Raw genomic sequence first — 68131 nt, forward strand, 5'->3', positions numbered from 1 at the left:
TGCTGCGAAGTTGCATTTTATTGGAAAATTGGATCCCTGCAAAATTAAAAACAAGGACTGGAAGTCTGATCCCGATTTGTTGCCGTGAGTGACTTACATCGAACTTGTTAACTATCTTATTTTCCACCCAACTCCCCTTTGTGAACTGAAGGATTTTCAAAATTACAAAAGTATGGAAGCCTACGACAGATTTGTGTCTGGTTGGGTTCGGGATGTGTCTGTGCACACAAGCGAAGGTGATGAAAACAAGACTGTGAAAGAGAAAGTTCTACATTCTCAGAGTTTGTCTCAGCCAAGTTTACATATATGTTATAAAAGTAGTTTGGAGTCGTCGAGCTGTTGTCATGAGTACACATGTCCCATAAGCTTTTTAAAATGTATTTCTACATCATAAATAATTCAATTTACCTGTCAGAAAGTGGTCAAAACAAACACGAACACAGTCAAGCTTTGGCAAATTCGACCGGTTGATAGCTGACAGCCACATTCGTCTTCGCCGTTGACTTTTCTCCTGAGCTTCAATCCCCTGATCGTAAACACACTTCGGAAGTCTAAAGAAGCCCTTCCTACCCTTTTCCCCTCGGCTACAACAGCCAACAATAACGCACGTATTCGGCATTACAGTGTAGAATCTAACTGGTTCGCTGAACAATAACAATGAAGTGAAAAGCTTTGTGGACTTCCAAAATGCCCGCAAGCAATGCATTGTGGGTAATCTTAGGACCTCGGAGCACTGTATAGCCCTTAATCACTAAGATTCTCAAAGGAAGCCACGTGACTTTTCTTACTTGAATTCAAGCCAACCAAACTTCTCTATATTTCAAAGTCCCAGTAATAAAAAAAAATACAATCAAATCATTTTTAAAAAACACGAACTCCTCCACCCACCCAGCAGATTAGAGGGAACATAAGTGGCCGCTATGTGGGAACGACAGTAAGCGGCCTTCTAACGCGCTTGCTTATCTTATCAAGGATATATATCTGCGAGTTTTACCCTCTATCCGCCCGATTACGTTTTACAAACAAGAACATATGATTTTGAGGATATTACATTAAAGGTAACAAAGTAGGAAATAAATGACCAACCTGCTCTGCTCAACACAATTCGAAGCTGCTTGCAAACCGCCATTTTGTAGTGGTGACTGGACCTCCTCTTTGGGAATTGGAAGCTTATTTTTGAACATTCCTTTCCCTCTTTTGCAGGTTTCAAGCACTCGCTTGATTCATTTAAGGCAAATTGCGCTTTCTGTCGCGACTGGATCGAAAGACTTCGTTGCCGAAACAAAAGAGTCTGGCCCCTATAATAGAAAAAGCACAAGTTCCGTTTCCCTATCTACAACCGGAAAAGGCACCAACTTCCGGTTATTGATCTAAAAGCATTGCTATCACATCTAAACTTTTCAAATATACACGTAGTAGCTAAAACAAATAAAAATAGCAGATTAATTTTATTTTTTATATTATTGCTTCTTATTCATGTTCAAAGCATCGTAACTGCCGTTTCTTTTTTTATGATGAATTATTGTGAAACGTTTGTCTTACGGTAATTCCTCGTTTTCTGCAGTGTTATTTTCTAAAAAGGTCACGCGGTCGCAGAAACGGTTTACAGTAGTCAAGTCAATCGTCTATTATACATTGAAATACCTTAAACATACATATACATACATATTGTTAAAAAATAACTTAGTCAAATTATAATTTTAAAATCATCTTGTTGCGAGCAGAGACGGGAATCGTAGGCAGAGTGTCAAACAAAGGCGAAAACGAAAGCCGCTTTAATGACATTTAAACTTGCAATAACAAAACAAACACAAGAGCGGCTCGAGCCGGCCGAATTAAGAGTCCCCCTAGAAACTCGCTGACTAAACAATGGTTCTGTGGGTGAATTATGTACAGTAAAACCCACTACAAGACCAACTACTTTACTTAACACTTTGTCACCTTCGTGTGGAGATAGAAAACAGCATTTGGTGTTAATAACCATATTCAAGCATTTTTTTCATTTTTCCAATATCAAACTTTTTCTGAAAAAGCCACTCGGGAGCAATAACAGCCACATGCCGCTGCAGGCAAGTTTGTTGAACAATTTTCCTCTGCGTCTTGGTTCGCCTGTCCCTCTGCGCGAAGGCTCATAACTTCCTCATAGTCCTCCTCGGTTTCTGCCACACTCAGTATTCGTTTTGATTGTGTATCTGACGTTTTGCATCTGTTGTTTTTCTTGCATTTGCTACAGACTTTCCCATGAGCAGGACAGCTCTTTTCTCCACTTATCTTGTTTCCCACAGTTCCTGCAGTTCTTGATTACCTTCGCCCCTGCGCTCCAATAATTTTTCTTAACTGCTTGCACTTCTTCGCCTACTCGTCTCTCGATTGTCTTCACATTTCCCTTCTATAGATCCGCTGCTCTGCATAGTTCGATGCTTCTTCCCAACATCAGATCTGCCTCGGGCAGCAAGCGCTCTCTCACGTGCGAGTCCTGGATTCCGCACACTATTTTATCCATAATCAGAGTCTTTTGCAGCCCCAAAGTTGCAAGTATCCGCAAGAACTCTTAAGTCAGTAACGTACTTGTCAATCGTTTCATTAGCGTTCTGGTTTCTGGAGAAAAACCTGTATCTCAACCGTTTCATTTGGTTTAGGACTACAGTGTTTGTCGAACAGCGCTATTAGCTTGACCAAAGTTTCCTCCCTTTGCTCTACTGGTCTGAGTGTAGTCCACAGCGTTTTTCTCAGTTCCCTGCCGGTTTCTCCAATCAAGTATTTGAACACTTGATTTTCTAATAAAAATGTTTAAATCATATTTCCATTTCATTGCGTATGTTACCGCAGTTTACCCGTCCCACCAAAGATCCACATTCACGCTAGACTGGATGATGAGGCTTTTATTACAGTTGCTGCAAAGTGTCACACAACATATCCACAACATGTGGTTAGCACCTCTGCTGGCTTTCAACACGTTAGCAGCGCGCTGTAGACTGCCCTAAAACATCAAATAGTTTTCTTTTCAGTTTACATAAAACACATTTTAGAATATCAACCATCACAATACATTTTAACAAGACACTTTTAACAAGAGATCGTACAGTGGTTTTAACGTTTACAATGAATTCAACATATTTTTTCTTTAATCTGAAATTTAACCAACATCATCCTTTTTATATATATGAGAAAATAGAAATGATTACAATAACTAGTGTAAAAAGGGGAACAATTTATCTGCAATGAGTCACACAACATATCCACAACATGTGGTTAGCACCTCTGCTGGCTTTCAACACTATAAGGGGAATTAGCATTTTGGTACAACAAAACTAACTTAAATGGCGACAGAAACAAAATGAAAATAAATCCAAACACTCTGACAACATCAACTTCACCACTGTGCATGTTGAGAGATCTGTCAACTGTGGTCTTAATGTTTACGATGAACTTTTTGCGGAGCACCCAAAGATCGTGGCTTACCTTTAGCAGCGCGCTGTAGGCTGCGCACAATATCCGCATTCTGCTCATAAAATCAAAAGCCAAACCAAACCTCACCCCATACCAGCAGGTGGCACTGTTGGACTCGTCATTGCAGTTTACTTATACATAAACTATACAAACATATTTTAGCAGAAATTTTAACCAAACAAAAGTTATTAACTTATCTGTATTGATTAGGGAGACCAACCACTTCACTTCAGATAATACTTTGTCACCTTCGTGTGGACATAGAAAACGGCATTTGGTGTCAATGACTAAATTCAAGCACTCTTTAATTTTTCCATTATCAAACATTTTTTCAAAAAGCCACTCTGGAGCACTAAACAGACACATGCTGCTGCAGGCAAGTTTGTTGAACTATCTTCCTCTGCGTCTTGGTGCTTTGTGGGTCCAGAGCGCTGTGATACCATGATGGCTTTTAGAAAAGTTGGAAAAGCTTTACACATAAACACGTTTTAGGTACATGTACAACTCAAACTGTAATGTCATCGTCGTGCGGGCAAGCAGAAAAAAGAATGCAGAAGACAATAGAGGATAAAAATCTGCCAAGTAGCAAAACCGCAAGAAGTAAACAACGATACAACAAGGGATTACTGTATAGGAATGATTGACCATACGATGGCGCTATCATGCAACAATTTGGATGCAATACGAACAAAAAAGACATCGATAGAATTGCGGTTGAAAAATAAAGACAGAAGTTGACATCTTCCTGTGGAGCTAGTTAAAGGAGAACACACATCTGCACATTCAGTGGTAGGTTTCTTAAATGTAAATGCAAAAAAATGAAGTCATCTCAAGCACAGTGACCGTTTTTCACCACCACCCGTGTGACACTGAGCTCTGGCTTGACTCAGAAATCATGGCCCGGAAGAAAAAGGCTTCTCACCAGTGTGGGTTCTTGTGTGGTATTGTAAACCCTGCTTCGATCTGAATCTTTGACCGCAAACAGGGCAAGAAAAAGGCTTCTCACCAGTGTGGATTCTTGTGTGGTTTTGTAAAGCCTGCTTTGAGCTGAATATTTGACCGCAAACTGAACAGGAAAAAAGCTTCTCATCAGTGTGGATTCTTGTGTGTTGGTTTAAAATTGCTTTGAGGCTAACTCTTTGACAGCAAACAGGGTAAGAAAGGGGCTTCTCACGAGTGTGGGTTCTAACATGCGATTTTAAGGAACTCTTACAGCTGAATTTCTGACCACAAATTGAGCAGGAAAAAGGCTTCTCACCAGTGGGTTCTTATGTGTCGGTTTAAGCTACCTTTGTGGTTAAATCTTTGACCACAAACCGAGCAGGAAAATGGCTTCTCACCAGTGTGGGTTCTTGTGTGTTTGTCTAAGCTACATTTCAGGTTAAATCTTTGACCACAATCTGAGCAGGAAAATGGCTTCTCACCAGTGTGGGTTCTTGTATGTTGGTTTAAGCTTGATTTGAGGCTGAATCTATGACCGCAAATTGAGCAGGAAAAAGGCTTCTCGCCAGTGTGGGTTCTTGTGTGTAGGTTTAAGTTTGATTTGAAGCTGAATCTTTGACCGCAAATTGAGCAGGAAAAAGGCTTCTCGCCAGTGTGGGTTCTTGTGTGTTGTTTTAAGTATGCTTTCATGTTAAATCTTTGACCACAAATCGAGCAGGAAAAAGGCTTCTCACCAGTGTGGGTTCTTTTGTGGTATTGTAAAGCCTGCTTCGAGCTGAATTTTTGACCGCACACTGAGCAAGAAAAAGGTTTCTCACCAGTGTGGGTTCTTGTGTGGTCTTCTAAGAGACGCTTCCGGCTGAATGTCTGACTGCAAACTGAGCAGGAAAAAGGCTTCTCGCCAGTGTGGGTTCTTGTGTGTTGGTTTAAGTTTGATTTGAAGCTGAATCTTTGACCGCAAATTGAGCAGGAAAAAGGCTTCTCGCCAGTGTGGGTTCTTGTGTGTTGTTTTAAGTATGCTTTCATGTTAAATCTTTGACCACAAATCGAGCAGGAAAAAGGCTTCTCACCAGTGTGGGTTCTTTTGTGGTATTGTAAAGCCTGCTTCGAGCTGAATTTTTGACCGCACACTGAGCAAGAAAAAGGTTTCTCACCAGTGTGGGTTCTTTTGTGGTATTGTAAATTCTGCTTCGAGCTTATTTTTTGACCGCACACTGAGCAAGAAAAAGGTTTCTCACCAGTGTGGGTTCTTGTGTGGCATTTTAAGGTCCGCTTTAAGCTAAATCTTCGACTGCACACTGAGCAGGAAAATGGCTTCTCACCAGTGTGGGTTCTTGCGTGTTCTTTCAAACGTCCACTAATAGTAAATCTTTCACCGCAAACTGAGCAGGAAAATGGCTTCTCACCAGTGTGGGTTCTTGTGTGTTCGTCTAAGCTACGTTTCAGGTTAAATCTTTGACCACAATCTGAGCAGGAAAATGGCTTCTCACCAGTGTGGGTTCTTGTGTGTTGGTTTAAGCTTAATTTGAGGCTGAATCTTTGATCGCAAATTGAGCAGGAAAAAGGCTTCTCACCAGTGTGGGTTCTTGTGTGGTTTTGTAAAGACTGCTTCGAGCTTAATTTTCGACTGCACACTGAGCAAGAAAATGGCTTCTCACCAGTGTGGGTTCTTGTGTGTTCGTCTAAGCTACGTTTCAGGTTAAATCTTTGACCACAATCTGAGCAGGAAAATGGCTTCTCACCAGTGTGGGTTCTTGTGTGTTGGTTTAAGCTTAATTTGAGGCTGAATCTTTGATCGCAAATTGAGCAGGAAAAAGGCTTCTCACCAGTGTGGGTTCTTGTGTGGTTTTGTAAAGACTGCTTCGAGCTTAATTTTCGACTGCACACTGAGCAAGAAAATGGCTTCTCACCAGTGTGGGTTCTTGTGTGTTGGTTTAAGTTACCTTTCAGGTTAAATCTTTGACCACAAACTGAGCAGGAAAATGGCTTCTCACCAGTGTGAATTACCATATGCAACTTCAAATGACGCTTGAGTCGAAAGGTTTTCCCACACTGAGAACACTTGATATCGCCTTCTGACTGTTCGTCGCCATCAGTGTGCGCAGAGTCTGACGTGTCGTCATCATTAGTTTCCTCGTGTTGACGGGAGCTGCTGCATGGAGGTTCTTCCCAGTTGCTTTCTTCACCTTCAACCTGATTCTCAGTGGTTAATGAGGTCTCAGTCACAGGCAACTCCTTTGAAGATTCCTCTTTTTTAACACAAACAAACTCCTCATCATCCTTCTCCTTTTTAATGCCGGGAAAGTCTGGCTCCTGCAGCACTGGAAGAAGGAACTCTTCACTGACATCTGTGGGACACAAGACACACATGGTATTGTATCGTCCCAAATACACCACAAAATACAATAATAAAGAGATGACAAAATATATGAATAGATTTTTAAAAATGTTTTTGGGGCGGTTAGCGAAAGCGCTCCTGGGAATGTGCTTTCACTGTTTTGGGGTTCATTTTCAAGTGAAGCAGGTGTTTAGGTTTCGGTCCTTGTGGACATCCCTTGATTTGCTTACGTCTGCCCGTGACGCCATTTTATTTTTTTTCATAGCTTTGTGCTTCATTTTTCGTGCTTTTTTTCTTCTTTTGTTCTCTAGTGTGGCTTTTAAGTCTATTTGTGCTTAAGGTTACATGATCGTTGGTAATTAACCTGCTGGTATGGAGGTGCAGGCAGATCCCCCCAGTGGCTGTGCTCCAAATGGCTGTAGATACCATACAATCTGTGAGCGGCGGGCCTAGGACGCAACCATAAAGAAGAATCGTCTGCACCCACCCGGAGTGGGGAACCGGGGCTACACTGTGGGGGTCCCGGCAGCAACGGCCTGGGTTGTGGAAAGTAGAAGTAAGAAGGGAGAGGACCCGCAAAGAGGACTGGAGGATGCTGCTTGGGAGGGTGGGATGACAGAGCTATGCCCTTGCACAATAGTTTTGCCCTTTACACTTTGGTTAACTACTATTAAAAGATAATAACTCTGAAATTGTTTAATTGATGTTGAAAATGTCAGAAAAAGTGTTAAAATGTCATATCGTCATGTCATATTGACAGATATAACAAAATTGTGAATATGCTTGATGGCTGTTGAGATTGTCGTGTTTGTTTTGCTGCTGTTGGTGTCGGTGGATTTGTTCAGAACAAAAACAATCGACTTTGGCCTGGACGAATCTATTGACACTAACAAAGATGTTATATAATGAAATTGTGAATATGCTTGATTGCTAATAAGATTTTCGAGAAGGGTTGTTCAAACCTCACTTTGTGTTTGCTGTTAAAAACGTCATATTGGAATATAATATTGTGAATGTGCTTAATTGCTGTTGAGATTGTCATGATTGTTTTCTGTTATTAGTGTCAATAAATTTGTTCAAACCAAATTTGTGGATGAAAGCTATCAAGACAACGCGAAAAGCCGTTTAGGGGCCGAAAGAGCCCCCTTCTGGCAACAAGTCATTTTCAAGTCATTTTCATTTGTATCGCCCTTAGAGCTAAGATTTATGGCCCGAGCCCGAACCCGAGGCAATTTCGGGCCGGGTCGGGCCTGAAATGTCAGTCATACGGTCGGGTCGGGTCGGGTTCGGTCCTGCTTTTTTTTTTTTTTTTTTTTTTTAATTAATTAATAATGTGTTAAATGTTCATTAAAAATATATACTTAAACTATGTATGGATACTAGACCAAGGAATACTTGTTATAAAATAAATAATTTGGATAAAACGGAGAAGGAGCTGTAATTGCTTTTAACGGAGCCAGAGCATGCTCTGTGCACGTGACGTGAATGCTGTCCTCTTAATAATCTTCCCCTCCGCAAATTCGCGTGATTTTGGCCTGGTATCCCCGATATGGAGTCGGACCAACAAGAAGTTAAGGATAAACTCAAAAGAGGAGAACTGACGAGGAAAACGCACTCTGGTAAGAGTCAAGTGTGGAGCAATTTCAAATTGATAGTAGAAAATGATACACAGACTTGCGTTGGCTTCGCTGAGTGTCAATGTGGCAATTTGCTCGCATACGATAGCAAAAAGACTGGGACCTCGGCGCTGATCAGACATTTAAAAAGCTGTCCTGGCAAAAGTAATGAACGTCAGAGTAATGATCAAGTCGTCAAAATGACGGACGCCCTTAAATGTTTTCGCTACCTCGAAAAAAAACCGTCAATGACAGATTGTCGCTTAATGTGACATCTGCAGTGCAGACACAGAAATATAAAAGATGTAAATGTTTATACAGTTTTATTTAACTTAGGCCTAGATGTTGTAACAAAAGGCAGAGTTTAATTTGTTATCATAAATCACCCCTCCTTATAAATAAAATATGTAATTTCGGGCCCCTCGGGCCGGGCCAGCAAATCCAGTTAATTAGTCGGGCTCGGTCCGGGTCGGGTTTATTACCCCTCGGGCCTGCGTCGGGCTCGGGTGCTTTTTTTGGGCCCGATCTTACCTCTAATCGCCCTTAATCACAAAGATTCTCAAAGGCCACGTGACTTTTCTTACTTGAATTTAAGCCAATCAAACTTCTCTACATTTCAAAGTCCTAGTAATAAAAAATACGATCAAATCTTTTTTAAAAAACACAAACTCCTCCACCCACCAGGCAGAATAGAGGGAACGTAAGTGGCCGCTATGTGGGCACGACAGTAAGCGGCCTTCTAACGCGCTATCTTATCTCGTCTTTGATTTATATCAGTGAGTTTTACCCTGTACCCTCCTGATTGCGTTTTACGTGCAAAAAAAACCCACGATTTCGAGGATATTATGTGAAAGGTAACAAAGTAGGAAATAAATGACCAACCTGCTCTGTTCAACACAATTCGAAGCTGCTTGCAAACCGCCATTTTGTAGTGGTGACTGGACCTCCTCTTTGGGAATTGGAAGCTTATTTTTGAATATTCCTTTCCCTCTTTCGCAGGTTTCAAGCACTCGCTTGATTCATTTAAGGCAAATTGCGCTTTCTGTCGCGACTGGATCGAAACACTTCGTTGCCGAAACAAAAGAGTCTGGCCCCTATGATAGAAAAAAAGCACATGTTCCGTTTTCCTATTTACCACCGGAAAATGCACCAACTTCCGGTTGTTGATCTACTAGCATTGCTATCACATCTAAACTTTTCAAATATACACGCAGTTACTAAAACAAAAGAAAATTAGCATATTAACTGGATTTATGTTTTTATTATTGCTTCTTAGTCACGTTCAAAGCATCATAACTGCTGTTTCTTTTTATATGATGAATTATTGTGAAACGTTTGTCTCACGGTAATTCCTCGGTTTCCGCATTATTTTCCAAAAAGGTCACGCGGTTGCAGAAACAGTTTAGCGTAATCAAGTCAATAGTCTATTATACATTGAAATACCTTAATCATGACAATATATTTTTAAAAAATAACTTAGTCAAATTATAATTTTAAAATCATCTTTCCATTTTATTGCATATCTGTATTAATTAGGGAGACTGTAGCGAGCAGAGACGGGAGTCGTAGGCGGAGTGTCAAACAAAGGTGCCAACGAAAGCTGCTTTAATGACATTTCAACTTGCAATAACAAAACAAACACGAGAGTAGCTCGAGCCGGCCGAATTAAGAGTCCCCCTAGGAACTCGCTAACTAAATAATGGTTCCGTGGGTGAATTATGTAAAACCCACTACACAAGCCCCCCCAGAATTCACCCATAGTCAAAGTCTCTGTGCCTGGTTGGGACGCTGACCCGGCCACTACGGGTACAAGGAGCTGGAACAGCGGGGGGCTGAGAGCTTGTGGACTCAGTTGGAGAGCCCACAGGTGCTGGGGGCGGAGGGTCGTGCCGCAGTAGGACGGCCGCGCCGTGGGGCTTGGGCCAGTTCCAATGGCTTGGACATATCCATGTGGGCAGGCTTAACCCTGTCCACGGAGACAGTCTCTGGCCTACCACCCATGTCCACGACCATGGTCTTGTCACCTTGCTGCAGGACCTTAAACGGTCCATCATAAGGAGGGCGCAATGGTCCGCGGTGGGCATCGTGGCGAATGAAGACAAAACCAGCCGAGCGCAGGTTGGAGGGAACCCGTGAAACTGGCCTGCCGTGTCGCGATGTGGGGATAGGCACAAACGCTCCCGCAGTGCCCTGCAAGATGGACTTTATTTCACCTGGCACCCGCAGCACTTGACCGTAAACCAACTCAGCTGAAGAGCACTGAAGGTCCTCTTTGGGAGCGGTCCTCAGTCCCAGCATGACCCAGGTTAACTTATCGACCCAGTCCCCATCGGTCAGGCTGGCGCGCAGGGCCGCTTTCATCGAGCGGTGGAACCGCTCGCACAACCCGTTAGCCTGGGGGTGGTAGGCAGTGGTGCGGTGAAGTTTGACTCCCAGGCTCTAGGCAACCGTGTTCCACACCTCGGAGGTGAACTGTGCGCCCCTGTCAGATAAGAGATCTGCAGGGGGTCCAAAACGGGCAACCCATGTGCTGATGAACGCCCGGGCCACATCTACAGCTGAGGTGGAAGTCAGCGGAACTGCTTCAGGCCAACGGGTCGTCCTGTCCACCATCGTCAGGAGGTAAGTAAAACCGTGTGAAGGGGGCAGTGGGCCCACCAGGTCAATGTTAACGTGGTCAAACTTCCGTTCGGGGATGGCGAATGTTACCAATGGGGCCTTGATGTGACGGTGCACTTTGGCACGTCAACCCAGTTCCGGACGTCCTTTCACATCCCTTTCCACACAAACTTCTGGGCCACTAGCTTAATGGATGCTTTCCTGCAAGGATGAGACAGGCCGTGTATTGCCTCAAATACAGCCCGACGGCAGGCAGCAGGGACAAGCGGCCTAGGCCAACCCATGGAGAGGTCACAACAAAGCTTGGCCCCTGAGTCTCCGACCGCAACCTCCTCCAGCCGCAAACCAGCGTCTGAGCTCTTGAGCGTTTGGACGCCGTTATCAGAAGCCTGGTCCACACTCATACTGGAATAATCAAGCCCCAATTGCACAGCGCTGATGGTTGCTCTGGACAGGCAATCCGCAACCACGTTGGACTTCCCAGCAATGTGCCTGATGTCAGTCGTGTATTCCGATATGGCGCTGCTGGCAGGCGGACCACGGTTCAGACGTCTTGGACATGGAGAACGTAAGAGGCTTATGATCAACAAAGACGATGAACTCACGGCCCTCCAAGATGAAACGGAAGTGGCGAATCGCCAACCAGATGGCAAGTAGTTCTCTGTCGAATGCACTGTATTTACGTTTTCTGGGGACCAGCTGGCGACTAAAAAAGGCGAGTGGCTGCCAAGCATTGTCAACCCACTGCTCGAACACGGCACCCACTGCTAGGTCTGATGCGTCTGTAGTCAGTGCGACTGGGGCTCCGGGGGCTGGGTGAGCTAGCATGGCTGCCTGGCACAGCGCGGTTTTTGTGTCCTCGAATGCCTTGGTCCTCTCAGCGGTCCATTCAACAGCTTGATTGGGTGACCTACCCTTGAGGGCCTCGTAGAGTGGGCGCATGACATCAGCGGCTCGGCGAATAAACCTATGGTAGAATGTCACCATGCCGAGAAACTCCCTGTGGCCCCATGCTGTTGGTGGCTGAGGAAAGGTGGAGACGGCCTCTACCTTAGACGGTAGGGGGGGAAGCCCCATCCTTGGTGATGAGATGCCCAAAGAAGTGGATGGAGGGTACGCCAAAAACACATTTCGCGGGATTTATAATCAGGCCATGCTGACTGAGCTTGGTGAAGAGGTCTCTGAGGTGCTCCAAGTGTTCCTCTTCTGAGGAGCTGGCAACAAGGACGTCGTCCAGGTAGACGAACACAAAAGGCATGTCCCTGAGCACTGAATCCATCAGCCTTTGGAAGGACTGAGCGGTATTTTTCAGTCCGAACGGCATCCTGAGAAATTCGAACAACCCAAATGGAGTTATCACGGCCGTCTTCGGTATATCTGAGGGATGCACTGGCAGTTGGTGGTATCCCCGCACTAGGTCCACCTTGGAAAAGAGAAGTTTGCCCGCCAGGTGTGCAGAGAAGTCTTTAATGTGCGGGACTGGGTAACGGTTGGGCGTGGTAGCCTCGTTAAGGCGGCGATAGTCCCCGCATGAGCGCCAGCCACCGCCTGGTTTCGGGACCATGTGTAGTGGAGAGGCCCAGGGGCTGTCTGATCGGCGAATGATGCCGAGACGTTCCATGTCAGCAAATTCGGATTTAGCAGCTGCCAGTCTGTCTGGATTGAGTCGTCGGGCCCTGGCATGAACAGGGGGCCCCTTGGTTTCAATGTGGTGCTCAACCCCATGTCTGGTCGTGGAAGCTGAGAAGGTGGGCTTCGCCAGACTGGGGAACTCAGCGAGGAGCCGGTGGTAAATATCACCGTCCAAGAGAGAGCTGGACAGACCCTCAAAAATCCCTTTGTCGCGGACACACGCGAGAGAGGAGAAATTCAATGCGTCAACGAGGCGGCCATTTTTCACATCGACGAGTAATCCATTGGCACACAGAAAATCTGCACCAAAAAGAGGAAAAGCAATATCCGCAGTGACAAAGTCCCATGTAAACTGCTGACCCCCAAAACACACGTCCACTGTCCGTGTCCCGTATGTGCGGATGGGGGTGTCATTGGCAGAAGTTAATGGAGGTCCATGTGTTCCCCCCCCTGGGCCCAAAACGTGCATGGTAGTAACACAGACCTGTCAGTGGCCGCGCGTGCCTTGCTGGCTGGGGGCGTCGCACTTGATGGTGTGTAGGTGCGTGTAGGGGGCCAGCACCTCATGTGTGTATCTATGTGTGGCCAGGAAAAACCGGTCCGCTTCCTCTGCCAGTGCACGCGGATCTGTAATGGTTGTATTCGCAAGCGCCGTCTGGACATGCGGCGGCATGTGACGCAGAAAAAGTTCAGTGAAAAGAAAATTAGGCAAGCAAGTTTAACATCATTTCCATGTGATCCGATGGCTTACTGTCTCCTAAGCCCTGAATAGCAAGGAGGCGTCGAGCACGCTCAGAATGCAACAGTTCAAAGATTCTGAGGAGATATGCCTTCAGTCCCTTATATTTATCCAGTTCAGGAGGGGATGTGATGAAGCTCACCGCTCTGGCTGCAGTTGAGCTCCCCGGAGCAGACACCACGTGGTAATAGCGAGAGTCATCATCAGTGATCCCGAGCAGGGCGAATTGAGTCTCTGCTTGTGCGAACCATGTTAACGCCGATGACTCCCAGAACTCGGGGAGCTTGAGAACGGGCGCGTATGCCATGTCGGTATGCTCAGTATTATGCACGGCCTCGGAAACTTCCACGAGACTAATGTCGGGGTCACCAATGTCGCTAGCAGAGACGGGAGTCGTAGGCGGAGTGTCAAACAAGGTGCCAACGAAAGCTGCTTTAATGACATTTAAACTTGCAATAACAAAACAAACACGAGAGTAGCTCGAGCCGGCCGAATTAAGAGTCCCCCTAGGAACTCGCTGACTAAACAATGGTTCCGTGGGTGAATTAAATTTACAGGTGGTAAATGCGGCCAAACCGACAACTTGCCAGTTCGACCCGCTCCCAGGTTCACTTATTAAAAGTCTTTTTGGCGTCCTTGGACCTTCAGTTCTAAATATTATAAACATATCACTCTCCTCAGGTGTAGTTCCAGCAGCTTTTAAGTCCGCCGTTATTAAACCCACACTGAAACGACCCAACCTTGATCCAGAAATATTAAGTAATTACAGACCTGTGTCAAACCTACCTTTCCTCTCTAAAGCAAGGTTCTCTTAGTATTGTACAAAATCATACATGGACTTGCTCCCTGTTATCTTTCAGATCTGATCTGCCACTATGTCCCGGTCCGAAGCCTACGATCTGAGAGTGCTGGTCTTCTGATGATCCCGAGAGCAAAGAAGTGTTCTGCTGGTTCGAGAGCGTTCTCCATCCGGGCACCGGTGCTGTGGAATGCTCTTCCCCCTGAGATCCGATCTGCAACCTCAGTGGAAATGTTTAAATCTAAACTTAAAATTCACTTCTACTCCATAGCATATGAATAATAACCTACTCTTCTCGTCGGCTGAAAAATAGTCTGTGTAATATAGTGTAATAATCTGTGAAGCCCTTTGAGTCTCTTTGTGATTTAGGGCTATACAAATAAAAATGACTTGAAAATGACTTGAATTATGTACAGTAAAACCCACTACAAGACCAACTACTTTACTTAACACTTTGTCAACTTCGTGTGGAGATAGAAAACGGCATTTGGTGTTAATAACCATATTCAAGCACTCTTAAATTTTTCCAATATCAAACTTTTTTTGAAAAAGCCACTCGGGAGCAATTAACAGCCACATGCCGCTGCAGGCAAGTTTGTTGAACAATTTTCCTCTGCCTCTTGGTTCGCCTGTCCCTCTGCGCGAAGGCTCTTAACTTCCTCATAGTCCTCCTCGGTTTCTGCCACACTGTGTATTCTTTTTGATTGTTTATCTGACGTTTTGCATCTGGAAGCAAAGTGGTTGTTTTTCTTGCATTTGCTGCAGACATTCCCATGAGCAGGACAGCTCTTTTCTCCACTCATCTTGTTTCCTACAGTACCTGCAGTTCTCAATTACCTTCGCCCCTGCGCTCCAATAATTTTTCTTAACTGCATGCACTTCTTCACCTACTTGTCTCTCGATTGTCTTCACATTTCCCTTCCATAGATCCGCTGCTCTGCATAGTTCGATGCTTCTTCCCAACATCAGATCTGCCTCGGGCAGCAAGCGCTCTCTCACGTGCGAGTCCTGGATTCCGCACACTATTTTATCCCTAATCAGAGTCTTTTCCAGCACAAAAGCTGCAAGTATCCGCAAGAACTCTTAAGTCAGTAACGTTCTTGTCAATCGTTTCATCGGCGTTCTGGTTTCTGGAGAAAAACCTGTATCTCAACCGTTTCATTTAGTTTAGGATTACAGTGTTTGTCGAACAGCGCTATTAGCTTGACCAAAGTTTCCTCCCTTTGCTCTACTGGGCTGAACGTAGTTCCCAGCGTTTTTTCCCAGTTCCCTGCCGGTTTCTCCAATCAGGTATTTGAACACTTTTACCTTTATTTTGTCGTCTGACTCCACCAAAGTTATGTCCACATACAATGAAAAACCCATCTTTCCACGTCATCCATGTTTTCGCCAGGCAGTTGGAATGCCTATCCAATCTGGCGGGAGGTTTCCATCGTCTTTTCACGTTTGTTTACGTTGTCCTCCGCTTCTTCTTTTCTCTCACTTTCTTCATTCGACATCCGTTAGCATTAATAAGTTCGATAATACCGCTGCCACCATGGTTTACGTTAGATATTCAGGGTTGGGTAGGGTTACTTTAACTTGATTACTTTCAATGACTTTTGGATGACTCCAATACCAAATATGCTAATAAAAGACAAACACAGCGTTTTTCCCAGTTCCATGCCGGTTTCTCCAATCAAGTATTTGAACACTTGATTTTTCAATTAAATTTTTAAAATCATATTTCCATTTTATTGCGTATGTTACCGCCGTGTACCCGTCCCACCAAAGATCCACATTCACGCTAGACTGGATGATGAGGCTTTTATTACAGTTGCTGCAAAGTGTCACACGACATATCCACAACATGTGGTTAGCACCTCCGCTGGCTTTCAACACGTTAGCAGCGCGCTGTAGACTGCCCTAAAACATCGAATAGTTTTCTTTTCAGTTTACATAAAACACATTTTAGAATATCAACCATCACAATACATTTTAACAAGAGATCACAAACTAACTTAAATGGCGACAGAAACTTAAATGTAAATGCAAAAAAATGAAATCATCTCAGACACAGTGACCGTTGCTATTATCACCAGTACCTGTGTGACACTGAGCTCTGGCCTGTTTCAGGAATCATGGCCCGGAGGAAAAAGGCTTCTCACCAGTGTGGATTCTCAAGTGGTGTTTTAAGGTTTTCTTCAAGGTGAACTTTTCACCACAAAATGAGCAGGAAAAAGGCTTCTCACCAGTTCATCAGCTTTCCTGGAAACTTCAGTGTGTACGTTGCAAGGTTGAATCCCCTCACCCCCCACCCATCTAGCCGCACCGGGAGAAACATACATCGTAACAGTGTTGTTTTCCAAAAAGACACACGGTCGTCAGAAACAGTTTACAGAAGTCAATCGCCTATTATACATTGAAATACCTTAAACATGACAATATATTGTCACCGTACTGCATTACGGTGTGGTATGCTGGGTGCACAGCAGCAGACGGGAAAACGCTCCAGAGGGTCATCAAAACAGCCCAGAAAATCGTCGGTTGCTCTCTGCCCAGTCTGAAGGACATTGCCTGCTCTCGCTACCTCAGCAGAGCAGAAAACATCATCGAGGACTTTTCTCACCCCGGCCCCCACTTCTTCGATCTGCTGCCTTCCGGCAGGCGCTACGGGTCACACAAAACAAAAAGAAACAGACTCAGAGACAGTTTCTTCCCCAGAGCCATTACCACCCCAAACAGACACCGCACAAAAAACTGAAAAACTCTAGCAAAAATACTACCTCATACGAACGTAAAATGGTACTCGTGTCTATGTTTACTGCTCAGATTGCACAATGTTGACTATTTTTGCACCAAATGCATAATTGCACAAACCCTGACGATACCAAACTGTAACATCCTACATGCCGACATTTCTTGTGTAAATATTGTGTAAACTATAACTATAACCTTATCCTCCTTGTTTTATAACCTTATCTTCTTGGTGTTTTTACCTCACTGTGACTGTGTGAACCTGGAGTAGCATGCCCAATTTCGTTGTCAAAATACGTTTACCCATTTTGTAACAATGACAATAAAGGTATATTCTATTCTATTAAAAACAACTTACTCTCGGATTAAAATGTTTAAATCATATTTCCATTTTATTGTGTTATGTTAACAAGAGATCACACAGTGGTTTTAACGTTTACAATGAACTTAACATATTGTTTCTTTAATCTGAAATATAACCAACATCATCCTTTTTATATATATATGAGAAAATAAGAATAATTACAATAACTAGTGTAAAAAGGGGAACAATTTATCTGCAATGAGTCGCACAACATATCCACAACATGTGGTTAGCACCTCTGCTGGCTTTCAACACTATAAGGGGAATTAGCATTTTAGTACAACAAAACTAACTTAAATGGCGACAGAAACAAAACAAAATCAAATCCAAACACCCTAACGACATCAACTTCACCACTGTGCATGTTGAGAGATCTGTCAACTGTGGTGTTAATGTTTACGATTAACTTTTTGCGGAGCACCCAAAGATCGTGGCTTACCTTTAGCAGCGCGCTGTAGGCTGCGCACAATATCCGCATTCTGCTCATAAAATCAAATGCCAAACCAAACCTTACCTCATACCAGCAGGTGACACTGTTGGACTCCTCATTGCAGGACGCTTATACATAAACTATACAAACATGTTTTAGCAGAATTTTTTACCAAACAAAAGTTATTAATACACCCATTACACATATCTGTATTGATTAGAGAGACCAACACTTCACTTCAGATAATACTTTGTCACCTTCGTGTGGACATAGAAAACGGCATTTGGTGTTAATGACCAAATTCAAGCACTCTTTAATTTTTCCATTATCAAACATTTTTTTCAAAAAGCAACTCTGGGGCACTAAACAGACACATGCTGCTGCAGGCAACAATCTTCCTCTGTGTCTTGGTGCTTTGATAACATGATGGCTTTTAGAAAAATTGGAAGTTGGAAAGGATTTACACATAAACACGTTAAAGGTATGTGTACAACTCAAACTTTAATGTAATTGTCGCACAGGAAAGAAAAGAGGCTGGTAAACTATTTAGCCAATAAAAATCTGCCAAGTAGCAAAACCGCAATAAGGGATTACTGTATAGGAATGATTGACTTTACAATAGCGCTTCCATGCAACAATTTGGATGCAATACGAACAAAAGAGACATAGATAGAATTGCGGTTTAAAAAAAAAGACAGAAGTTGACATCCTCCTGTGGAGCTAGTTAAAGGAGAACACACATCTACACATTCAGTGGTAGATTTCTTAAATGTAAATGCAAAAAAATGAAGTCATCTCAAGCACAGTGACCGTTTTTCACCACCACCCGTGTGACACTGAGCTCTGGCCTGACTCAGGAATCATGGCCCGGAAGAAAAAAAGCTTCTCACCAGTGTGGATTGTTGTATGTTTTTTCAAGTGTGTCTTCCACCTGAATTTTTCACCACAAATCGAGCAGGAAAAAGGCTTCTCACCAGTGTGGGTTCTTCTGTGGTATTGTAAACCCTGTTTTGATCTGAATCTTTGACCGCAAACAGGGCAAGAAAAAGGCTTCTCACCAGTGTGAATTGTTGTATGTTTTTTCAAGTGTGTCTTCTGTCTGAAACGTTCACCACAAATTGAGCAGGAAAAAGGCTTCTCACCAGTGTGGGTTCTTGTGTGGTATTGTAAACCCTGCCTCGAGCTGAATCTTTGACTGCAAATTGAACAGGAAAAAGGCATCTCACCAGTGTGGGTTCTTGTGTGTAGGTTTAAGTTTGATTTGAGGCTGAATCTTTGACCACAAATTGAGCAGGAAAAAGGCTTCTCGCCAGTGTGGGTTCTTGTGTGTCGCTTTAAGCATGCTTTCATGTTAAATCTGTGACCACAAATCAAGCAGGAAAAAGGCTTCTCACCAGTGTGGGTTCTTTTGTGGTGTTGTAAAACCTGCTTCGAGCTGAATTTTTGACCGCACACTGAGCAAGAAAAAGGTTTCTCACCAGTGTGGGTTCTTGTGTGGTATTGTAAACCCTGCTTCGATCTGAATCTTTGACCGCAAACAGGGCAAGAAAAAGGCTTTTCACCAGTGTGGATTGTTGTATGATTTTCCAACTGTGTCTTCTGTCTGAAACATTCACCACAAATTAAGCAGGAAAAAGGCTTCTCACCAGTGTGGGTTTTTGTGTGGTATAGTAAACCCTGCTTAGATCTGAATCTTTGACTGCAAACAGGGCAAGAAAAAGGCTTCTCACCAGTGTGGATTGTTGTATGCTTTTTCAACTGTGTCTTCTGTCTGAAACATTCACCACAATTTGAGCAGGAAAAAGGCTTCTCACCAGTGTGGGTTCTTTTGTGGTTTTGTAAAGCCTGCTTCGAGCTGAAATTTTGACCGCACACTGAACAGGAAAAAGGCTTCTCACCAGTGTGGGTTCGTGTGTGTCATTTTAGGGTCCACTTTGAGCTAAATCTTCGACTGCACACTGAGCAGGAAAATGGCTTCTCACCAGCGTGGGTTTTTGTGTGTTTTTTCAAGTTCCCACTATGAGTAAATCTTTCACCGCAAACTGAACAGGAAAAGGGCTTCTCACCAGTGTGGGTTCTTGTATGTCGGTTTAAGTTTGCTTTCAGGCTGAATCTTTGACCGCAATCTGAGCAGGAAAATGGCTTCTCACCAGTGTGAATTACCATGTGCAATTTTAAACGAAACTTGAATCGAAAGGTTTTCCCACACTGAGAACACTTGATATCGCCTTCAGACTGTTCGTCGCCATCAGTGTGCGCAGAGTCTGACGTGTCGTCCTCATTAGTTTCCTCGTGTTGACGGGAGCTGCTGCATGAAGGTTCCTCCCAGTTCCTTTCTTTGTGTTCAACCTGATTCTCGGTGGTTAATGAAGTCTCGGTCACAAGCAACTCTTTGAAATGTTCCTCCTCTTTAACACAAATAAGCTCCTCGTCATCCTTCTCCTTTTTAATGCCGGGAAAGTCTGGCTCCTGCAGCACAGGAAGAAAGAAATCTTCACTGACATCTGTGGGACACAAGACACACATGGTATTGTATCATCCCAAATACACCACAAAATACCATAATAAAGAAATGACAAAATATATGAATAGATTTTTTAAAATGTTTTTGGGGCGGTTAGCGAAAGCGCTCCTGGGAATGTGCTTTCACTGTTTTGGGGTTCACTTTCAAGTGAAGCAGGTGTTAAGGTTTTGGTCCTTCTGGACATCCCTTGATTTGCTTACGTCTGCCTGTGTCGCCATTTTATTTGTTTTCATAGCTTTGTGCTTCATTTTTCGTGCTTCTTTTCTTCTTTTGTTCTCTAGTGTGGCTTTTAAGTCAATTTGTGCTTAAGGTTACATGATCGTTGGTAATTTGTGGATGAAAGCTATCAAGACAATGCGAAAAGCCGTTTAGGAGCCCAATGAGCCCCCTTCTGGCAACAAGTCATTTTTATTTGTATAGAGGGCTCCGAGCTTTGTGCTAAAAATAGTAACACGGCTTCGTGCCGCCATTTCGGAAGTCAGTCGATTACAAGAGGTGATAGCGAGAGGAGCAAATATTTACTCAGTTTGTCTATTTATTTACTCAACTAGCTTCGTTTGTGTACGGATTTTGTCCATCAACACTATGGAAAACTACGTGGAGAGTTTAGACAAGCAAGCACGCGAGCGGTATGCTGCGAAGTTGCATTTTATTGGAAAATTGGATCCCTGCAAAATTAAAAACAAGGACTGGAAGTCTGATCCCGATTTGTTGCCGTGAGTGACTTACATCGAACTTGTTAACTATCTTATTTTCCACCCAACTCCCCTTTGTGAACTGAAGGATTTTCAAAATTACAAAAGTATGGAAGCCTACGACAGATTTGTGTCTGGTTGGGTTCGGGATGTGTCTGTGCACACAAGCGAAGGTGATGAAAACAAGACTGTGAAAGGGAAAGTTCTACATTCTCAGAGTTTGTCTCAGCCAAGTTTACAACCATGGATCATTGTTGACAAGTCATCATCGATTCTGTGTGCCCATTGCAACTGTGTTGCAGGTTTAGGGGAATGTTGTTCTCATGTTGCTTCCCTTTTGTTCTATGTTGAACAACCCGGGAAAGGCAACGCTTCTCCGAACGGCGCACCGGTGGCTAAGTTAGCTTAGCTTTCTATTGACGCGAGTTGACTGAGGAAAGGAGACTCTCTTTCCCTGAAACCGCGTTGAATTTCTCCACCAAAATAGTGTACGAATGAGAAACGGAGTTTTGTTCGGTTTTTAAATGTCGTTTTCGGCGAAATACCTCACATATATGTTATAAAAGTAGTTTGGGGTCGTCTTCGCCGTTGACTTTTCTCCTGAGCTTCAATCCCCTGATCGTAAACACACTTCGGAAGTCTAAAGAAGCCCTTCCTACCCTTTTCCCCTCGGCTACAACAGCCAACAATAACGCACGTATTCGGCATTACAATGTAGAATCTAACTGGTTCGCTGAACAATAACAATGAAGTGAAAAGCTTTGTGGACTTCCAAAATGGCCGCCAGCAATGCATTGTGGGTAATCTTAGGACCTCGAAGCACTATATAGCCCTTAATCACGAAGATTCTCAAAGGAAGCCACGTGACTTTTCTTACTTGAATTCAAGCCAACCAAACTTCTCATATTTCAAAGTCCCAGTAATAAAAAAAAATACAATCAAATCTTTTTTAAAAAACACGAACTCCTCCACCCACCCAGCAGATTAGAGGGAACATAAAAGGCCGCTATGTGGGAACGACAGTAAGCGGCCTTCTAACGCGCTTGCTTATCTTATCAAGGATATATATCTGCGAGTTTTACCCTCTATCCGCCCGATTACGTTTTACAAACAAGAAAATGTGATTTTGAGGATATTACATTAAAGGTAACAAAGTAGGAAATAAATGACCAACCTGCTTCGTCCAACACAACTCCAATCTGCTCACAGGCCGCCATTTTGTAGTGGTGACTGGACCTCCTCTTTGGGAATTGGAAGCTTATTTTTGAATATTCCTTTCCCTCTTTCGCAGGTTTCAAGCACTCGCTTGATTCATTTAAGGCAAATTGCGCTTTCTGTCGCGACTGGATCGAAAGACTTCGTTGCCGAAACAAAAGAGTCTGGCCCCTATAATAGAAAAAGCACAAGTTCCGTTTCCCTATCTACAACCGGAAAAGGCACCAACTTCCGGTTATTGATCTAAAAGCATTGCTATCACATCTAAACTTTTCAAATATACACGTAGTAGCTAAAACAAATAAAAATAGCATATTAATTTTATTTTTTATATTATTGCTTCTTATTCATGTTCAAAGCATCGTAACTGCCGTTTCTTTTTGTATGATGAATTATTGTGAAACGTTTGTCTTACGGTAATTCCTCGTTTTCTGCAGTGTTATTTTCTAAAAAGGTCACGTGGTCGCAGAAACGGTTTACAGTAGTCAAGTCAATCGTCTATTATACATTGAAATACCTTAAACATACATATACATACATATTGTTAAAAAATAACTTAGTCAAATTATAATTTTAAAATCATCTTGTTGCGAGCAGAGACGGGAATCGTAGGCAGAGTGTCAAACAAAGGCGAAAACGAAAGCCGCTTTAATGACATTTAAACTTGCAATAACAAAACAAACACAAGAGTGGCTCGAGCCGGCCGAATTAAGAGTCCCCCTAGAAACTCGCTGACTAAACAATGGTTCTGTGGGTGAATTATGTACAGTAAAACCCACATCAAGACCAACTACTTTACTTAACACTTTGTCACCTTCGTGTGGAGATAGAAAACAGCATTTGGTGTTAATAACCATATTCAAGCATTTTTTTCATTTTTCCAATATCAAACTTTTTCTGAAAAAGCCACTCGGGAGCAATAACAGCCACATGCCGCTGCAGGCAAGTTTGTTGAACAATTTTCCTCTGCGTCTTGGTTCGCCTGTCCCGGCTCCTAGGCTTTGTAGCGTATAATGAACTGACCGATAACGGATAATGGATAATGAATAACGAAGATAGATCAATAACCCTTAAAAACCCCAACCCCCCCCCCCCCCCCCCCTCTGCGCGAAGGCTCATAACTTCCTCATAGTCCTCCTCGGTTTCTGCCACACTCAGTATTCGTTTTGATTGTGTATCTGACGTTTTGCATCTGTTGTTTTTCTTGCATTTGCTACAGACTTTCCCATGAGCAGGACAGCTCTTTTCTCCACTTATCTTGTTTCCCACAGTTCCTGCAGTTCTTGATTACCTTCGCCCCTGCGCTCCAATAATTTTTCTTAACTGCTTGCACTTCTTCACCTACTCGTCTCACGATTGTCTTCACATTTCCCTTCTATAGATCCGCTGCTCTGCATAGTTCGATGCTTCTTCCCAACATCAGATCTGCCTCGGGCAGCAAGCGCTCTCTCACGTGCGAGTCCTGGATTCCGCACACTATTTTATCCATAATCAGAGTCTTTTGCAGCCCCAAAGTTGCAAGTATCCAAAAGAACTCTTAAGTCAGTAACGTACTTGTCAATCGTTTCATTAGCGTTCTGGTTTCTGGAGAAAAACCTGTATCTCAACCGTTTCATTTGGTTTAGGACTACAGTGTTTGTCGAACAGCGCTATTAGCTTGACCAAAGTTTCCTCCCTTTGCTCTACTGGTCTGAGTGTAGTCCACAGCGTTTTTCTCAGTTCCCTGCCGGTTTCTCCAATCAAGTATTTGAACACTTGATTTTCTAATAAAAATGTTTAAATCATATTTCCATTTCATTGCGTATGTTACCGCCGTGTACCCGTCCCACCAAAGATCCACATTCACGCTAGACTGGATGATGAGGCTTTTATTACAGTTGCTGCAAAGTGTCACACAACATATCCACAACATGTGGTTAGCACCTCCGCTGGCTTTCAACACGTTAGCAGTGCGCTGTAGACTGCCCTAAAGCATATCAAATAGTTTTCTTTTCAGTTTACATAAAACACATTTTAGAATATCAACCATCACAATACATTTTAACAAGACACTTTTAACAAGAGATCGTACAGTGGTTTTAACCTTTACAATGAATTCAACATATTTTTTCTTTAATCTGAAATTTAACCAACATCATCCTTTTTATATATATGAGAAAATAGAAATGATTACAATAACTAGTGTAAAAAGGGGAACAATTTATCTGCAATGAGTCACACAACATATCCACAACATGTGGTTAGCACCTCTGCTGGCTTTCAACACTATAAGGGGAATTAGCATTTTGGTACAACAAAACTAACTTAAATGGCGACAGAAACAAAATGAAAATAAATCCAAACACTCTGACAACATCAACTTCACCACTGTGCATGTTGAGAGATCTGTCAACTGTGGTCTTAATGTTTACGATGAACTTTTTGCAAAGCACCCAAAGATCGTGGCTTACCTTTAGCAGCGCGCTGTAGGCTGCGCACAATATCCGCATTCTAATCATAAAATCAAAAGCCAAACCAAACCTCACCCCATACCAGCAGGTGGCACTGTTGGACTCGTCATTGCAGTTTACTTATACATAAACTATACAAACATATTTTAGCAGAAATTTTAACCAAACAAAAGTTATTAACTTATCTGTATTGATTAGGGAGACCAACCACTTCACTTCAGATAATACTTTGTCACCTTCGTGTGGACATAGAAAACGGCATTTGGTGTTAATGACTAAATTCAAGCACTCTTTAATTTTTCCATTATCAAACATTTTTTCAAAAAGCCACTCTGGAGCACTAAACAGACACATGCTGCTGCAGGCAAGTTTGTTGAACTATCTTCCTCTGCGTCTTGGTGCTTTGTGGGTCCAGAGCGCTGTGATACCATGATGGCTTTTAGAAAAGTTGGAAAAGCTTTACACATAAACACGTTTTAGGTACATGTACAACTCAAACTGTAATGTCATCGTCGTGCGGGCAAGCAGAAAAAAGAATGCAGAAGACAATAGAGGATAAAAATCTGCCAAGTAGCAAAACCGCAATAAGTAAACAACGATACAACAAGGGATTACTGTATAGGAATGATTGACCATACGATGGCGCTATCATGCAACAATTTGGATGCAATACGAACAAAAAAGACATCGATAGAATTGCGGTTGAAAAATAAAGACAGAAGTTGACATCCTCCTGTGGAGCTAGTTAAAGGAGAACACACATCTACACATTCAGTGGTAGATTTCTTAAATGTAAATGCAAAAAAATGAAGTCATCTCAAGCACAGTGACCGTTTTTCACCACCACCCGTGTGACACTGAGCTCTGGCCTGACTCAGAAATCATGGCCCGGAAGAAAAAGGCTTCTCACCAGTGTGGGTTCTTGTGTGGTATTGTAAACCCTTCTTCGATCTGAATCTTTGACCGCAAACAGGGCAAGAAAAAGGCTTCTCACCAGTGTGGATTCTTGTGTGGTTTTGTAAAGCCTGCTTTGAGCTGAATATTTGACCGCAAACTGAACAGGAAAAAAGCTTCTCATCAGCGTGGATTCTTGTGTGTTGGTTTAAAATTGCTTTGAGGCTAACTCTTTGACAGCAAACAGGGTAAGTAAGGGGCTTCTCACGAGTGTGGGTTCTAACATGCGATTTTAAGGAACTCTAACAGCTGAATTTCTGACCACAAATTGAGCAGGAAAAAGGCTTCTCACCAGTGGGTTCTTATGTGTCGGTTTAAGCTACCTTTGTGGTTAAATCTTTGACCACAAACCGAGCAGGAAAATGGCTTCTCACCAGTGTGGGTTCTTGTGTGTTAGTCTAAGCTACATTTCAGGTTAAATCTTTGACCACAATCTGAGCAGGAAAATGGCTTCTCACCAGTGTGGGTTCTTGTATGTTGGTTTAAGCGTGATTTGAGGCTGAATCTATGACCGCAAATTGAGCAGGAAAAAGGCTTCTCGCCAGTGTGGGTTCTTGTGTGTAGGTTTAAGTTTGATTTGAAGCTGAATCTTTGACCGCAAATTGAGCAGGAAAAAGGCTTCTCGCCAGTGTGGGTTCTTGTGTGTTGTTTTAAGTATGCTTTCATGTTAAATCTTTGACCACAAATCGAGCAGGAAAAAGGCTTCTCACTAGTGTGGGTTCTTTTGTGGTATTGTAAAGCCTGCTTCGAGCTGAATTTTTGACCGCACACTGAGCAAGAAAAAGGTTTCTCACCAGTGTGGGTTCTTGTGTGGTCTTCTAAGAGATGCTTCCGGCTGAATGTCTGACTGCAAACTGAGCAGGAAAAAGGCTTCTCGCCAGTGTGGGTTCTTGTGTGTTTGTTTAAGTTTGATTTGAAGCTGAATCTCTGACCGCAAATTGAGCAGGAAAAAGGCTTCTCGCCAGTGTGGGTTCTTGTGTGGTATTGTAAACCCTGCTTCGATCTGAATCTTTGACCGCAAACAGGGCAAGAAAAAGGCTTCTCACCAGTGTGGATTCTTGTGTGGTTTTGTAAAGCCTGCTTTGAGCTGAATATTTGACCGCAAACTGAACAGGAAAAAAGCTTCTCATCAGCGTGGATTCTTGTGTGTTGGTTTAAAATTGCTTTGAGGCTAACTCTTTGACAGCAAACAGGGTAAGTAAGGGGCTTCTCACGAGTGTGGGTTCTAACATGCGATTTTAAGGAACTCTAACAGCTGAATTTCTGACCACAAATTGAGCAGGAAAAAGGCTTCTCACCAGTGGGTTCTTATGTGTCGGTTTAAGCTACCTTTGTGGTTAAATCTTTGACCACAAACCGAGCAGGAAAATGGCTTCTCACCAGTGTGGGTTCTTGTGTGTTTGTCTAAGCTACATTTCAGGTTAAATCTTTGACCACAATCTGAGCAGGAAAATGGCTTCTCACCAGTGTGGGTTCTTGTATGTTGGTTTAAGCTTGATTTGAGGCTGAATCTATGACCGCAAATTGAGCAGGAAAAAGGCTTCTCGCCAGTGTGGGTTCTTGTGTGTAGGTTTAAGTTTGATTTGAAGCTGAATCTTTGACCGCAAATTGAGCAGGAAAAAGGCTTCTCGCCAGTGTGGGTTCTTGTGTGTTGTTTTAAGTATGCTTTCATGTTAAATCTTTGACCACAAATCGAGCAGGAAAAAGGCTTCTCACCAGTGTGGGTTCTTTTGTGGTATTGTAAAGCCTGCTTCGAGCTGAATTTTTGACCGCACACTGAGCAAGAAAAAGGTTTCTCACCAGTGTGGGTTCTTGTGTGGTCTTCTAAGAGATGCTTCCGGCTGAATGTCTGACTGCAAACTGAGCAGGAAAAAGGCTTCTCGCCAGTGTGGGTTCTTGTGTGTTTGTTTAAGTTTGATTTGAAGCTGAATCTCTGACCGCAAATTGAGCAGGAAAAAGGCTTCTCGCCAGTGTGGGTTCTTGTGTGTTGTTTTAAGTATGCTTTCATGTTAAATCTTTGACCACAAATCGAGCAGGAAAAAGGTTTCTCACCAGTGTGGGTTCTTTTGTGGTATTGTAAAGCCTGCTTCGAGCTGAATTTTTGACCGCACACTGAGCAAGAAAAAGGTTTCTCACCAGTGTGGGTTCTTTTGTGGTATTGTAAATTCTGCTTCGAGCTTATTTTCTGACCGCACACTGAGCAAGAAAAAGGTTTCTCACCAGTGTGGGTTCTTGTGTGGCATTTTAAGGTCCGCTTTAAGCTAAATCTTCGACTGCACACTGAGCAGGAAAATGGCTTCTCACCAGTGTGGGTTCTTGCGTGTTCTTTCAAACGTCCACTAATAGTAAATCTTTCACCGCAAACTGAGCAGGAAAATGGCTTCTCACCAGTGTGGGTTCTTGTATGTTGGTTTAAGTTTGCTTTCAGGCTGAATCTTTGACCGCAAACTGAGCAGGAAAATGGCTTCTCACCAGTGTGGGTTCTTGTGTGTTCGTCTAAGCTACGTTTCAGGTTAAATCTTTGACCACAATCTGAGCAGGAAAATGGCTTCTCACCAGTGTGGGTTCTTGTGTGTTGGTTTAAGCTTAATTTGAGGCTGAATCTTTGATCGCAAATTGAGCAGGAAAAAGGCTTCTCACCAGTGTGGGTTCTTGTGTGGTTTTGTAAAGACTGCTTCGAGCTTAATTTTCGACTGCACACTGAGCAAGAAAATGGCTTCTCACCAGTGTGGGTTCTTGTGTGTTGGTTTAAGCTTAATTTGAAGCTGAATCTTTGATCGCAAATTGAGCAGGAAAAAGGCTTCTCACCAGTGTGGGTTCTTGTGTGGTTTTGTAAAGACTGCTTCGAGCTTAATTTTCGACTGCACACTGAGCAAGAAAATGGCTTCTCACCAGTGTGGGTTCTTGTGTGTTGGTTTAAGTTACCTTTCAGGTTAAATCTTTGACCACAAACTGAGCAGGAAAATGGCTTCTCACCAGTGTGAATTACCATATGCAACTTCAAATGACGCTTGAGTCGAAAGGTTTTCCCACACTGAGAACACTTGATATCGCCTTCTGACTGTTCGTCGCCATCAGTGTGCGCAGAGTCTGACGTGTCGTCATCATTAGTTTCCTCGTGTTGACGGGAGCTGCTGCATGGAGGTTCTTCCCAGTTGCTTTCTTCACCTTCAACCTGATTCTCAGTGGTTAATGAGGTCTCGGTCACAGGCAACTCCTTTGAAGATTCCTCTTTTTTAACACAAACAAACTCCTCATCATCCTTCTCCTTTTTAATGCCGGGAAAGTCTGCCTCCTGTAGCACAGGAAGAAGGAATTCTTCACTGACATCTGTGGGACACAGGGCACACATGGTATTGTATCGTCCCAAATACACCAAAAAATACAATAATAAAGAGATGACAAAATATATGAATAGATTTTTAAAAATGTTTTTGGGGCGGTTAGCGAAAGCACTCCTGGGAATGTGCTTTCACTGTTTTGGGGTTCATTTTCAAGTGAAGCAGGTGTTTAGGTTTCGGTCCTTGTGGACATCCCTTGATTTGCTTACGTCTGCCCGTGACGCCATTTTATTTTTTTTCATAGCTTTGTGCTTCATTTTTCGTGCTTTTTTTTTTCTACTTTTGTTCTCTAGTGTGGCTTTTAAGTCTATTTGTGCTTAAGGTTACATGATCGTTGGTAATTAACCTGCTGGTATGGAGGTGCAGGCAGATCCCCCCAGTGGCTGTGCTCCAAATGGCTGTAGATACCATACAATCTGTGAGCGGCGGGCCTAGGACGCAACCATAAAGAAGAATCGTCTGCACCCACCCGGAGTGGGGAACCGGGGCTACACTGTGGGGGTCCCGGCAGCAACGGCCTGGGTTGTGGAAAGTAGAAGTAAGAAGGGAGAGGACCCGCAAAGAGGACTGGAGGATGCTGCTTGGGAGGGTGGGATGACAGAGCTATGCCCTTGCACAATAGTTTTGCCCTTTACACTTTGGTTAACTACTATTAAAAGATAATAACTCTGAAATTGTTTAATTGATGTTGAAAATGTCAGAAAAAGTGTTAAAATGTCATATCGTCATGTCATATTGACAGATATAACAAAATTGTGAATATGCTTGATGGCTGTTGAGATTGTCGTGTTTGTTTTGCTGCTGTTGGTGTCGGTGGATTTGTTCAGACCGAGGACAATCGACTTTGGCCTGGACGGAACTATTGACACTAACAAAGATGTTATATAATGAAATTGTGAATATGCTTGATTGCTAATAAGATTTTCGAGAAGGGTTGTTCAAACCTCACTTTGTGTTTGCTGTTAAACGTCATATTGAAATATAATATTGTGAATGTGCTTGATTGCTGTTGAGATTGTCATGATTGTTTTCTGTTATTAGTGTCAATAAATTTGTTCAAACCAAATTTGTGGATGAAAGCTATCAAGACAACGCGAAAAGCCGTTTAGGGGCCGAAAGAGCCCCCTTCTGGCAACAAGTCATTTTCATTTGTATCGCCCTTAATCACAAAGATTCTCAAAGGCCACGTGACCTTTCTTACTTGAATTTAAGCCAATCAGACTTCTCTACATTTCAAAGTCCTAGTAATAAAAAAATACAATCAAATCTTTTTTAAAAAACACAAACTCCTCCACCCACCAGGCAGATTAGAGGGAACGTAAGTGGCCGCTATGTGGGGACGACAGTAAGCGGCCTTCTAACGCGCTATCTCGTCTTTGATTTATATCAGTGAGTTTTACCCTGTACCCTCCTGATTGCGTTTTACGTGCAAAAAAAAACACGATTTCGAGGATATTATATGAAAGGTAACAAAGTAGGAAATAAATGACCAACCTGCTCTGCTCAACACAATTCGAAGCTGCTTGCAAACCGCCATTTTGTAGTGGTGACTGGACCTCCTCTTTGGGAATTGGAAGCTTATTTTTGAATATTCCTTTCCCTCTTTCGCAGGTTTCAAGCACTCGCTTGATTCATTTAAGGCAAATTGCGCTTTCTGTCGCGACTGGATCGAAACACTTCGTTGCCGAAACAAAAGAGTCTGGCCCCTATAATGGAAAAAAAGCACATGTTCCGTTTTCCTATTTACCACCGGAAAATGCACCAACTTCCGGTTATTGATCTACTAGCATTGCTATCACATCTAAACTTTTCAAATATACACGCAGTTACTAAAACAAAATAAAATTAGCATATTAACTGGATTTATGTTTTTATTATTGCTTCTTAGTCACGTTCAAAGCATCATAACTGCTGTTTCTTTTTATATGATGAATTATTGTGAAACGTTTGTCTCACGGTAATTCCTCGGTTTCCGCATTATTTTCCAAAAAGGTCACGCGGTTGCAGAAACAGTTTAGCGTAATCAAGTCAATAGTCTATTATACATTGAAATACCTTAATCATGACAATATATTTTTAAAAAATAACTTAGTCAAATTATAATTTTAAAATCATCTTTCCATTTTATTGCATATCTGTATTAATTAGGGAGACTGTAGCGAGCAGAGACGGGAGTCGTAGGCGGAGTGTCAAACAAAGGTGCCAACGAAAGCTGCTTTAATGACATTTAAACTTGCAATAACAAAACAAACACGAGAGTGGCTCGAGCCGGCCGAATTAAGAGTCCCCCTAGGAACTCGCTAACTAAATAACGGTTCCGTGGGTGAATTATGTAAAACCCACTACACAAGCCCCCCCAGAATTCACCCATAGTCAAAGTCTCTGTGCCTGGTTGGGACGCTGACCCGGCCACTGCGGGTACAAGGAGCTGGAACAGCGGGGGGGGGGGGGGGGGGGGGGGTGTGTGTGAGAGCTTGTGGACTCAGTTGGAGAGCCCACAGGTGCTGGGGGCGGAGGGTCAGAGTGGGTACCCACGGGGCCGGAGGGTCGTGCCGCAGGAGGACGGCCGCGCCGTGGGGCTTGGGCCAGTTCCAATGGCTTGGACATATCCATGTGGGCAGGCTTAACCCTGTCCACGGAGACAGTCTTTGGCCTACCACCAATGTCCATGACCATGGTCTTGTCACCATGCTGCAGGACCTTGAACGGTCCATCATAAGGAGGGCGCAATGGTCCGCGGTGGGCATCGTGGCGAATGAAAACAAAACCAGCCGAGCGCAGGTTGGAGGGAACCCGTGAAACTGGCCTGCCGTGTCGCGATGTGGGGATAGGCACAAACACTAAGTCAGTGAGATTTCAATTGGACTGTGGGGCAAGTTGCAATATTCTTCCGTTACATCTGCTGAATCCCGACACAAAATTGGAGCAGACGCAACAGGTTCTTGTCATGTACAATAAAAGCACTCTGAAGCCTTTGGGCAAATGCAAGATTAAAATAAGAAATCCGAGAAACAGGAAGCTGTACAGACTTGAATTCATGGTGGTTGACGGGCAGGCATCTGTGCCCTTGCTGGGGAACAGAGCAGTGCAGGGCATGGATCTAGTCAGAATACAGAGAGAAAATATCATGGCCATTGATGACATAGTTCAACAAGCAGACGGCAAAGGACAAACACTGGAGAAGGAGCAGATCAGGGAGCAATACCCACAGGTGTTTGAGGGTGATGGCTGTTTATCGGGCACATATGAGCTGGAAGTGGATATAAGCATAGCACCAGTGAAACTACCAAAGCGGAGAGTTCCAGTGGCTCTGATGAATCCGCTGAAGCAAGAACTGACAAGCCTGGTGGAAAGAGAAATAATAACGCCAGTTGAAAGGAGCACAGATTGGATCAGTAACATGGTCCTGGTTAGGAAACCATCGGGAAAGCTGAGGATCTGTATTGATCCCAAACCTCTAAACAGAGCACTGAAGAGACAGCATTTTCCGTTACCAACGATTGAAGATGTCCTGCCAGACCTGGCGAATGCCAGGGTTTTCACGGTGTGTGATGTAAAAAATGGATTCTGGCATGTGAAACTGACGGAGCACTCCAGTTACTTGACAACATTTGCGACGCCATTCGGAAGGTTCAGGTGGAGGAGGATGCCGATGGGGATCAGCCCAGCTCCTGAGGTGTTTCAGCACAGGCTGACACAGGCACTTGAGGGGTTACCAGGCGTACGCATTATTGCTGATGATATCCTGATTATTGGAGAAGGGGAATGTCAGGACAGGGCAGTAAGGGACCATGACGAGAAACTGAAAAGACTCCTTGAGCGATGCAGGTCATGCAACATCAAACTGAATTTTGACAAACTGAAGTTGAGACAGAAGGAGGTTCCGTACATAGGTCACAGGCTGACATCGGAGGGCTTGAAAATTGACCCGGAGAAGGTACGCGCCGTACAAGAAATGCCTAGACCCACCAACATTAAGGGCCTACAGAGATTGCTCGGAATGGTGAACTATCTCGCAAAATTCTGCCCACACCTATCATATAGCTGTGAGGTCCTAAGGCAACTGACACACAAGGATGTGATCTGGGAATGGACTGACATACAGGACTCTGCCTTTGGGACAATAAAAGGTATGATAGCCACAGCACCAGTATTGAAATATTACAATCCAAGGGAGGAACTCACTCTACAATGTGATTCATCCGAAACTGGGCTGGGTGCAGCACTTTTGCAGGGGGGCCAACCTATAGCGTACGCCAGTAGGGCACTAACCTCTACAGAAAGAGGATATGCACAAATAGAAAAGGAGTGTCTTGCCATTCTATTTGGAGTCGAAAAATTTCACCAATACACCTATGGCAGAAAGGTAGTGGTACAGTCTGACCATAAACCACTCGAAACCATCACACGGAAGCCTCTGCTTAGTGCCCCAAAGAGGCTACAAAGAATGCTATTAAGGCTTCAGAAATATGACGTGGATATAGTGTTTGTTCCAGGCAGGCTGATGCTTGTTGCAGATACGCTGAGCAGGGCATACCTACCAGAATGTGCAGTTGAGGGTTCAGTTGAAGCTGAAGTTGAAACGGTGAATATGATTAATTACTTACCCATTTCAGGGGAGAGACGAAAAAAAATCCAAAGTGAGACTGAACAGGACCAGGCCCTCCAGGTGCTGAAACAGAGAATACTGCAAGGATGGCCGGAAGAGAAAGGACAGGTTGAGCTGGAGGTGAGGCCATATTTTTCTATGCGAGATGAGCTAGCTGTACAGAATAATGTAATCTTTCGGGGAGAAAGGGCTGTCATCCCAACAGCTCTAAGACAAGAAATTATGGAGAAGATTCATGCCTCACATTTAGGGATTGAAAACTGCATCAGAAGAGCAAGAGAATGTGTGTATTGGCCGGGTATGCATGAACATCTTAAGACATATATAGGGAAGTGCCAAGTGTGCAGGGAAGTAGACACTCGACAACAGAAAGAACCATTACTGAGCCATGACTTCCCATTGAGGCCATGGGCAAAAGTGCGTACAGATATTTTCACCTTTAATAATAAAGACTACGTAGTGACTGTGGACTATTTCTCAAATTTTTGGGAAGTTGATTATCTGCCTGATACCAAGTCCACCACAGTCATCCACAAGTTAAAGGCACATTTCGCTCGCCATGGTGTGCCTGATGTGGTGTTTTCGGACAATGGCCCACAATATAGCTCACAGGAGTTTAAGAGATTCAGCCAGTCTTGGGAATTTGAACACATAACATCGTCGCCCACATATCCCCAAAGCAATGGAAAGGCAGAGTCTGCCGTCAAGACGGCTAAAAGATTAATGGGGAAAGCCCTGCGGGCAAAGTCAAACGCATATCTAGCCATACTGCCTCACAGGAACACTCCCGCGCAGGGTTTCCAGGCCAGTCCTGCACAAAGACTGATGAGCCGACGGACAAAGACGCTACTGCCCATGTGTGAAAGTCTGCTTAAACCTGCAATTGTGGACACTGGTAGCGCTGTGCAGGAAAACAAGCTCAGACAAGCTCGTTATTACAATAGGGGGGCTAGAGGACTACGGCCTCTGCAGAATGGAGAACAGGTGCGAGTACAGTCACATGTGGCCGGACGCACTGTCTGGACACCTGCAGCGGTGATACGACAGGACCGGAGAAGGTCCTATTCGGTGGAGCTGGATAACGGGACTGTGCTGAGACGCAACCGTAGACACCTGAGGCCAGCACCAGGGGTCTCATCAGCAGCAGAGACGGTCAGCGGGGCGCCGCCCACCTCAGCCCCTAGTGGTGGTGATTACGTCACAGACACACCTCAACCCTGCTCAACAGCTGCTGTGCCGGATCCTCAGATGGCCCAGACTGTTGTCACCACCACCAGATGCGGCAGGGTTGTTAGGAGGCCTGCACACCTCCGGGACTTTGTTTAGCACTGTGTGAAAAAAAAAAAAAAAAAAAAAAAGGGGGAGATGTTACAATGTATGTGTTTCACCCGGTGCGGTTATAAGGGGGCACCAACTGTCAATGCAAAGACTGAAGTTTCCGGTAAAGCTGAGTGACATACATCTGTGTGCTAGTCGTCATTAATTAATGGAAAATCTAACATAAAACAAAAACAAAAGAAAATTAGCATATTAACTGTATTTTTTTATATTATTGCTTCTTAGTCATGTTCAAAGCATCGTAACTTCCGTTTCTTTTTATATGATGAATTATTGTGAAACGTTTGTCTCACGGTAATTCCTCGTTTTCTGCAGTGTTCTTTTCTAAAAAGGTCACGCGGTCGCAGAAAGAGTTTACAGTAGTCAAGTCAATCGTCTATTATACATTGAAATTCCTTAAACATGACAATATATTGTTAGAAAATAACTTAGTCAAATTATAATTTTAAAATCATCTTGTTGCGAGCAGAGACGGGAGTCGTAGGCGGAGTGTCAAACAAAGGTGCCAACGAAAGCTGCTTTAATGACATTTAAACTTGCAATAACAAAACAAACACGAGAGTGGCTCGAGCCGGCCGAATTAAGAGTCCCCCTAGGAACTCGCCAACTAAACAATGGTTCCGTGGGTGAATTATGTAAAACCCACTACACCTTAAACATTACTACATGTTGATAAAAATAGCTTATTGTCAAATGATAATTTTAAAATCATCTTTCCATGTCATTGCATATCTGTATCGATTAGGGAGACCAACCACTTTACTTCAGATAATAATTCTTCACCTTCGTGTGGACATAGAAAACGGCATTTGGTGTTAATGACCGAATTCAAACACTTTTTAATTTTTTCCAAAATCAAACATATTTTGAAAAAGCCACTCGGGAGCAATAAACAGCCACATGCTGCTGCTGCAGGCAAGTTTAGCGTGTGGAGATATCTAATTTTGTTGAACAATCTTCCTCTGCGTCTTGGTGCTTTTGTGGGTCCAGAGCGTTTTGATAACATGATGGCTCACTGTCTTGTTAAGTGTGAGGTGCTGTTGCCATTGCTATTCAGATGACACTCATCTGTATGTGCCACTGGAGACAACTGGACAGTTAAGTTGTAGAAATTTGGAGGCCTGCCTTACTGATATTCAAAGATGGGTGTCACTTAATTTTTTACGCCTTAACCCAGAAAAAAAATGAAATCTTAATTATTGGTCCAGCTCATTGCCGTGAGTTGTTTTCAAACTCTGCCCTGAACCTAGACAAATGTAATATCACCCGTAGTGTTTCGGTCAAAAATCCAAGTGTTATATTTGATCGTAATTTGTCGTTTCAGTCACACGCGAAAAATATGACGAGCTTTCTACCACTTCCGTAATATTGCGAAGACTGGTTCGATGCTGTCCCAATCAGATGCAGAGGTTTTAATTCATGCGTTTATTACTTCTCAGCTTGATTACTCTAATGTATTACTTTCTGGTCTTCCGATGTCTAGCTTTACAAGTTTGCAGCTGGTTCAGAATGCGGGAACTAGAATTTTGACCAAAACAAAATGGTTTGAGCATGTAACTCCTGTATTGGCCAACTTGCACTGGCTCCCAGTCCACTTCGGATGTGACTTAAATGTTCTCTTATTAACATACAAATGTTTGCATGGACTTGCACCCTCTTATCTCTCCGATTTGATTTCCCCTATGTTCCTGCACGGAGCCGCCGTTCTGAAAATGCCGGTCTACTTGTGACTCCGAGAGCCAACAATCTGCAAGCTCGAGAGCGTTCTCCATCTGGGCCCCGGTGCAATGGAATTCCTTGCCTCCGGAGATAAAATCTGCAACCTCGATGGAAGTTTTTAAATCAAGACTTAATACACACTTCTAATCTGTACATCTGTGGGTTTTGTTTGACTTTTTGCACTACTGGCAGTTCTTATAGCTAGCCACTCCTTGCACATCTGCTCTTTGCACTATTGTACTTACAGTGTTATTCAGATTCAGATTCAGATTCAGATCTACTTTATTGTCATTCTAGTACACGTGTATACAGAACGAAATGTCGATGCATCTGACCCCCACAGTTTCCTTGAATGTACAGATATAAATAAAGTTGTATTGTATTTTGGCTACGTATAGTATTTTACCATAGTGCCGATAGTGCAAGAAGAGTAGCTAACCAGATGTGCAAAATGGGCAGTCAGGTTAACAAGTCAGGTACACAGTAACATTAACACTGTAACAATAACGCTGTAATTACCATAGTGCAGAGAGCAATGTGCAATGAGTGGCAAGCTATAAAAAACTGCCAGTAGTGCAAAAAGTCAGATTAGCAGCCGTTTAGATTTAAGTTAACTATATGTTAGATTGACCATTTAACAGTCTAATGGCCAGGGGGACTAGACTATTGCGGAGCCTGGTGGTCCTGCACCGCACACTGCAGAATCTCTTCCCAGAGGCTAGCAGAGTGAACAGTCCATGATGGGGGTGAGACGGGTCCCCGGTAATGTTCTTAGCATGGGATAGGCAGCGCTTCTGGCCAATGTCCTGAATGGAGGGAAGTGTAGTCCCGATTATTTTCTCTGCTATCCTCGTTACCCTCCTCACACTACCCCAGTCGGTAGCGCTGCAGCCTCCACACCACACAGAGATACAGCTGGTCAGGATACTCTCTATGGTGCCCCTGTAGAATGTGATGAGGGAGGGTGGGGGCAGGTGGGCTCTCCTCATCCTCCGCAGGAAGTACAGGCGCTGCTGTGCCCTCTTAACCAGTGATGCAGTGTTCACGGACCAGGTGAGTTTGTTAGTAATGTGCACCCCTAGGAACTTGATACTGCTGACAACCTCCACAGCCTTGTTGTTGATGCAAAGTGGGGCATGGTTGGGCTGGTTTTTCCTAAAGTCGACAATGATCTCTTTAGTTTTGTCAACATTCAGGACCAGGCTGTTGTCCCTGCACCAGCCCACCAACTGCTCCACCTCCTCTCTGTAGGCTAGGTCGTTGTCATCCCTGATGAGGCCCACCACTGTTGTGTCGTCAGCATACTTCACGATGTGGTTTGTGGCGGACCTAGGGACGCAGTCGTGTGTCATCAAGGTGAACAGCAAGGGGCTTAGGACGCAGCCTTGGGGGGAGCCCGTGCTGAGGTAGATGACATCTGAACTGTTCTGACCTATCCGCACTGATTGGGGTCTGTCACAGAGGAAGTCCAGCAGCCAGTTCCGCAGGGGGGTGTTGAAACCCAGGAGTCTCATTTTGTCTACCAGATGTTGTGGGATGATGGTGTTGAATGCTGAACTGAAGTCCAGGAACAGCATCCGCACATGGGTGTTCTTCTCCTCTAGATGTGTCCGGCTCAGGTGAAGCGCAGAGGAGATGGCATCCCTGGTGGAGCGGTTTGTCCTGTAGGCAAACTGAAAGGGGTCGAATGAGGAGGGGAGACTGGAGGTGATGTGCTCTTTAACCAGTCTCTCAAAGCACTTCATTATGATAGGAGTCAGTGCAACGGGCCGGTAATCGTTGAATGATAAGATCTGGGGTTTCTTTGGCACTGGGATGATGTTGGCAAATTTGAAGCATGATGGTACTTTGGCTTGTTCTAGCGAGGTGTTGAAAATGTCTGTTAGTACACAAGCCAGCTGATCGGCGCGACGTTGGATAGGAAAATGGATGGTAGAGGCGTTTTGAAGGGTTTAGCCTTCATCCGAGCCGTTAGCCCGGCCCGACAACCTCGTTTCCTTCCCCGGTCACAGCGCTTCCGCTTGCCACTTTTACTCGCTGCTTTGTAGGCCGCTGTGTTCTGTTGACGTAGCACTCCGAGGCTAAGTAAACACTCCAGAGTGATCGTCGAAATTTGCGCTGGATTTCTGGATGTTCGCATATCCAGCAAAAAACTGCGATCGTATATTAATCTACAGTTAGAGTTGTCTTTGTTCGCCCTCATAAACTGAGTCGAAGATTGGGGTTTTTGACTAGAATGTGAGAAACTGTCAGGAGCAGATCCAGCCGCCGCCATAGAGGGCGCCGCCATTACAGTGTTATTGTTACTGTTTACCTGACTTGATAACCTGACCGCCCATTTTGCACATCTGGTTAGCTACTCCTCTTGCACTATCTGCACTACGGTAATATACTATACGTAGCCATGATTATTTAGTATATTATTAGTACTCACTATTCCAACTCGGGCAGCACGGCGGCGCAGTGGTTAGCGCTTGTGCGGCACAGTTCATGTCATGGGAACCTGTCGTGGGTTCAAATCCAGCTCCAGACTTCCTGTGCGGAGTTTGTATGTTCTCCCCGTGCTTGCGTGGGTTTCCTCCGGGCACTCCGGTTTCCTCCCACGTTCCAAAAACATGCATTTCAGGTGAATTGGCCGGTCCAAATTGTCCCTAGGTGTGAATGAGCGAATGAGTTGTCTGTCCCTGTGTGCCCTGCAATTGGCTGGCAACCAGTTCAGGGTGTCCCCTGCCCACTGCCCGGAGATGGCTGGGATAGGCTCCAGCCCCCCCCCCCGCGACCCTAATGAGGATAAGCGGTACGGCTGATGAGATGAGACTATTCCAACTCAATACAACATTTATTTATATCTGTACATTCAAGGAAACTGTACATTCAAGGAAACTGTGGGGGTCAGATGTATCGACATTTCGTTCTGTATACACGTGTACTAGAATGAATCTGAATCTGAATGATTGATGCTCACCCATTTTGTATTGTCCTTTCTTTTTCCGACTGCCTGCCTGGTGGTGATATGAAGGAGAAGGACGATGAGAGATGAGTCAGCGGACCAGCGTCTGACCTGAAGCATGTCAACGCCTGCATGGACCTGCTGGCAGAGAGGGGAAGCTGCGTCGTGGCTGTCATAGACTTTCTGGACTAGTTTACAGACTGGGGCGTCGTTGCTGTCATGCACTTTCCGGACAAATTTTCAATATCTTACCTAGTGTTCTCTTTTATTAATGTTTATCATGTTTGTGTACTGTAACTCAATGCTAAACCTATTCCACCCTTGTCATCCTGGAAGGGGTATGACCACTTGTGAGGCCCCTTCCCAAGGTTTCTTTTTTCCTCACACTGAGGTTTTGAGTTTTTCCTTGCCTGACTGTTGGTTTAACATCAGGTAATTGTGTCATTGTAATCCTGTGCAGTCCTTTGAGACATATTAGTGAAAATGGGCTGTATAAATAAATGCGACTTGACACCGTTTAGAAAAATTGGAAGTTGGAAAGGATTTACACATAAACACGTTAAAGGTACGTGTACAACTCAAACTGTAATGTCATCGTCGTGCGGGCAAGCAGAAAAAAGAATGCAGAAGACAATAGAGGATAAAAATCTGCCAAGTAGCAAAACCGCAATAAGTAAACAACGATACAACAAGGGATTACTGTATATGAATGATTGACCATACGATGGCGCTATCATGCAACAATTTGGATGCAATACAAACAAAGAAGACATTGATAGAATTGCGGTTGAAAAATAAAGACAGAAGAGGACATCCTCCTGCAGAGCTGGCTAAAAGAGAACACACATCTGCACATTCAGTGGTAGATTTCTTAAATGTAAATGCAAAAAATGAAATCCTCTCAAGCACAGTGACTGTTGCTATTATCACCAGTACCTGTGTGACACTGAGCTCTGGCCTGTTTCAGGAATCATGGCCCGGAGGAAAAAGGCTTCTCACCAGTGTGGATTCTCAAGTGGTGTTTTAAGGTTTTCTTATGCTGGGTGCACAGCAGCAGACAGGAAAATGCTCCAGAGGGTCATCAAAACAGCCCAGAAAATCGTCGGTTGCTCTCTGCCCAGTCTGAAGGACATTGCCTGCTCTCGCTACCTCAGCAGAGCAGAAAACATCATCGAGGACTTTTCTCACCCCGGCCCCCACTTCTTCGATCTGCTGCCTTCCGGCAGGCGCTACAGGTCACACAAAACAAAAAGAAACAGACTCAGAGACAGTTTCTTCCCCAGAGCCATTACCACCCCAAACAGACACCGCACAAAAAACTGAAAAACTCTAGCAAAAATACTACCTCATACGAACGTAAAATGGTACTCGTGTCTGTTTACTGCTCACATTGCACAATGTTGACTATTTTTGCACCAAATGCATAATTGCACAAACCCTGACGATACCAAACTGTAACATCCTACATGCCGACATTTCTTGTGTAAATTATAACTATAACCTTATCCTCCTTGTTTTATAACCTTATCTTCTTGGTGTTTTTACCTCACTGTGACTGTGTGAACCTGGAGTAGCATGCCCAATTTCGTTGTCACAATACGTTTACCCATTTTGTAACAATGACAATAAAGGTATATTCTATTCTATTAAAAACAACTTACTCTCGGATTAAAATGTTTAAATCATATTTCCATTTTATTGTGTTATGTTAACAAGAGATCACACAGTGGTTTTAACGTTTACAATGAACTCAACATATTTTTTCTTTAATCTGAAATATAACCAACATCATCCTTTTTATATATATGAGAAAATAGGAATAATTACAATAACTAGTGTAAAAAGGGGAACAATTTATCTGCAATGAGTCGCACAACATATCCACAACATGTGGTTAGCACCTCTGCTTGCTTTCAACACTATAAGGGGAATTAGCATTTTAGTACAAAACTAACTTAAATGGCGACAGAAACAAAACGAAATCAAATCCAAACACCCTAACGACATCAACTTCACCACTGTGCATGTTGAGAGATCTGTCAACTGTGGTGTTAATGTTTACGATTAACTTTTTGCGGAGCACCCAAAGATCGTGGCTTACCTTTAGCAGCGCGCTGTAGGCTGCGCACAATATCCGCATTCTGCTCATAAAATCAAATGCCAAACCAAACCTTACCCCATACCAGCAGGTGACACTGTTGGACTCCTCATTGCAGGACGCTTATACATAAACTATACAAACATGTTTTAGCAGAATTTTTTACCAAACAAAAGTTATTAATACACCCATTACACATATCTGTATTGATTAGAGAGACCAACACTTCACTTCAGATAATACTTTGTCACCTTCGTGTGGACATAGAAAACGGCATTTGGTGTTAATGACCAAATTCAAGCACTCTTTAATTTTTCCATTATCAAACATTTTTTTCAAAAAGCAACTCTGGGGCACTAAACAGACACATGCTGCTGCAGGCAACAATCTTCCTCTGTGTCTTGGTGCTTTGATAACATGATGGCTTTTAGAAAAATTGGAAGTTGGAAAGGATTTACACATAAACACGTTAAAGGTATGTGTACAACTCAAACTTTAATGTAATTGTCGCACAGGAAAGAAAAGAGGCTGGTAAACTATTTAGCCAATAAAAATCTGCCAAGTAGCAAAACCGCAATAAGTAAACAACGATACAACAAGGGATTACTGTATAGGAATGATTGACTTTACAATAGCGCTTCCATGCAACAATTTGGATGCAATACGAACAAAAGAGACATAGATAGAATTGCGGTTTAAAAAAAAAGACAGAAGTTGACATCCTCCTGTGGAGCTAGTTAAAGGAGAACACACATCTGCACATTCAGTGGTAGATTTCTTAAATGTAAATGAAAAAAATAAAATCATCTCAAGCACAGTGACCGTTTTTCACCAGCACCCGTGTGACACTGAGCTCTGGCCTGACTCAGGAATCATGGCCCGGAAGAAAAAAGCTTCTCACCAGTGTGGATTGTTGTATGTTTTTTCAAGTGTGCCTTCTGTCTGAAACGTTCACCACAAATTGAGCAGGAAAAAGGCTTCTCGCCAGTGTGGGTTCTTGTGTGTAGGTTTAAGTTTGATTTGAGGCTGAATCTTTGACCACAAATTGAGCAGGAAAAAGGCTTCTCGCCAGTGTGGGTTCTTGTGTGTCGCTTTAAGCATGCTTTGATGTTAAATCTGTGACCACAAATCAAGCAGGAAAAAGGCTTCTCACCAGTGTGGGTTATTTTGTGGTATTGTAAAACCTGCTTCGAGCTGAATTTTTGACCGCACACTGAGCAAGAAAAAGGTTTCTCACCAGTGTGGGTTCTTGTGTGGTATTGTAAACCCTGCTTCGATCTGAATCTTTGACCGCAAACAGGGCAAGAAAAAGGCTTTTCACCAGTGTGGATTGTTGTATGATTTTCCAACTGTGTCTTCTGTCTGAAACATTCACCACAAATTAAGCAGGAAAAAGGCTTCTCACCAGTGTGGGTTTTTGTGTGGTATAGTAAACCCTGCTTAGATCTGAATCTTTGACTGCAAACAGGGCAAGAAAAAGGCTTCTCACCAGTGTGGATTGTTGTATGCTTTTTCAACTGTGTCTTCTGTCTGAAACATTCACCACAATTTGAGCAGGAAAAAGGCTTCTCACCAGTGTGGGTTCTTTTGTGGTTTTGTAAAGCCTGCTTCGAGCTGAAATTTTGACCGCACACTGAACAGGAAAAAGGCTTCTCACCAGTGTGGGTTCGTGTGTGGCATTTTAGGGTCCACTTTGAGCTTAATATTCGACTGCACACTGAGCAGGAAAATGGCTTCTCACCAGTGTGGGTTCTTGTATGTCGGTTTAAGTTTGCTTTCAGGCTGAATCTTTGACCGCAAACTGAGCAGGAAAATGGCTTCTCACCAGTGTGAACTACCTTGTGCAACTTCAAATGACACTTGAATTGAAAGGTTTTCCCACACTGAGAAAACTTGATATCGCCTTCTGACTGTTCGTCGCCATCAGTGTGCGCAGAGTCTGACGTGTCGTCATCATTAGTTTCCTCGTGTTGACGGGAGCTGCTGCATGAAGGTTCCTCCCAGTTCCTTTCTTTGTGTTCAACCTGATTCTCGGTGGTTAATGAAGTCTCGGTCACAAGCAACTCTTTGAAATGTTCCTCCTCTTTAACACAAATAAGCTCCTCGTCATCCTTCTCCTTTTTAATGCCGGGAAAGTCTGGCTCCTGCAGCACAGGAAGAAAGAAATCTTCACTGACATCTGTGGGACACAAGACACACATGGTATTGTATCGTCCCAAATACACCACAAAATACAATAATAAAGAAATGACAAAATATATGAATAGATTTTTTAAAATGTTTTTGGGGCGGTTAGCGAAAGCGCTCCTGGGGATGTGCTTTCACTGTTTTGGGGTTCACTTTCAAGAGAAGCAGGTGTTTAGGTTTTGGTCCTTCTGGACATCCCTTGATTTACTTACGTCTGCCTGTGACGCCATTTTATTTTTTTTTCATAGCTTTGTGCTTCATTTTTCGTGCTTTTTTTCTTCTTTTGTTCTCTAGTGTGGCTTTTAAGTCAATTTGTGCTTAAGGTTACATGATCGTTGGTAATTTGTGGATGAAAGCTATCAAGACAACGTGAAAAGCCGTTTAGGGGCCCAAAGAGCCCCCTTCTGGCAACAAGTCATTTTCATCTGTATCGCCCTTAATCACAAAGATTCTCAAAGGAAGCCACGTGACTTTTCTTACTTGAATTCAAGCCAACCAAACTTCTCTATATTTCAAAGTCCCAGTAATAAAAAAAAATACAATCAAATCATTTTTAAAAAACACGAACTCCTCCACCCACCCAGCAGATTAGAGGGAATATAAGTGGCCGCTATGTGGGAACGACAGTAAGCGGCCTTCTAACGCGCTTGCTTATCTTATCAAGGATATATATCTGCGAGTTTTACCCTCTATCCGCCCGATTACGTTTTACAAACAAGAAAATATGATTTTGAGGATATTACATTAAAGGTAACAAAGTAGGAAATAAATGACCAACCTGCTTCGTCCAACACAACTCCAAGCTGCTCACAGGCCGCCATTTTGTAGTGGTGACTGGACCTCCTCTTTGGGAATTGGAAGCTTATTTTTGAATATTCCTTTCCCTCTTTCGCAGGTTTCAAGCACTCGCTTGATTCATTTAAGGCAAATTGCGCTTTCTGTCGCGACTGGATCGAAAGACTTCGTTGCCGAAACAAAAGAGTCTGGCCCCTATAATAGAAAAAGCACAAGTTCCGTTTCCCTATCTACAACCGGAAAAGGCACCAACTTCCGGTTATTGATCTAAAAGCATTGCTATCACATCTAAACTTTTCAAATATACACGTAGTAGCTAAAACAAATAAAAATAGCAGATTAATTTTATTTTTTATATTATTGCTTCTTATTCATGTTCAAAGCATCGTAACTGCCGTTTCTTTTTTTATGATGAATTATTGTGAAACGTTTGTCTTACGGTAATTCCTCGTTTTCTGCAGTGTTATTTTCTAAAAAGGTCACGTGGTCGCAGAAACGGTTTACAGTAGTCAAGTCAATCGTCTATTATACATCGAAATACCTTAAACATACATATACATACATATTGTTAAAAAATAACTTAGTCAAATTATAATTTTAAAATCATCTTGTTGCGAGCAGAGACGGGAATCGTAGGCAGAGTGTCAAACAAAGGCGAAAACGAAAGCCGCTTTAATGACATTTAAACTTGCAATAACAAAACAAACACAAGAGCGGCTCGAGCCGGCCGAATTAAGAGTCCCCCTAGAAACTCGCTGACTAAACAATGGTTCTGTGGGTGAATTATGTACAGTAAAACCCACTACAAGACCAACTACTTTACTTAACACTTTGTCACCTTCGTGTGGAGATAGAAAACAGCATTTGGTGTTAATAACCATATTCAAGCATTTTTTTCATTTTTCCAATATCAAACTTTTTCTGAAAAAGCCACTCGGGAGCAATAACAGCCACATGCCGCTGCAGGCAAGTTTGTTGAACAATTTTCCTCTGCGTCTTGGTTCGCCTGTCCCTCTGCGCGTAGGCTCATAACTTCCTCATAGTCCTCCTCGGTTTCTGCCACACTCAGTATTCGTTTTGATTGTGTATCTGACGTTTTGCATCTGTTGTTTTTCTTGCATTTGCTACAGACTTTCCCATGAGCAGGACAGCTCTTTTCTCCGCTTATCTTGTTTCCCACAGTTCCTGCAGTTCTTGATTACCTTCGCCCCTGCGCTCCAATAATTTTTCTTAACTGCTTGCACTTCTTCACCTACTCGTCTCACGATTGTCTTCACATTTCCCTTCTATAGATCCGCTGCTCTGCATAGTTCGATGCTTCTTCCCAACATCAGATCTGCCTCGGGCAGCAAGCGCTCTCTCACGTGCGAGTCCTGGATTCCGCACACTATTTTATCCATAATCAGAGTCTTTTGCAGCCCCAAAGTTGCAAGTATCCGCAAGAACTCTTAAGTCAGTAACGTACTTGTCAATCGTTTCATCAGCGTTCTGGTTTCTGGAGAAAAACCTGTATCTCAACCGTTTCATTTGGTTTAGGACTTCAGTGTTTGTCGAACAGCGCTATTAGCTTGACCAAAGTTTCCTCCCTTTGCTCTACTGGTCTGAGTGTAGTCCACAGCGTTTTTCTCAGTTCCCTGCCGGTTTCTCCAATCAAGTATTTGAACACTTGATTTTCTAATAAAAATGTTTAAATCATATTTCCATTTCATTGCGTATGTTACCGCAGTTTACCCGTCCCACCAAAGATCCACATTCACGCTAGACTGGATGATGAGGCTTTTATTACAGTTGCTGCAAAGTGTCACACAACATATCCACAACATGTGGTTAGCACCTCCGCTGGCTTTCAACACGTTAGCAGCGCGCTGTAGACTGCCCTAAAGCATATCAAATAGTTTTCTTTTCAGTTTACATAAAACACATTTTAGAATATCAACCATCACAATACATTTTAACAAGACACTTTTAACAAGAGATCGTACAGTGGTTTTAACGTTTACAATGAATTCAACATATTTTTTCTTTAATCTGAAATTTAACCAACATCATCCTTTTTATATATATGAGAAAATAGAAATGATTACAATAACTAGTGTAAAAAGGGGAACAATTTATCTGCAATGAGTCACACAACATATCCACAACATGTGGTTAGCACCTCTGCTGGCTTTCAACACTATAAGGGGAATTAGCATTTTAGTACAACAAAACTAACTTAAATGGCGACAGAAACAAAATGAAAATAAATCCAAACACTCTGACAACATCAACTTCACCACTGTGCATGTTGAGAGATCTGTCAACTGTGGTCTTAATGTTTACGATAAACTTTTTGCAGAGCACCCAAAGATCGTGGCTTACCTTTAGCAGCGCGCTGTAGGCTGCGCACAATATCCGCATTCTGCTCATAAAATCAAAAGCCAAACCAAACCTCACCCCATACCAGCAGGTGGCACTGTTGGACTCGTCATTGCAGTTTACTTATACATAAACTATACAAACATATTTTAGCAGAAATTTTAACCAAACAAAAGTTATTAACTTATCTGTATTGATTAGGGAGACCAACCACTTCACTTCAGATAATACTTTGTCACCTTCGTGTGGACATAGAAAACGGCATTTGGTGTTAATGACTAAATTCAAGCACTCTTTAATTTTTCCATTATCAAACATTTTTTCAAAAAGCCACTCTGGAGCACTAAACAGACACATGCTGCTGCAGGCAAGTTTGTTGAACTATCTTCCTCTGCGTCTTGGTGCTTTGTGGGTCCAGAGCGCTGTGATACCATGATGGCTTTTAGAAAAGTTGGAAAAGCTTTACACATAAACACGTTTTAGGTACATGTACAACTCAAACTGTAATGTCATCGTCGTGCGGGCAAGCAGAAAAAAGAATGCAGAAGACAATAGAGGATAAAAATCTGCCAAGTAGCAAAACCGCAATAAGTAAACAACGATACAACAAGGGATTACTGTATAGGAATGATTGACCATACGATGGCGCTATCATGCAACAATTTGGATGCAATACGAACAAAAAAGACATCGATAGAATTGCGGTTGAAAAATAAAGACAGAAGTTGACATCCTCCTGTGGAGCTAGTTAAAGGAGAACACACATCTACACATTCAGTGGTAGATTTCTTAAATGTAAATGCAAAAAAATGAAGTCATCTCAAGCACAGTGACCGTTTTTCACCACCACCCGTGTGACACTGAGCTCTGGCCTGACTCAGAAATCATGGCCCGGAAGAAAAAGGCTTCTCACCAGTGTGGGTTCTTGTGTGGTATTGTAAACCCTGCTTCGATCTGAATCTTTGACCGCAAACAGGGCAAGAAAAAGGCTTCTCACCAGTGTGGATTCTTGTGTGGTTTTGTAAAGCCTGCTTTGAGCTGAATATTTGACCGCAAACTGAAAAGGAAAAAAGCTTCTCATCAGTGTGGATTCTTGTGTGTTGGTTTAAAATTGCTTTGAGGCTAACTCTTTGACAGCAAACAGGGTAAGAAAGGGGCTTCTCACGAGTGTGGGTTCTAACATGCGATTTTAAGGAACTCTAACAGCTGAATTTCTGACCACAAATTGAGCAGGAAAAAGGCTTCTCACCAGTGGGTTCTTATGTGTCGGTTTAAGCTACCTTTGTGGTTAAATCTTTGACCACAAACCGAGCAGGAAAATGGCTTCTCACCAGTGTGGGTTCTTGTGTGTTTGTCTAAGCTACATTTCAGGTTAAATCTTTGACCACAATCTGAGCAGGAAAATGGCTTCTCACCAGTGTGGGTTCTTGTATGTTGGTTTAAGCTTGATTTGAGGCTGAATCTATGACCGCAAATTGAGCAGGAAAAAGGCTTCTCGCCAGTGTGGGTTCTTGTGTGTAGGTTTAAGTTTGATTTGAAGCTGAATCTTTGACCGCAAATTGAGCAGGAAAAAGGCTTCTCGCCAGTGTGGGTTCTTGTGTGTTGTTTTAAGTATGCTTTCATGTTAAATCTTTGACCGCAAATTGAGCAGGAAAAAGGCTTCTCGCCAGTGTGGGTTCTTGTGTGTTGTTTTAAGTATGCTTTCATGTTAAATCTTTGACCACAAATCGAGCAGGAAAAAGGCTTCTCACCAGTGTGGGTTCTTTTGTGGTATTGTAAAGCCTGCTTCGAGCTGAATTTTTGACCGCATACTGAGCAAGAAAAAGGTTTCTCACCAGTGTGGGTTCTTGTGTGTTGGTTTAAGTTTGATTTGAAGCTGAATCTTTGACCGCAAATTGAGCAGGAAAAAGGCTTCTCGCCAGTGTGGGTTCTTGTGTGTTGTTTTAAGTATGCTTTCATGTTAAATCTTTGACCACAAATCGAGCAGGAAAAAGGCTTCTCACCAGTGTGGGTTCTTTTGTGGTATTGTAAAGCCTGCTTCGAGCTGAATTTTTGACCGCACACTGAGCAAGAAAAAGGTTTCTCACCAGTGTGGGTTCTTTTGTGGTATTGTAAAGCCTGCTTCGAGCTTATTTTTTGACCGCACACTGAGCAAGAAAAAGGTTTCTCACCAGTGTGGGTTCTTGTGTGGCATTTTAAGGTCCGCTTTAAGCTAAATCTTCGACTGCACACTGAGCAGGAAAATGGCTTCTCACCAGTGTGGGTTCTTGTGTGTTCGTCTAACCTACGTTTCAGGTTAAATCTTTGACCACAATCTGAGCAGGAAAATGGCTTCTCACCAGTGTGAATTACCATATGCAACTTCAAATGACGCTTGAGTCGAAAGGTTTTCCCACACTGAGAACACTTGATATCGCCTTCTGACTGTTCGTCGCCATCAGTGTGCGCAGAGTCGGACGTGTCGTCATCATTAGTTTCCTCGTGTTGACGGGAGCTGCTGCATGGAGGTGCCTCCCAGTTGCTTTCTTCACCTTCAACCTGATTCTCAGTGGTTAATGAGGTCTCGGTCACAGGCAACTCCTTTGAAGATTCCTCTTTTTTAACACAAACAAACTCCTCATCATCCTTCTCCTTTTTAATGCCGGGAAAGTCTGCCTCCTGTAGCACTGGAAGAAGGAACTCTTCACTGACATCTGTGGGACACAGGGCACACATGGTATTGTATCGTCCCAAATACACCACGAAATACCATCATAAAGAGATGACAAAATATATGAATAGATTTTTTAAAATGTTTTTGGGGCGGTTAGCGAAAGCGCTCCTGGGAATGTGCTTTCACTGTTTTGGGGTTCATTTTCAAGTGAAGCAGGTGTTTAGGTTTCGGTCCTTGTGGACATCCCTTGATTTGCTTACGTCTGCCCGTGACGCCATTTTATTTTTTTTCATAGCTTTGTGCTTCATTTTTCGTGTTTTTTTTCTTCTTTTGTTCTCTAGTGTGGCTTTTAAGTCTATTTGTGCTTAAGGTTACATGATCGTTGGTAATTAACCTGCTGGTATGGAGGTGCAGGCAGATCCCCCCAGTGGCTGTGCTCCAAATGGCTGTAGATACCATACAATCTGTGAGCGGCGGGCCTACGACGCAACCATAAAGAAGGATCGTCTGCACCCACCCGGAGTGGGGAACCGGGGCTACACTGTGGGGGTCCCGGCAGCAACGGCCTGGGTTGTGGAAAGTAGAAGTAAGAAGGGAGAGGACCCGCAAAGAGGACTGGAGGATGCTGCTTGGGAGGGTGGGATGACAGAGCTATGCCCTTGCACAATAGTTTTGCCCTTTACACTTTGGTTAACTACTATTAAAAGATAATAACTCTGAAATTGTTTAATTGATGTTGAAAATGTCAGAAAAAGTGTTAAAATGTCATATCGTCATGTCATATTGACAGATATAACAAAATTGTGAATATGCTTGATGGCTGTTGAGATTGTCGTGTTTGTTTTGCTGCTGTTGGTGTCGGTGGATTTGTTCAGAACAAAAACAATCGACTTTGGCCTGGACGAATCTATTGACACTAACAAAGATGTTATATAATGAAATTGTGAATATGCTTGATTGCTAATAAGATTTTCGAGAAGGGTTGTTCAAACCTCACTTTGTGTTTGCTGTTAAAAACGTCATATTGGAATATAATATTGTGAATGTGCTTAATTGCTGTTGAGATTGTCATGATTGTTTTCTGTTATTAGTGTCAATAAATTTGTTCAAACCAAATTTGTGGATGAAAGCTATCAAGACAACGCGAAAAGCCGTTTAGGGGCCGAAAGAGCCCCCTTCTGGCAACAAGTCATTTTCAAGTCATTTTCATTTGTATCGCCCTTAGAGCTAAGATTTATGGCCCGAGCCCGAACCCGAGGCAATTTCGGGCCGGGTCGGGCCTGAAATGTCAGTCATACGGTCGGGTCGGGTCGGGTTCGGTCCTGCTTTTTTTTTTTATTTATTTTTTTTAATTAATTAATAATGTGTTAAATGTTCATTAAAAATATATACTTAAACTATGTATGGATACTAGACCAAGGAATACTTGTTATAAAATAAATAATTTGGATAAAACGGAGAAGGAGCTGTAATTGCTTTTAACGGAGCCAGAGCATGCTCTGTGCACGTGACGTGAATGCTGTCCTCTTAATAATCTTCCCCTCCGCAAATTCGCGTGATTTTGGCCTGGTATCCCCGATATGGAGTCGGACCAACAAGAAGTTAAGGATAAACTCAAAAGAGGAGAACTGACGAGGAAAACGCACTCTGGTAAGAGTCAAGTGTGGAGCAATTTCAAATTGATAGTAGAAAATGATACACAGACTTGCGTTGGCTTCGCTGAGTGTCAATGTGGCAATTTGCTCGCATACGATAGCAAAAAGACTGGGACCTCGACGCTGATCAGACATTTAAAAAGCTGTCCTGGCAAAAGTAATGAACGTCAGAGTAATGATCAAGTCGTCAAAATGACGGACGCCCTTAAATGTTTTCGCTACCTCGAAAAAAAACCCGTCAATGACAGATTGTCGCTTAATGTGACATCTGCAGTGCAGACACAGAAATATAAAAGATGTAAATGTTTATACAGTTTTATTTAACTTAGGCCTAGATGTTGTAACAAAAGGCAGAGTTTAATTTGTTATCATAAATCACCCCTCCTTATAAATAAAATATGTAATTTCGGGCCCCTCGGGCCGGGCCAGCAAATCCAGTTAATTAGTCGGGCTCGGTCCGGGTCGGGTTTATTACCCCTCGGGCCTGCGTCGGGCTCGGGTGCTTTTTTTGGGCCCGATCTTACCTCTAATCGCCCTTAATCACAAAGATTCTCAAAGGCCACGTGACTTTTCTTACTTGAATTTAAGCCAATCAAACTTCTCTACATTTCAAAGTCCTAGTAATAAAAAATACGATCAAATCTTTTTTAAAAAACACAAACTCCTCCACCCAGCAGATTAGAGGGAACGTAAGTGGCCGCTATGTGGGCACGACAGTAAGCGGCCTTCTAACGCGCTATCTTATCTCGTCTTTGATTTATATCAGTGAGTTTTACCCTGTACCCTCCTGATTGCGTTTTACGTGCAAAAAAAACCCCACGATTTCGAGGATATTATGTGAAAGGTAACAAAGTAGGAAATAAATGACCAACCTGCTCTGCTCAACACAATTCGAAGCTGCTTGCAAACCGCCATTTTGTAGTGGTGACTGGACCTCCTCTTTGGGAATTGGAAGCTTATTTTTGAATATTCCTTTCCCTCTTTTGCAGGTTTCAAGCACTCGCTTGATTCATTTAAGGCAAATTGCGCTTTCTGTCGCGACTGGATCGAAACACTTCGTTGCCGAAACAAAAGAGTCTGGCCCCTATGATACAAAAAAGCACAAGTTCCGTTTCCTTATTTACCACCGGAAAAAGCACCAACTTCCGGTTATTGATCTACTAGCATTGCTATCACATCTAAACTTTTCAAATATACACGCAGTTGCTAAAACAAAAGAAAATTAGCATATTAACTGGATTTATGTTTTTATTATTGCTTCTTAGTCACGTTCAAAGCATCATAACTGCTGTTTCTTTTTATATGATGAATTATTGTGAAACGTTTGTCTCACGGTAATTCCTCGGTTTCCGCATTATTTTCCAAAAAGGTCACGCGGTTGCAGAAACAGTTTAGCGTAATCAAGTCAATAGTCTATTATACATTGAAATACCTTAATCATGACAATATATTGTTAAAAATAACTTAGTCAAATTATAATTTTAAAATCATCTTTCCATTTTATTGCATATCTGTATTAATTAGGGAGACTGTAGCGAGCAGAGACGGGAGTCGTAGGCGGAGTGTCAAACAAAGGTGCCAACGAAAGCTGCTTTAATGACATTTAAACTTGCAATAACAAAACAAACACGAGAGTGGCTCGAGCCGGCCGAATTAAGAGTCCCCCTAGGAACTCGCTAACTAAATAATGGTTCCGTGGGTGAATTATGTAAAACCCACTACACAAGCCCCCCCAGAATTCACCCATAGTCAAAGTCTCTGTGCCTGGTTGGGACGCTGACCCGGCCACTACGGGTACAAGGAGCTGGAACAGCGGGGGGCTGAGAGCTTGTGGACTCAGTTGGAGAGCCCACAGGTGCTGGGGGCGGAGGGTCGTGCCGCAGTAGGACGGCCGCGCCGTGGGGCTTGGGCCAGTTCCAATGGCTTGGACATATCCATGTGGGCAGGCTTAACCCTGTCCACGGAGACAGTCTCTGGCCTACCACCCATGTCCACGACCATGGTCTTGTCACCTTGCTGCAGGACCTTAAACGGTCCATCATAAGGAGGGCGCAATGGTCCGCGGTGGGCATCGTGGCGAATGAAGACAAAACCAGCCGAGCGCAGGTTGGAGGGAACCCGTGAAACTGGCCTGCCGTGTCGCGATGTGGGGATAGGCACAAACGCTCCCGCAGTGCCCTGCAAGATGGACTTTATTTCACCTGGCACCCGCAGCACTTGACCGTAAACCAACTCAGCTGAAGAGCACTGAAGGTCCTCTTTGGGAGCGGTCCTCAGTCCCAGCATGACCCAGGGTAACTTATCGACCCAGTCCCCATCGGTCAGGCTGGCGCGCAGGGCCGCTTTCATCGAGCGGTGGAACCGCTCGCACAACCCGTTAGCCTGGGGGTGGTAGGCAGTGGTGCGGTGAAGTTTGACTCCCAGGCTCTAGGCAACCGTGTTCCACACCTCGGAGGTGAACTGTGCGCCCCTGTCAGATAAGAGATCTGCAGGGGGTCCAAAACGGGCGACCCATGTGCCGATGAACGCCCGGGCCACATCTACAGCTGAGGTGGAAGTCAGCGGAACTGCTTCAGGCCAACGGGTCGTCCTGTCCACCATCGTCAGGAGGTAAGTAAAACCGTGTGAAGGGGGCAGTGGGCCCACCAGGTCAATGTTAACGTGGTCAAACTTCCGTTCGGGGATGGCGAATGTTACCAATGGGGCCTTGATGTGACGGTGCACTTTGGCACGTCAACCCAGTCCCGGACGTCCTTTCACATCCCTTTCCACACAAACTTCTGGGCCACTAGCTTAATGGATGCTTTCCTGCAAGGATGAGACAGGCCGTGTATTGCCTCAAATACAGCCCGACGGCAGGCAGCAGGGACAAGCGGCCTAGGCCAACCCATGGAGAGGTCACAACAAAGCTTGGCCCCTGAGTCTCCGACCGCAACCTCCTCCAGCCGCAAACCAGCGTCTGAGCTCTTGAGCGTTTGGACGCCGTTATCAGAAGCCTGGTCCACACTCATACTGGAATAATCAAGCCCCAATTGCACAGCGCTGATGGTTGCTCTGGACAGGCAATCCGCAACCACGTTGGACTTCCCAGCAATGTGCCTGATGTCAGTCGTGTATTCCGATATGAATGACAGCTGGCGCTGCTGGCGGGCGGACCACGGTTCAGACGTCTTGGACATGGAGAACGTAAGAGGCTTATGATCAACAAAGACGATGAACTCACGGCCCTCCAAGATGAAACGGAAGTGGCGAATCGCCAACCAGATGGCAAGTAGTTCTCTGTCGAATGCACTGTATTTACGTTTTCTGGGGACCAGCTGGCGACTAAAAAAGGCGAGTGGCTGCCAAGCATTGTCAACCCACTGCTCGAACACGGCACCCACTGCTAGGTCTGATGCGTCTGTAGTCAGTGCGACTGGGGCTCCGGGGGCTGGGTGAGCTAGCATGGCTGCCTGGCACAGCGCGGTTTTTGTGTCCTCGAATGCCTTGGTCCTCTCAGCGGTCCATTCAACAGCTTGATTGGGTGACCTACCCTTGAGGGCCTCGTAGAGTGGGCGCATGACATCAGCGGCTCGGCGAATAAACCTATGGTAGAATGTCACCATGCCGAGAAACTCCCTGTGGCCCCATGCTGTTGGTGGCTGAGGAAAGGTGGAGACGGCCTCTACCTTAGACGGTAGGGGGGGAAGCCCCATCCTTGGTGATGAGATGCCCAAAGAAGTGGATGGAGGGTACGCCAAAAACACATTTCGCGGGATTTATAATCAGGCCATGCTGACTGAGCTTGGTGAAGAGGTCTCTGAGGTGCTCCAAGTGTTCCTCTTCTGAGGAGCTGGCAACAAGGACGTCGTCCAGGTAGACGAACACAAAAGGCATGTCCCTGAGCACTGAATCCATCAGCCTTTGGAAGGACTGAGCGGTATTTTTCAGTCCGAACGGCATCCTGAGAAATTCGAACAACCCAAATGGAGTTATCACGGCCGTCTTCGGTATATCTGAGGGATGCACTGGCAGTTGGTGGTATCCCCGAGAAGTTTGCCCGCCAGGTGTGCAGAGAAGTCTTGAATGTGCGGGACTGGGTAACGGTTGGGCGTGGTAGCCTCGTTAAGGCGGCGATAGTCCCCGCATGAGCGCCAGCCACCGCCTGGTTTCGGGACCATGTGTAGTGGAGAGGCCCAGGGGCTGTCTGATCGGCGAATGATGCCGAGACGTTCCATGTCAGCAAATTCGGATTTAGCAGCTGCCAGTCTGTCTGGATTGAGTCGTCGGGCCCTGGCATGAACAGGGGGCCCCTTGGTTTCAATGTGGTGCTCAACCCCATGTCTGGTCGTGGAAGCTGAGAAGGTGGGCTTCGCCAGACTGGGGAACTCAGCGAGGAGCCGGTGGTAAATATCACCGTCCAAGAGAGAGCTGGACAGACCCTCAAAAATCCCTTTGTCGCGGACACACGCGAGAGAGGAGAAATTCAATGCGTCAACGAGGCGGCCATTTTTCACATCGACAAGTAATCCATTGGCACACAGAAAATCTGCACCAAAAAGAGGAAAAGCAATATCCGCAGTGACAAAGTCCCATGTAAACTGCTGACCCCCAAAACACACGTCCACTGTCCGTGTCCCGTATGTGCGGATGGGGGTGTCATTGGCAGAAGTTAATGGAGGTCCACTCACGGCCGCTACAGAGTGCAGGCCTTGAAGTTTCCCGTCGCGTTGGAGGTGCAAGGGGGACGGCACTTCTTGGCCCTGGGCCCAAAACGTGCATGGTAGTAACACAGACCTGTCAGTGGCCGCGCGTGCCTTGCTGGCTGGGGGCGTCGCACTTGATGGTGTGTAGGTGCGTGTAGGGGGCCAGCACCTCATGTGTGTATCTATGTGTGGCCAGGAAAAACCGGTCCGCTTCCTCTGCCAGTGCACGCGGATCTGTAATGGTTGTATTCGCAAGCGCCGTCTGGACATGCGGCGGCATGTGACGCAGAAAAAGTTCAGTGAAAAGAAAATTAGGCAAGCAAGTTTAACATCATTTCCATGTGATCCGATGGCTTACTGTCTCCTAAGCCCTGAATAGCAAGGAGGCGTCGAGCACGCTCAGAATGCAACAGTTCAAAGATTCTGAGGAGATATGCCTTCAGTCCCTTATATTTATCCAGTTCAGGAGGGGATGTGATGAAGCTCACCGCTCTGGCTGCAGTTGAGCTCCCCGGAGCAGACACCACGTGGTAATAGCGAGAGTCATCATCAGTGATCCCGAGCAGGGCGAATTGAGTCTCTGCTTGTGCGAACCATGTTAACGCCGATGACTCCCAGAACTCGGGGAGCTTGAGAACGGGCGCGTATGCCATGTCGGTATGCTCAGTATTATGCACGGCCTCGGAAACTTCCACGAGACTAATGTCGGGGTCACCAATGTCGCTAGCAGAGACGGGAGTCGTAGGCGGAGTGTCAAACAAGGTGCCAACGAAAGCTGCTTTAATGACATTTAAACTTGCAATAACAAAACAAACACGAGAGTAGCTCGAGCCGGCCGAATTAAGAGTCCCCCTAGGAACTCGCTGACTAAACAATGGTTCCGTGGGTGAATTAAATTTACAGGTGGTAAATGCGGCCAAACCGACAACTTGCCAGTTCGACCCGCTCCCAGGTTCACTTATTAAAAGTCTTTTTGGCGTCCTTGGACCTTCAGTTCTAAATATTATAAACATATCACTCTCCTCAGGTGTAGTTCCAGCAGCTTTTAAGTCCGCCGTTATTAAACCCACACTGAAACGACCCAACCTTGATCCAGAAATATTAAGTAATTACAGACCTGTGTCAAACCTACCTTTCCTCTCTAAAGCAAGGTTCTCTTAGTATTGTACAAAATCATACATGGACTTGCTCCCTCTTATCTTTCAGATCTGATCTGCCACTATGTCCCGGTCCGAAGCCTACGATCTGAGAGTGCTGGTCTTCTGATGATCCCGAGAGCAAAGAAGTGTTCTGCTGGTTCGAGAGCGTTCTCCATCCGGGCACCGGTGCTGTGGAATGCTCTTCCCCCTGAGATCCGATCTGCAACCTCAGTGGAAATGTTTAAATCTAAACTTAAAATTCACTTCTACTCCATAGCATATGAATAATAACCTACTCTTCTCGTCGGCTGAAAAATAGTCTGTGTAATATAGTGTAATAATCTGTGAAGCCCTTTGAGACTCTTTGTGATTTAGGGCTATACAAATAAAAATGACTTGAAAATGACTTGAATTATGTACAGTAAAACCCACTACAAGACCAACTACTTTACTTAACACTTTGTCACCTTCGTGTGGAGATAGAAAACGGCATTTGGTGTTAATAACCATATTCAAGCACTCTTTAATTTTTCCAATATCAAACTTTTTTTGAAAAAGCCACTCGGGAGCAATTAACAGCCACATGCCGCTGCAGGCAAGTTTGTTGAACAATTTTCCTCTGCCTCTTGGTTCGCCTGTCCCTCTGCGCGAAGGCTCTTAACTTCCTCATAGTCCTCCTCGGTTTCTGCCACACTGTGTATTCTTTTTGATTGTTTATCTGACGTTTTGCATCTGGAAGCAAAGTGGTTGTTTTTCTTGCATTTGCTGCAGACATTCCCATGAGCAGGACAGCTCTTTTCTCCACTCATCTTGTTTCCTACAGTACCTGCAGTTCTCAATTACCTTCGCCCCTGCGCTCCAATAATTTTTCTTAACTGCATGCACTTCTTCACCTACTTGTCTCTCGATTGTCTTCACATTTCCCTTCCATAGATCCGCTGCTCTGCATAGTTCGATGCTTCTTCCCAACATCAGATCTGCCTCGGGCAGCAAGCGCTCTCTCACGTGCGAGTCCTGGATTCCGCACACTATTTTATCCCTAATCAGAGTCTTTTCCAGCACAAAAGCTGCAAGTATCCGCAAGAACTCTTAAGTCAGTAACGTTCTTGTCAATCGTTTCATCGGCGTTCTGGTTTCTGGAGAAAAACCTGTATCTCTCAACCGTTTCATTTGGTTTAGGATTACAGTGTTTGTCGAACAGCGCTATTAGCTTGACCAAAGTTTCCTCCCTCTGCTCTACTGGTCTGAGTGTAGTTCCCAGCGTTTTTTCCCAGTTCCCTGCCGGTTTCTCCAATCAAGTATTTGAACACTTTTACCTTTATTTTGTCGTCTGACTCCACCAAAGTTATGTCCACATACAATGAAAAACCCATCTTTCCACGTCATCCATGTTTTCGCCAGGCAGTTGGAATGCCTATCCAATGTGGCGGGAGGTTTCCATCGTCTTTTCACGTTTGTTTACGTTGTCCTCCGCTTCTTCTTTTCTCTCACTTTCTTCATTCGACATCCGTTAGCATTAATAAGTTCGATAATACCGCTGCCACCATGGTTTACGTTAGATATTCAGGGTTGGGTAGGGTTACTTTAACTTGATTACTTTCAATGACTTTTGGATGACTCCAATACCAAATATGCTAATAAAAGACAAACACAGCGTTTTTCCCAGTTCCATGCCGGTTTCTCCAATCAAGTATTTGAACACTTGATTTTTCAATTAAATTTTTAAAATCATATTTCCATTTTATTGCGTATGTTACCGCCGTGTACCCGTCCCACCAAAGATCCACATTCACGCTAGACTGGATGATGAGGCTTTTATTACAGTTGCTGCAAAGTGTCACACGACATATCCACAACATGTGGTTAGCACCTCCGCTGGCTTTCAACACGTTAGCAGCGCGCTGTAGACTGCCCTAAAACATCGAATAGTTTTCTTTTCAGTTTACATAAAACACATTTTAGAATATCAACCATCACAATACATTTTAACAAGAGATCACAAACTAACTTAAATGGCGACAGAAACTTAAATGTAAATGCAAAAAAATGAAATCATCTCAGACACAGTGACCGTTGCTATTATCACCAGTACCTGTGTGACACTGAGCTCTGGCCTGTTTCAGGAATCATGGCCCGGAGGAAAAAGGCTTCTCACCAGTGTGGATTCTCAAGTGGTGTTTTAAGGTTTTCTTCAAGGTGAACTTTTCACCACAAAATGAGCAGGAAAAAGGCTTCTCACCAGTTCATCAGCTTTCCTGGAAACTTCAGTGTGTACGTTGCAAGGTTGAATCCCCTCACCCCCCACCCATCTAGCCGCACCGGGAGAAACATACATCGTAACAGTGTTGTTTTCCAAAAAGACACACGGTCGTCAGAAACAGTTTACAGAAGTCAATCGCCTATTATACATTGAAATACCTTAAACATGACAATATATTGTCACCGTACTGCATTACGGTGTGGTATGCTGGGTGCACAGCAGCAGACGGGAAAACGCTCCAGAGGGTCATCAAAACAGCCCAGAAAATCGTCGGTTGCTCTCTGCCCAGTCTGAAGGACATTGCCTGCTCTCGCTACCTCAGCAGAGCAGAAAACATCATCGAGGACTTTTCTCACCCCGGCCCCCACTTCTTCGATCTGCTGCCTTCCGGCAGGCGCTACGGGTCACACAAAACAAAAAGAAACAGACTCAGAGACAGTTTCTTCCCCTGAGCCATTACCACCCCAAACAGACACCGCACAAAAAACTGAAAAACTCTAGCAAAAATACTACCTCATACGAACGTAAAATGGTACTCGTGTCTATGTTTACTGCTCACATTGCACAATGTTGACTATTTTTGCACCAAATGCATAATTGCACAAACCCTGACGATACCAAACTGTAACATCCTACATTTCTTGTGTAAATATTGTGTAAATTATAACTATAACCTTATCCTCCTTGTTTTATAACCTTATCTTCTTGGTGTTTTTACCTCACTGTGACTGTGTGAACCTGGAGTAGCATGCCCAATTTCGTTGTCAAAATACGTTTACCCATTTTGTAACAATGACAATAAAGGTATATTCTATTCTATTAAAAACAACTTACTCTCGGATTAAAATGTTTAAATCATATTTCCATTTTATTGTGTTATGTTAACAAGAGATCACACAGTGGTTTTACCGTTTACAATGAACTCAACATATTTTTTCTTTAATCTGAAATATAACCAACATCATCCTTTTTATATATATGAGAAAATAGGAATAATTACAATAACTAGTGTAAAAAGGGGAACAATTTATCTGCAATGAGTCGCACAACATATCCACAACATGTGGTTAGCACCTCTGCTGGCTTTCAACACTATAAGGGGAATTAGCATTTTAGTACAACAAAACTAACTTAAATGGCGACAGAAACAAAACGAAATCAAATCCAAACACCCTAACGACATCAACTTCACCACTGTGCATGTTGAGAGATCTGTCAACTGTGGTGTTAATGTTTACGATTAACTTTTTGCGGAGCACCCAAAGATCGTGGCTTACCTTTAGCAGCGCGCTGTAGGCTGCGCACAATATCCGCATTCTGCTCATAAAATCAAATGCCAAACCAAACCTTACCCCATACCAGCAGGTGACACTGTTGGACTCCTCATTGCAGGACGCTTATACATAAACTATACAAACATGTTTTAGCAGAATTTTTTACCAAACAAAAGTTATTAATACACCCATTACACATATCTGTATTGATTAGAGAGACCAACACTTCACTTCAGATAATACTTTGTCACCTTCGTGTGGACATAGAAAACGGCATTTGGTGTTAATGACCAAATTCAAGCACTCTTTAATTTTTCCATTATCAAACATTTTTTTCAAAAAGCAACTCTGGGGCACTAAACAGACACATGCTGCTGCAGGCAACAATCTTCCTCTGTGTCTTGGTGCTTTGATAACATGATGGCTTTTAGAAAAATTGGAAGTTGGAAAGGATTTACACATAAACACGTTAAAGGTATGTGTACAACTCAAACTTTAATGTAATTGTCGCACAGGAAAGAAAAGAGGCTGGTAAACTATTTAGCCAATAAAAATCTGCCAAGTAGCAAAACCGCAATAAGTAAACAACGATAAAACAAGGGATTACTGTATAGGAATGATTGACTTTACAATAGCGCTTCCATGCAACAATTTGGATGCAATACGAACAAAAGAGACATAGATAGAATTGCGGTTTAAAAAAAAAGACAGAAGTTGACATCCTCCTGTGGAGCTAGTTAAAGGAGAACACACATCTGCACATTCAGTGGTAGATTTCTTAAATGTAAATGAAAAAAATAAAATCATCTCAAGCACAGTGACCGTTTTTCACCAGCACCCGTGTGACACTGAGCTCTGGCCTGACTCAGGAATCATGGCCCGGAAGAAAAAAGCTTCTCACCAGTGTGGATTGTTGTATGTTTTTTCAAGTGTGTCTTCCACCTGAATTTTTCACCACAAATCGAGCAGGAAAAAGGCTTCTCACCAGTGTGGGTTCTTCTGTGGTATTGTAAACCCTGTTTTGATCTGAATCTTTGACCGCAAACAGGGCAAGAAAAAGGCTTCTCACCAGTGTGAATTGTTGTATGTTTTTTCAAGTGTGTCTTCTGTCTGAAACGTTCACCACAAATTGAGCAGGAAAAAGGCTTCTCACCAGTGTGGGTTCTTGTGTGGTATTGTAAACCCTGCCTCAAGCTGAATCTTTGACTGCAAATTGAACAGGAAAAAGGCATCTCACCAGTGTGGGTTCTTGTGTGTAGGTTTAAGTTTGATTTGAGGCTGAATCTTTGACCACAAATTGAGCAGGAAAAAGGCTTCTCGCCAGTGTGGGTTCTTGTGTGTCGCTTTAAGCATGCTTTCATGTTAAATCTGCGACCACAAATCAAGCAGGAAAAAGGCTTCTCACCAGTGTGGGTTCTTTTGTGGTGTTGTAAAACCTGCTTCGAGCTGAATTTTTGACCGCACACTGAGCAAGAAAAAGGTTTCTCACCAGTGTGGGTTCTTGTGTGGTATTGTAAACCCTGCTTCGATCTGAATCTTTGACCGCAAACAGGGCAAGAAAAAGGCTTTTCACCAGTGTGGATTGTTGTATGATTTTCCAACTGTGTCTTCTGTCTGAAACATTCACCACAAATTAAGCAGGAAAAGGGCTTCTCACCAGTGTGGGTTTTTGTGTGGTATAGTAAACCCTGCTTAGATCTGAATCTTTGACTGCAAACAGGGCAAGAAAAAGGCTTCTCACCAGTGTGGATTGTTGTATGCTTTTTCAACTGTGTCTTCTGTCTGAAACATTCACCACAATTTGAGCAGGAAAAAGGCTTCTCACCATTGTGGGTTCTTTTGTGGTTTTGTAAAGCCTGCTTCGAGCTGAAATTTTGACCGCACACTGAACAGGAAAAAGGCTTCTCACCAGTGTGGGTTCGTGTGTGGCATTTTAGGGTCCACTTTGAGCTAAATCTTCGACTGCACACTGAGCAGGAAAATGGCTTCTCACCAGCGTGGGTTTTTGTGTGTTTTTTCAAGTTCCCACTAAGAGTAAATCTTTCACCGCAAACTGAGCAGGAAAATGGCTTCTCACCAGTGTGAATTACCATGTGCAATTTTAAACGAAACTTGAATCGAAAGGTTTTCCCACACTGAGAACACTTGATATCGCCTTCAGACTGTTCGTCGCCATCAGTGTGCGCAGAGTCTGACGTGTCGTCATGATTAGTTTCCTCGTGTTGACGGGAGCTGCTGCATGAAGGTTCCTCCCAGTTCCTTTCTTTGTGTTCAACCTGATTCTCGGTGGTTAATGAAGTCTCGGTCACAAGCAACTCTTTGAAATGTTCCTCCTCTTTAACACAAATAAGCTCCTCGTCATCCTTCTCCTTTTTAATGCCGGGAAAGTCTGGCTCCTGCAGCACAGGAAGAAAGAAATCTTCACTGACATCTGTGGGACACAAGACACACATGGTATTGTATCGTCCCAAATACACCACAAAATACCATAATAAAGAGATGACAAAATATATGAATAGATTTTTTAAAATGTTTTTGGGGCGGCTAGCGAAAGCGCTCCTGGGAATGTGCTTTCACTCTTTTGGGGTTCACTTTCAAGAGAAGCAGGTGTTTAGGTTTTGGTCCTTCTGGACATCCCTTGATTTGCTTACGTCTGCCTGTGACGCCATTTTATTTTTTTTTCATAGCTTTGTGCTTCATTTGTAATGCTTTTTTTCTTCTTTTGTTCTCTAGTTGGGCTTTAAAGTCAATTTGTGCTTAAGGTTACATGATCGTTGGTAATTTGTGGATGAAAGCTATCAAGACAATGCGAAAAGCCGTTTAGGAGCCCAATGAGCCCCCTTCTGGCAACAAGTCATTTTTATTTGTATAGAGGGCTCCGAGCTTTGTGCTAAAAATAGTAACACGGCTTCGTGCCGCCATTTCGGAAGTCAGTCGATTACAAGAGGTGATAGCGAGAGGAGCAAATATTTACTCAGTTTGTCTATTTATTTACTCAACTAGCTTCGTTTGTGTACGGATTTTGTCCATCAACACTATGGAAAACTACGTGGAGAGTTTAGACAAGCAAGCACGCGAGCGGTATGCTGCGAAGTTGCATTTTATTGGAAAATTGGATCCCTGCAAAATTAAAAACAAGGACTGGAAGTCTGATCCCGATTTGTTGCCGTGAGTGACTTACATCGAACTTGTTAACTATCTTCTTTTCCACCCAACTCCCCTTTGTGAACTGAAGGATTTTCAAAATTACAAAAGTATGGAAGCCTACGACAGATTTGTGTCTGGTTGGGTTCGGGATGTGTCTGTGCACACAAGCGAAGGTGATGAAAACAAGACTGTGAAAGGGAAAGTTCTACATTCTCAGAGTTTGTCTCAGCCAAGTTTACAACCATGGATCATTGTTGACAAGTCATCATCGATTCTGTGTGCCCATTGCAACTGTGTTGCAGGTTTAGGGGAATGTTGTTCTCATGTTGCTTCCCTTTTGTTCTATGTTGAACAACCCGGGAAAGGCAACGCTTCTCCGAACGGCGCACCGGTGGCTAAGTTAGCTTAGCTTTCTATTGACGCGAGTTGACTGAGGAAAGGAGACTCTCTTTCCCTGAAACCGCGTTGAATTTCTCCACCAAAATAGTGTACGAATGAGAAACGGAGATTTGTTCGGTTTTTAAATGTCGTTTTCGGCGAAATACCTCACATATATGTTATAAAAGTAGTTTGGGGTCGTCGAGCTGTTGTCATGAAGTACACATGTCCCATAACCTTTTTAAAATTTATTTCTACATCATAAATAATTCAATTTACCTGTCAGAAAGTGGTCAGAACAAACACGAACACAGTCAAGCTTTGGCAAATTCGACCGGTTGATAGCTGACAGCCACATTCGTCTTCGCCGTTGACTTTTCTCCTGAGCTTCAATCCCCTGATCGTAAACACACTTCGGAAGTCTAAAGAAGCCCTTCCTACCCTTTTCCCCTCGGCTACAACAGCCAACAATAACGCACGTATTCGGCATTACAGTGTAGAATCTAACTGGTTCGCTGAACAATAACAATGAAGTGAAAAGCTTTGTGGACTTCCAAAATGCCCGCAAGCAATGCACTGTGGGTAATCTTAGGACCTCGGAGCACTCTATAGCCCTTAATCACAAAGATTCTCAAAGGAAGCCACGTGACTTTTCTTACTTGAATTCAAGCCAACCAAACTTCTCTATATTTCAAAGTCCCAGTAATAAAAAAAAAATACAATCAAATCTTTTTAAAAAAACACAAACTCCTCCACCCACCCAGCAGATTAGAGGGAACATAAGTGGCCGCTATGTGGGAACGACAGTTAGCGGCCTTCTAACGCGCTTGCTTATCTTATCTTATCAAGGATATATATCTGCGAGTTTTACCCTCTACCTGCCCGATTGCGTTTTACAAACAAGAAAATATGATTTTGAGGATATTACATTAAAGGTAACAAAGTAGGAAATAAATGACCAACCTGCTTCGTCCAACACAACTCCAAGCTGCTCACAGGCCGCCATTTTGTAGTGGTGACTGGACCTCCTCTTTGGGAATTGGAAGCTTATTTTTGAATATTCCTTTCCCTCTTTCGCAGGTTTCAAGCACTCGCTTGATTCATTTAAGGCAAATTGCGCTTTCTGTCGCGACTGGATCGAAAGACTTCGTTGCCGAAACAAAAGAGTCTGGCCCCTATAATAGAAAAAGCACAAGTTCCGTTTCCCTATCTACAACCGGAAAAGGCACCAACTTCCGGTTATTGATCTAAAAGCATTGCTATCACATCTAAACTTTTCAAATATACACGTAGTAGCTAAAACAAATAAAAATAGCATATTAATTTTATTTTTTATATTATTGCTTCTTATTCATGTTCAAAGCATCGTAACTGCCGTTTCTTTTTGTATGATGAATTATTGTGAAACGTTTGTCTTACGGTAATTCCTCGTTTTCTGCAGTGTTATTTTCTAAAAAGGTCACGTGGTCGCAGAAACAGTTTACAGTAGTCAAGTCAATCGTCTATTATACATCGAAATACCTTAAACATACATATACATACATATTGTTAAAAAATAACTTAGTCAAATTATAATTTTAAAATCATCTTGTTGCGAGCAGAGACGGGAGTCGTAGGCAGAGTGTCAAACAAAGGCGAAAACGAAAGCCGCTTTAATGACATTTAAACTTGCAATAACAAAACAAACACAAGAGTGGCTCGAGCCGGCCGAATTAAGAGTCCCCCTAGAAACTCGCTGACTAAACAATGGTTCTGTGGGTGAATTATGTACAGTAAAACCCACATCAAGACCAACTACTCTACTTAACACTTTGTCACCTTCGTGTGGAGATAGAAAACAGCATTTGGTGTTAATAACCATATTCAAGCATTTTTTTTCATTTTTCCAATATCAAACTTTTTCTGAAAAAGCCACTCGGGAGCAATAACAGCCACATGCCGCTGCAGGCAAGTTTGTTGAACAATTTTCCTCTGCGTCTTGGTTCGCCTGTCCTGGTCTAGAGTACTAATTGTGAAGTTTTAAGCTTGTGTAACCGCGTTGTACGTGTCCCACCAAAGATCCACATTCACGCTGGACTGGATGATGAGGTTTTTATTATTACAGTTCTGCAAATGGATGAGTCACAACATTAGCTTTTTCTGCTGGGTCTGATCTCTTTGATCTCTTTGTAGTACTCTGGTTAAACTGACAACAAAGCATATCAAAGAGCTGTCTTTTCACTTTACAGAAAATACATTTTAGAATATCACACTACATTTATAAATCTTTGCATTTTAACAAGAGATCGTATAGTGGATTTTTAACGTTTACAATGAATTCAACATGTTTTTCTTTACTCTGAATTTTAACCAACATCATCCTTTTTTTTAATGTATTTGAAAAATAGGAATAAAAACAATAATGAGTATAAAAATGGGTACAATTTACCTGCAAATGGATGAGTCACAACATTAGCTTTTTCTGCTGGGTCTGATCTCTTTGATCTCTACAAGGGGAATTAAGATTTAGTAAAACAGAAACAAAACGAAAATAAACCTAAACAGCTTGACAATATCAATCACATTACTATGCATGGTGAGAGATTTGTCAGCTGGGGTTATAAAGTTTAAAATTAACTTATTTTGTGGAGCACCAAAAGATATGTCTTACCTTTGTAGTACTCTGGTTAAACTGACAAAACCCCGCCTCCTGGTCACATGTTAGAAGCCAAAACCAAACCCCACCCCATACCAGCAGATGGCACTGTTGGACTCAGCATTGCAGGACATTTACCAAAAACTATACACATATTTTAGCAGGAATTTCAATAAAATAAAAGTTATTATTACACCCGTTACATACACCCCCCTGAAATTCTGCTAAATATGGGAGTGCTACACTAAACAGAAAAAAAATCACATGCCAAAAAGGCAAATACTGATGAAAAAGAGGACACGAAAACTGGTACAGTATTACAAGGAACAAACTGAAGTGCATGTCAATTCTAAAACTCTCCCAAAAAGGAGTGTGAAAAGAAAGGAGGCGAGCAAACTCCTAACTAAGCACAGACTCAAAGATGCCTGTTACATCTCTGAAATATCAAACATTGTTCCTGTAGTTGTAAGTGCTCACATAGGCACAATTCTTGTTTCTTACTCAAGCTTTGTTACTCAAACTGAAAGTGCATCTCTACTGAACTTAAACTAGGAACTTGCAGATATTGCGGACAGATGATTGTCACCTACCACATGGTCATTCATCTGACAAATAAGACGACTAGGAGGCCTGATGGACTGGCGGACCCTCAGACCATAACGGTTAGGTTGAGCACAAATAACCTGAGCTTGAAGGTCTGGGGCAGTCAAGTCTAAACAGTCAGTATCAGGGGAGTCTGCGTCCAGATGGTCAGTGTTCAATGGGGTCTCGTCTGGGAGACCCATACCCAAAGGGATCATGTTTTCAGAGCACTGTGATGGGCTTTCCGTATTGTCACTTGAAGTATGGTCAACATCTTGTTCGGGGATGTGCTGACTTCCTCGGCTGGATGTATCAACACTGCGAGAGTCGGACTGGGCATCAGATCTGCTGTCTAGTGAGTTATCCTCTACCTCTGGATGAACTTGCTCTTCACCTGCCTGTATCACCCAGTTTACTGTACGGACATCACTGTCTTCAACCGCGTCAGGTAAATCAGGGCATACATCACTTCCATGCATAGCAGCGTCAGACTCTGAGTGTTCAGATTCGCTGGCCAGATCATCCTCACAGGGCAAGAAGCTAACAGAGAGCAGCAAATTCCTGTGAACTACCTTCTCTTTGCCCGTCAGACAATCCTTGACTCTGTAGACATTGAGATCAGGCTTGACTGATATGACTTCATACGGGGTTGACTCCCACTTATCTGCAACTTTGCGTTTCCCCGGGACACCTCTGTTGGCGATCAACACCCGGTCTCCCACGACGAGAGGTGATCCTTTGGCCCTACGGTTGTACAGCTTGGCATGACGAGTCTGTTCTCTGAGAGTATTCCTCTGTACAATTTGAGCAGCTTCATGTAGATCT

At 43.4% G+C, this 68131-nt stretch overlaps 5 protein-coding genes and 4 pseudogenes across 11 annotated transcripts in view; all 9 read right to left on the minus strand.

Moving 5' to 3' along the window:
• The window catches only part of LOC148349895 (uncharacterized), a 3519-nt gene extending 2187 nt beyond the window's left edge, over window positions 1-1332 (minus strand). The window contains exon 1 of the mRNA XM_088355488.1: window positions 1087-1332. Within this exon, the coding sequence (XP_088211614.1) occupies window positions 1087-1129 (43 nt within the window). The 5' untranslated portion in view covers window positions 1130-1332. The remainder of the gene's footprint in view (window positions 1-1086) is intronic.
• A 3216-nt stretch (window positions 1333-4548) lies between these two features.
• Window positions 4549-9464, minus strand: LOC148349896 (uncharacterized). Its single transcript, XM_088355445.1, has 2 exons — window positions 9229-9464; window positions 4549-6740 (listed from the first exon to the last, which is right to left on the minus strand). Exons 1-2 carry the CDS (start codon window positions 9269-9271, stop codon window positions 4705-4707), a joined length of 2079 nt encoding a protein of 692 aa, XP_088211571.1. The 5' UTR covers window positions 9272-9464; the 3' UTR covers window positions 4549-4704.
• A 6462-nt stretch (window positions 9465-15926) lies between these two features.
• LOC148349897 (uncharacterized) lies at window positions 15927-22313 on the minus strand. Of its 3 annotated transcripts, XM_088355499.1 has the most exons (4): window positions 22059-22313; window positions 19732-20169; window positions 18808-18860; window positions 16686-16784 (listed from the first exon to the last, which is right to left on the minus strand). In XM_088355499.1, exons 1-4 carry the CDS (start codon window positions 22099-22101, stop codon window positions 16740-16742), a joined length of 579 nt encoding a protein of 192 aa, XP_088211625.1. In that variant the 5' UTR covers window positions 22102-22313; the 3' UTR covers window positions 16686-16739. The 3 variants fall into 3 exon arrangements, with proteins under 3 accessions (XP_088211623.1, XP_088211625.1, XP_088211624.1); XM_088355497.1 differs by lacking the exon at window positions 18808-18860 and having other exon boundaries at window positions 15927-16784; XM_088355498.1 differs by lacking the exon at window positions 16686-16784 and having other exon boundaries at window positions 16794-18860.
• Window positions 22314-23974: 1661 nt separating this feature from the next.
• LOC148349898 (uncharacterized) lies at window positions 23975-27175 on the minus strand (annotated as a pseudogene).
• Window positions 27176-27179: 4 nt separating this feature from the next.
• On the minus strand, window positions 27180-30573 carry LOC148349899 (uncharacterized; annotated as a pseudogene). The gene is made up of 2 exons (XR_015853004.1): window positions 30339-30573; window positions 27180-28833 (listed from the first exon to the last, which is right to left on the minus strand). The product of XR_015853004.1 is annotated as an uncharacterized LOC148349899 (transcript).
• A 9895-nt stretch (window positions 30574-40468) lies between these two features.
• On the minus strand, window positions 40469-44791 carry LOC148349900 (uncharacterized). Of its 2 annotated transcripts, XM_088355486.1 has the most exons (3): window positions 44524-44791; window positions 43300-43737; window positions 40469-40689 (listed from the first exon to the last, which is right to left on the minus strand). In XM_088355486.1, the coding sequence occupies exons 1-3, from the start codon at window positions 44564-44566 to the stop codon at window positions 40484-40486; spliced, it is 687 nt and encodes a 228-aa protein (XP_088211612.1). In that variant the 5' UTR covers window positions 44567-44791; the 3' UTR covers window positions 40469-40483. The 2 variants fall into 2 exon arrangements, with proteins under 2 accessions (XP_088211612.1, XP_088211611.1); XM_088355485.1 differs by lacking the exon at window positions 40469-40689 and having other exon boundaries at window positions 42035-43737.
• A 1287-nt stretch (window positions 44792-46078) lies between these two features.
• On the minus strand, window positions 46079-49591 carry LOC148349901 (uncharacterized; annotated as a pseudogene).
• Window positions 49592-57744: 8153 nt separating this feature from the next.
• On the minus strand, window positions 57745-58530 carry LOC148349902 (uncharacterized; annotated as a pseudogene).
• Window positions 58531-58829: 299 nt separating this feature from the next.
• LOC148349903 (uncharacterized) lies at window positions 58830-65307 on the minus strand. Of its 3 annotated transcripts, XM_088355452.1 has the most exons (4): window positions 65053-65307; window positions 61466-62995; window positions 59449-59687; window positions 58830-59339 (listed from the first exon to the last, which is right to left on the minus strand). In XM_088355452.1, the coding sequence occupies exons 1-3, from the start codon at window positions 65093-65095 to the stop codon at window positions 59470-59472; spliced, it is 1791 nt and encodes a 596-aa protein (XP_088211578.1). In that variant the 5' UTR covers window positions 65096-65307; the 3' UTR covers window positions 58830-59339; window positions 59449-59469. The 3 variants fall into 3 exon arrangements, with proteins under 3 accessions (XP_088211578.1, XP_088211579.1, XP_088211577.1); XM_088355453.1 differs by having other exon boundaries at window positions 58830-59687; window positions 62642-62995; XM_088355451.1 differs by having other exon boundaries at window positions 58830-59687.
• Between the last annotated feature and the right edge of the window lie 2824 nt (window positions 65308-68131).

Source organism: Urocampus carinirostris, chromosome 16, assembly GCF_059441175.1.
Source record: "Urocampus carinirostris isolate Australia breed hairy pipefish chromosome 16, RoL_Ucar_1.0, whole genome shotgun sequence".
In the NCBI taxonomy this organism is placed as follows: domain Eukaryota; kingdom Metazoa; phylum Chordata; class Actinopteri; order Syngnathiformes; family Syngnathidae; genus Urocampus; species Urocampus carinirostris.

Excerpts from the sequence above, each read along its gene's own strand:
- LOC148349896 (XM_088355445.1), bottom strand. The coding sequence starts at position 9,271 with ATGGCGGTTTGCAAGCAGCTTCGAATTGTGTTGAACAGAGCAG. Across the intron at positions 6,741-9,228 it reads AATTGTGTTGAACAGAGCAG|ATGTCAGTGAAGAGTTCCTT; the intron begins GTTGGTCATTTA and ends TGTGTCCCACAG.
- LOC148349897 (XM_088355497.1), bottom strand. The coding sequence starts at position 22,101 with ATGGCGGCCTGTGAGCAGATTGGAGTTGTGTTGGACGAAGCAG. Across the intron at positions 20,170-22,058 it reads AGTTGTGTTGGACGAAGCAG|ATGTCAGTGAAGATTTCTTT; the intron begins GTTGGTCATTTA and ends TGTGTCCCACAG. Across the intron at positions 16,785-19,731 it reads ACATACAAGAACCCACACTG|CGCCTGCCGGAAGGCAGCAG; the intron begins GTGAGAAGCCCT and ends TGTGACCCGTAG.
- LOC148349900 (XM_088355485.1), bottom strand. The coding sequence starts at position 44,566 with ATGGCGGCCTGTGAGCAGCTTGGAGTTGTGTTGGACGAAGCAG. Across the intron at positions 43,738-44,523 it reads AGTTGTGTTGGACGAAGCAG|ATGTCAGTGAAGATTTCTTT; the intron begins GTTGGTCATTTA and ends TGTGTCCCACAG.
- LOC148349903 (XM_088355452.1), bottom strand. The coding sequence starts at position 65,095 with ATGGCGGCCTGTGAGCAGCTTGGAGTTGTGTTGGACGAAGCAG. Across the intron at positions 62,996-65,052 it reads AGTTGTGTTGGACGAAGCAG|ATGTCAGTGAAGATTTCTTT; the intron begins GTTGGTCATTTA and ends TGTGTCCCACAG. Across the intron at positions 59,688-61,465 it reads ACATACAACAATCCACACTG|CGCCTGCCGGAAGGCAGCAG; the intron begins GTGAGAAGCTTT and ends TGTGACCCGTAG.